Source organism: Polyodon spathula, chromosome 7, assembly GCF_017654505.1.
Source record: "Polyodon spathula isolate WHYD16114869_AA chromosome 7, ASM1765450v1, whole genome shotgun sequence".
NCBI lineage: Eukaryota > Metazoa > Chordata > Actinopteri > Acipenseriformes > Polyodontidae > Polyodon > Polyodon spathula.
In genome coordinates this window covers 8,447,301-8,519,389 of record NC_054540.1, presented here as the reverse complement: position 1 = coordinate 8,519,389, position 72,089 = coordinate 8,447,301, and the positions used below count along the sequence as shown (strand labels likewise).

Below are 72,089 nucleotides of genomic sequence, written 5' to 3'. Positions count from 1 at the left end.
AACACAAATTAATTATTCACAAGAGCTGATCAAATGGCACGGAAAACAATGTAGTACAATACTGTACTTTGTAGAATGGTGCAGTATAATATAAAGTAGTACACTGCAATTGTACTAGCTTGTGACAGAGAAAGAGTGAATCATGGTTATAAATCTCCCTCCCGATCTGTGAGGGCGCTGTGTAAAGAGAAAAGAGTGCCCAACTGGATGGTCTGACAATTCATTCCAAGGGTTAGATGGGAGTCGGCCCTCTAGAAAGGGGGTGGAGCTACGGTACACCAAGTCATTGACCCAGAAGGGAAGCGATGCGGCAACCGCAGATTGGAGGAGAAACGGTTGCACTCGCTAACCAAGGGGGCGTGACTGACAGTACAAAAGGGGACATGGCTATGGGATTTGTTCCTTTTGCTATGGTTGAGAGAGAACCGCAAAAGGAAAAACTGTAAACTAACCATCTTGTCTAATAATACTTGTTTGTTCTTGTTAGACAGCTAACAAAATCTGGAGATGTCGCTTTATGCCAGCACCAAACCCGAACAACACTGCAGAACTATTCACAATTAAATTGTATTTCAACACTTGTACTTTAGCACTCACTCTGGATTTGTGATCGTGTGTGTGATTAAAACTGCGTTTATTGTTTTCGGGACTGAACACCACATCTCAGTTATGTTGCACAGGAGATTATCTGGTTGTTTTTCTATAAGTAATGAAAGATACAAGTAGTTACAATATATTCTGCAAGATAGAGTTGTACTAGGCTTTCCGATTTCGTATGCAAGTTACAAATCTCAAGCCTAGGACCTAACTGTCTTCATCAACAATGAGAAATCAAAAACTGATCATAACTTACCTGGTAACTAAGGTGGGAAAGGATCCAAAAACACATTTGTAAATCAACACGCTTGTCCAAGTTCTTAGAAAAGCTCTGCTCTTTTCTATCTTTACAATTTGACAGAATGTCACCTTATCTAAATCCCAAGATGTAATCCTGTGACTCTGTCCCTCGCTGGTTCTCTGTTTCAAGCTGAAGATAAGATAGCTACGTGTAAACAGTAGAAAAGACATTATCTGTTATTGCAAGTACAGTTTAAAACAGCAAGGAAGAGATTTTTAGGCAGTATGAGAACAGCAATGATTAGCCCATCACAACTGTATGTGGTTACTTATTTAAAAGACTGTGACTTCTGAATCACTTTTTGTATTCATACAGAGCTGCCATGAATGTGACATTCATCTCCCAATTCTATAGACCATTTTTTAATGCAAATTATTTTGATGTTTTCTTTATTCAGTATTAGTATGGAACTTTAAAAAGCAGAGCCTTGAGGAGGAGGAAGAGGAAGAGGAAGAGGCATGCATTGATTTTAGGATTGATGACATCTTCTTAAGAAACCTCCTTAAACATCATCAGTTTTTGTTCAAACCCAAACACTGCCTTCCATAACACTTAAACACAATCAAAGCAGAATGCTGCTAGACTCTTATAAACCATATGCGCCATGCTTTCCACAACCATTGTTTTCTATTTTGACTGTTATGGGGAACAAACCTCCCAAGTAAAACTACTACCCCTATCACTTTTGGTTCCTGTAATACATTTACATTTCACTGTTGATTCAAATTGCAAATTATAGTTTGATTCAATTAAACTTGCACAAGAGTAAAAGTACACCATGTGCTGTGTACTTTATTACATAATCAAACTTTAATTGGAGGTTTTTTTTTTCCTAATTGCTTTTTTGCCATCCTTCATTTGAAATAGGTGTTAAATGAACTTCAAACAGTACAGTAATTTGGTACAAAAAAAAGAAAAAAAGAAAAATAGTGAAACACAAAATAAATATGGCTGTTGTGCTGTGGAGCTTGAAATATGTTAGGTCTACTAGGTATTGTATTGCTTAAAATAGTGTCCACAAAATGTATTTTAACTTATAGTCTGCCATATTGTACACATACAGCACTTTATGGATTTGCCAAGTAAGAAGTATAAACAAGTATCCTTAACGAGTATGGCAATTTTTTAACAGTAATACACAGGTACACAGCTTATAGGTTTTTTTTATGACATATCCGGTTTTAGCCAATCCTATTATTTATGGTTAAGGTGACCAGATTTTTAAGTCCTTAACCTGGGACAGTATGGTCACTGTGAATAACCTCCAACTTCCAAGCTGTGGGGAAGCTCTAGGGTTTTTATTTTCATATTGAAAGTGAATGCAGAGACTCACGGTAATATTCAGAGTGGAATCTTTTACTTTCAGAAACTTTTTTGTGAATAAATTCTTATTGTTTGTGTAATTTAATTTCTACACAACAAGTTAGTTATTACATTACACAGTAGCTATTCAATAATATCAAATTCTGAGATTCTATTTTTTTGCTAATTACTGCAACAAATATAGTCCCTTTTCTGCCTAAGAAACTGCATCTTCCATCTTGCTCTCTCTCTATCTCTATGCTATCTCCCAGTGTCCAATCCACAAACCAGGCCCTTCCTGTATGAAAACATTACATATCTCAATATTTCTATTTATGAAATGGTTACATCATAGAATCTTTTTTTTCCTTCAAAATATTACATTTTACCATTTAATATGACATGGTATTTTGTTCAGTATATTTCTTTCTATTGCAGTTTCTGCTTGATCATTAGTGTGCCTAGATTAATTGATACTAGAATTTTTTCAGCAACTTTCTACTGTTAAACTATTGCTATTAAAGGTGATGAAATGTGTTAAATATCCTATCTTTTGACTGTGTGCAATAAATGAAGCAATTAACAAGCATACAATTAACACATTTCTTTCTGTCAGCTTAAAACATGTTAAATGTAATTCGAGCCCTGACATTTGCCTCTTTTGCTAAGGAAAAACATGTTTTTATCAATGTGTTGTTTTTCTTCTATTAAACTAATAACTGTGAAAGTAAAATACTTATAAAAGACCTTATATAGCTATCATATGTGCGCAACAAGTATCATTAATCTTTGTTAACACAGAAATGAGAGATTTATCCTGCCTCTAAGGCAGCTTATTTAGATATTTTTAAAGAAGGCAAAATTAAACAAGGTGGTGATTTTTTTAAAGAAATGAAATGGAGTTTGCATTTAGAACTATCGTATTTCATTGTTGCTAAAACCAACATAAAATGTATACTTAAAGAAATAAAAAATGTTCTGAAACTTTTAAAATATTTTTACAAGGTGAAGTTCACAAATATGAAAATACCTAGTTCATAAATTATTTTGCAATATTCACTAACATACATTTCTTAGAGGGTACCTGTGGTGAACTGAAAGTGAACATAGATTTACTTCAATAGAAAATTATTTTATTGTTATGTTATTTTACAGCCCCTCCTATTGTTGTGATGGGCTATTTTGATGTGTAAAGTGTTCAAACTACGACAAGCTTCAGTGCACTGTGTTGTAAACATGGCATGGTGATGTGACAGTGTTGATTTCCACAATTGTCACCTATAGCTACACACAAAACAAAGTTGTCTGCACAAAGACATACAAATAGCGTGGATGAACAGAATAATTCCAACACAATACAATGGTAATTGTATGACCAGTTATTATTAGACTGCAGTAGTCTAACCTCGTCAGGCAGTGAGAGTGATGATTCAGGACAGGGATAGCCACCAATTTGTTTTAGCAACAGTCAATGGATAAACCCACCCACAATTCTCTGTGGTTGGTTGCAAATATGAATGTTGACAGGTTCTCTAGGTTTACACTTTTTAATGCTACTTGTCATTCAACCGTGCCTTTATTTTAAACAAATTACACCGTGTAACACATTTTTTATTTTTTTTGTTCCTGGGTAGTAAGTGTTTTTCGAGATTTACAATTATACTGTATATACAGTATAATCGTAAATTTCGAAAAACTACTCACTTCTAAATCTTTTGTAATCATTTTTGTATTACTTTAGTATAAATACATGTTAATTTGGATTCATATGTTGTTTTTTTCTGACTTTATGTGAACGAAAAGACACACATTTGCCCGTTTTCCCATTGGAAATAATGATATTTTGAAATATCACTGTCCTGGTCACAAAAGCAAAGTTTGTGGGGAATAATAGCCATTTTCTATACTTTTGAGGCATAAGCAATTAGGAAATAACACTTACTACCCAGGAACAAAAATTGTGTTACATAGTGTTATTAAATCTAGATATGTACGGACACTCTCAGTAACTCTGCTGAGTACGCTGTCCAACTCTTTCGATCGCTTGTCATAAACACTGTCAAACGTGAATCATTATTCATGTTCCACCCAGTAACTGCATCCATCTCTCTGATTGGACAGTTCAATACAGCTTCTTCTTCTTCTTCTTCTTCTTCTTCTTCTTCTTCTTCTTCTTCTTCTTCTTCTTCTTCTTCTTCTTCTTCTTGGTTGTTATTACTTTATTAATAATACTGTCCTTTATATACATAAGTGTCAATGGGGTTTCTCATGCTCATTTTTGTTCCAATGTTGTGGGTCATATTGTTCCGAAGTGTGACGTTTGTTTTATATCTGGCTGTTGCTGATGATACTACGTAAGTGTCAATGGGTTTCTCATGTTACTTCCTTGTTCCGAAGGTCTGCCTGTCACTCAGAACAGGAATGAAAGAACAGCGGGAGTGATTCGGACTCTGCATGGGAAGCAGTGGGCAGACCGTGGTTTGCCTTGGCAAAGCCCAAAATAAATTATTTTAATTTTTATTTCGGCCTTTGCCAAAAGTCAGCAGGTAATTTGCAAATTACCCACAATTCGGGCTTTGCCTGTAACATATATACTATTTCTTATGTTATTTATTTGTGTATTTATTCAAAGAAGGCACCTCAGGCAAAGAACATAATCATCTTGTTGACATTGCAATTGTATTTAGTCTGCCCCCACAAACAAAACATGATTGAATATCCTAGGCAAATAAAGTTTGATACAGCTGAAATGTTACAATGCACTTTTTAATTCAAGCATTAAAAATCAACGGGATTTTGGCAATAACATCAAACTTGAATCCCCCCAGCCCTCCCCCCCAATTTGGCCTTTATAGCAATTGAACCTTCTGAATTGTTCCATCGTGAAAAGTGGCATGGGTGAAAAAATAATTTTATTCTAAAGATCAAACAGCGCCACACAAGAACCAGAGAAAGGACTTGATTCAATCTCACTCACCTGCTGTGTCTGAATGGCTGCCAGCACTGACAGCTGAGCTTCCCAGAATTCCCTGGTGGCATGCCTCTGGAGGTTGTGCGTTCTTGTTGCTATGTGAACCAAAAGAAGCAAACGTGCAGCCCATGGGCTATTTTCAACTCCCTGGTGCCTCTCTACAGCGACTGGAATATGTATAGCACTGGGGCTTTAATACAGGTAATGTCCAAATCACAATAACAAGGGCATGTTGACACCAGATAAGCTTGTGCTCAGTACTCGCACATTGAATGAATGAAAAAGGAGACAACACTAGTACCAGCTGGCACTCTCGGCCCTGTTTTATGTGAAAAAAGAAACCTGTGTTTTGACCATGTCTCTGTAAACAATTTGCAAGCTGCTGTGGTGCATCCTAAAAGTACGTTTTAAATGCAAACTGACATATAGAAAGCTCAGAGGGACACTATTCGTATACCTGTTAGCCATAGCACACATTTTACTTTGTAATCCATTTACTGGAGGTTATTATCACTAAATAGGGAGATTTATATATTTTGGTAAGAGATTAAATCTGTTAAGAAATGTCATAAACCAGAGTCCATTAAATATAAATTACTTTTGAGTTACAGATAAATGAGATAATATCATTTTATAAAACATGTTAGCAACAGTTTATACTGTTAATATTAATAACAAGCAATAGCAATAGGGTTTTAAAATATGCAACTTAGGCATTATAATAACCATAGAATTCCTTTATAACACAACATGAATCTTTCCAATTTTAATGTGTAATTAAATGTATATTTGACATATTATTCCTTCTTAATTGTCAGAATCTTTAATAACATTTATTGATGTTGATTTGATCAGTAAACTTAAGTGTTTTTAGGGTTGTTAAAAGTGCATGACATTAAAAAAAGGCTGAAAAATATTAGATTTACAAACCTCTTGCATGAGATACAACTTTATAACTTTACTGCCATTTTAACAACCTTGTTTATGTGCCAACTCAACAGCAGATAATGACAGATAATGAATACATAAAATAGATCTCATTAGAAATATGTATTCAATTGCTGGAGGAAGCTGTATACATTACAAAATACAGATTCCATTTATCTTCAAAAAAATAATTAGGCTATTTTTAATTATGTGCTATATAACAGTGTGGTAATAAATTCACTTTGTTTTAATTTGTTTTTAATTATGATTTGAATTTAATTATGGTACATTTCAATATACTTCAAAAGTAATACAGTTTTATTTAACTGAAACTCTTAAAGAGAACCACTAAATGTATGATTACTGAAAATACTGAAAATCACATGACTATTTCATACCCAATAAGATTTCAGGCTGTTCCAAATTCATAAAACTACAGTTCGCTTAGTGGACAATTTGGACAAGGGGTCTCTCTCTCTTATATACTCTGCAGTGCCAGACAGTGAAAGCCTGGATATCAAGCCCTGCAGTCTGGACATATGTTCAGTTCTGAAAATATGTTGATTTCTGGGACTTTCCACAGAAAAGCTTATGGGCAACAAAATATGTAGCCTCCATATGCAGCAAAGCACTACTGTGACATTTTTAAACCATGACATGCCCTAATGCTTGTAACCTTACCTGACAAGATGCTGTCATCTAAAAATCTGATTGTGGGAGTGTGAGGTGTGTGAGTAAAAATGGATTTTCCAGACAGCGATTTACATGTAAAAAAAATAAAAATGTTATTTAATATTACACGGAAAAGAAAAAAAAAACAATAAAGAAGGATGTGAGGGAGGGAGTGCTGGAGTAATCAAAAATAAAGGAACGGAAGCCTCTTAATCCTCTTTGTGATCTGCTCAAATCCAAAATGAAACAAAAAGGAATAAAAACAGAAAAGAGCAAAGTTAGTAAGACCTCCGTCCGTAATTAAAAGTAAATAACACAGTCCAACCCTGCACGTACTTCCCTCCAGCCTTTTTTTCCCTGCCTCTATTCCTCAGGACCAACCCCGAACACAGTAGCACGTTTCCTTTAGTATGCAAACCCCGCCCCAGTAGTCAGTGGATCACCAATCCCAGACTGACAGGTATCCTTAACTTCACTTGACTCCAGTGGCTGGAATTTACATACTCGTACTTCCGCCCCTCACCAAGGTGCCGCCCCTCAAAAAGATGACTTTTGTCATGGTCACAAGACCTTGGTAAGGGAAGTCCCGAGTTGGTTTGATGCCTTCTACTGTTGGGAGGTTGAACTGCAGACCGAAACCCCTTTGACTCATCACAGGGAGTTAGGAAGCTTTAGTGTTTTATAGCAATTGGCTAGCATAACTGCCAACATTTTGAAAGCTGAATGTAAAATAGCAACATGTCCTGTCAAGAGTTGCAGTCAGAAGCTCACCAGGGCTGAGAGGTTGCTTAGGCCCATGGAAGCTTCTGGGTGTTTTTTTATAGATTAAGCTGGCCATTTCTATATCAGCAGTGTTAACATGTGTACCTAAGCAAGGCTGTTATCTTTCATCAGAAAATTAGACACGGCACCAGAGAATTATATTGATTCTTGTGCTGGTAAAGGTTTATAGTGAAGCTGGCAATGAGATAGATACAATACACTAACAATAGACTAACCCCCTACCCAGACCCTGTTTAATTAGTCAAGAAGTCTGGCCGTGCAGCATAGTGGCAACTAATCAGAATTCTATGTTTCCAGGTTCTTTGCCCACGTCTAATATTAGTGCTACATCAGGGGCTGGTTGTACTAACGAGATCAAAAAACAGGATCGGTTCCAGGCTCACGGAAGCCAGATCATGAGCAGGCTCCACTGATCTGAATTTTTGATCCGATTTTGGCGCTGCACATGTCGTAACTAGGGAAATTGACCAATGAGAAGTGCATATTCATGGCGCAGTGTTTAAAAAATCTGAATGTCAGAATATTAAATATGTTTTTTTTTTTTAATCCCATCCAAACTACATTTATAATTAAAAAATCTAACGCTTCTATAAACAGATTGAGTTTGTTAATATCTGGTTGTTTTTGTTAACTTCTAAAAAGTTTATAATAAATGTTACCGTTCACGGTTGTGTGTATTATCTGACGGATACACTCACAATGCTGTATTCTTTACAGCAGTAAGTTAGCCACTAAACACACAAACAGCTAGCTGCAGCATCGGTTCAGGGTAAATTATCAACACATTCTGAGCAAATTGAATCAAGGGCTGATGATAGCTGCCACTCAAAAAAATGTTGCACACGGGGGGAGATTGAGGCTGTCAGAGAAGGCAAGTTCATTGAGGAAAAAAAGGGAATTGACCAAAACATTTAAAAAAATCATAACAACCCGACAATGTTCAATCTGATTAAACCAATGATTTAATTGTAATCGATAAAATGATAACGGCAGTATGACTTTGTCAACACACACAATGTGTGTAATAATATTTAGTTGTGAGGCTTCATCACTCAGTCAGGTCTACTGTATTAAGCCATGATATATTATAGACCTGAGTGTTTTCTATACAGCAATATTTTCTTAATATAGTATTTATGGCTATTTTTAAATGCACCGTTACCTAGATAATATTAATGTTTTCTAAAACTTTAAAGTATCTCTGTTTTCATATAATAATCTGAGGTAAATATTTTTGTGAAATCCTGCAAATATTTGAAGTTTATTAAGTTACCATTATGTAGACCAGTTGTCTAAATATGGTGTGTTTATTTAAAAATTACTTTAGCAATTGTAAAAGGAGTTTCCTTGACGTATTTTGATGGTGTATGTCAAACATCTCTGTTCTTTAATATATATATATATATATATATATATATATATATATATATATATATATATATATATATATAAAAGTTTAATTTGTTTAATTTGTTTAATTTGCAACCATCAACCCTAGAGCAGGATGAGTTTTAAATGGAGGAATTACATTATTTAGTTTATTCCTTTGTTCAAAACTAAAAACATTTAATTTATCCATTTATAAAATGTTCAATGAAGCCCTGATCCCACTCTGATCTTGGTGTGAAGCAAAATCGAAATAGGATCAAATTTTGAGCTGAAACTGAGCTCAAGATCAGCTCTGATTCTTTTAGTGCAACTCAATACGTCATAGGACCAAGATCGGAGACTGGATCCAGGATAAGATCCGTTTTGTACAACCGGCCCCAGGAGTAAGTATTCAGTACTCTGATATGTATCGGTAGCATTCCTGAATACTACACTTATAATATAGGTATTTATTTTGAATAAGCTATAGCAGAGATATTCCACTTATTTATCTTGTTTACATGTTAAGTGGAATATTAATTTAATATGATTATTAAGGTTGTATTTTTCTCACGGTTCTCACAGATTTCAAGATTTCTGTGAAATGTACCCATTGCTGGTATTACATGCTAATATTACATTCCTCTGCATATTTCACATAGCAACAAGCAGCATAAGGAAGGCCACTAACTGCATTGCTGCAAGAAGGACCATATCTGTAACACACTATAGAGCTTCCTACTATCAAATCAATACTGCATTTAGAGTTTTTGATTTTGTTCAACAAGATATGTTTGAAAATCAAAACATTCATGTTAGTATATTGATGTTTATTTATATATTTAATTTTAGTTTGTGAACCAATATGTTGTAAAATAACGGCAGCTCTCTGTAATGCGTGGGGGTGGTTTGCTTTTAAAATATTCTTTTGAAAACATCTGTTTTAATTTGTTTGGGGGTGAGCGACTGCAGAGCAACTACTAAAAGGAAAAAACATATTTCATTTTGAATGTCCATGTGGGTTTGTCAGTAGAGAATAGTATATGTATTAAATGCATACTCATAATTTTCTTAATCTGTGGACAGATGGTGTGAATAGGGTCGAGTGATCCTCAGTGCTCTCCCTTAGCATGTCAGAACATATTTACTGTGGAGAAACCAGCCTCTGATGGCTGATTATCTGCTTCATTTAATCGGGGAAATTAATGTCTAGCTTCCTTGATGGTGACTCAGCATTTACAGTATTAAAAGAATATGAAAAAAATGGCTTTACACACTCACAAGCCACATTGTTTTATTAGACCTGGAAGATAAATTAAATAATTTCTGTATAATTTCTTTTTTTTTTTTTAAAGGAACAGGAAATAGTGACATTTAATTTAATGCATTAAAAAAACCTGCAATTAAAACAACCTACAATTTCTGCTAATTAAGCTCACCTTAGGTGTGCATGCGCTCATCACAGTCAGACTGCATTGTCTGCAAGCATGCAGAATGTATTGTCTAAGGGAAATGTCACGGCCTAGCTTTATACATGTTGATTTTTATCACTTGTCTTGTTAGTACTCTATCCTTAAGTGCTAGATGCAGTTTTGCTGATGCAAGAAAGTTCTGAGGTTTAACCTTATGACCATACATTGCTATATAGCCTCCCTCCATACTCTGGCAGTTAACCTCTAAGTGCTAGTTTACTCACAACAATAAATAATATTTAAGACAAAGAAAACATGCCTCAAAGAAGAGCTTAAAAGTATTACAGTTCTCACTTCAGACTAGATATTGTAGGCATTACTGAGTGCTGTTAGTAAAGGAAGTCAATTGTGGAAGGTGGTTATCGAAATAACAAGATAATTTATTTTGTTTTAAGTATTTTTTCCTCTCCTTTTCTCCTCCAAATTGAGCTCTGGTTAATGTGATTTGTCATTTTTTATTAGTAACAATGGAAAAAAAAATGATGTCAAGTTAAGACAAGATAAATTATCTTGACATTTCAAACTGTTAAATTGAGATTATCTTGTGATCTTCACATAATGGTTTGAAATGTCGAGAACACTCCTTTTAGCAAAGACTACATGCAAAACAAGCTATTTTTAACTTAGCACTAGTTAAACAATGGACAACAGGCTGCTAGAGTTTGATTCGTACAGGACTAAAAATCAGGTGTCCTGATTTTTGGTCAAAAGCAGAGGTCGTCTAGTAACCTCCCAGACATGGATTAATTTTCATCAAGCAAAATTGGTAAATTCAAAATAAAATGCGACGTTGTGGCCAAAGAAGGAGCTTTTGTGATTTGTAAACAATGAACCGGGTGTAAATACCTAATTTCGTTGTACCTTCTTTTCCAAAGGCTAGAATAACCATTTTGTCCTTAGAGTGATATGTATTTCCATACATATCTTCAAATGCACCATTCAAAGCATACATTTTTTAAGGGTCGCCAATTATATTTTGTATTTTCGCCCATCCCCAATTGGTTATGCACAATCATAGCGTTTTACTGAACTGGAGAATCTCAGGAAAGATTATACCAATTTTAATATTATATTACGGTTTATTGTGAAAAATTATATTGGTTCGAGGTGAATACCCCAGGAATGCTATATCAATTCTAACATAACTAACATCATCGATTCACATAGGAGTAAAAAGACACAGGGCGCTTGAGTTAAAAATTTTACATAAGGTCTCAATGTCCTGTAAAAAAAAAATCAGAGAACCTCTGACAAAATTATCAAGCATAAAAAGAAATGGACGGTTCACACAGGACTAAATTTCACAGATGTTGGTAAAAATTCCAAAACTACCTGCTTATGTGGTGATTTTTAGTCCCGTGTGAATCGAGTTTAGGGCATAACTTGTCTTGAGGAGGTATTTCAACATCAAATTGAAAGATGACACAAGCATTTACAGAGGGATAAACAAAAAGAAAAATGATGAACTGTTGTCCTTTGATAATGATTCTTAGGTTGATAATTAAGACCCGCTACATTTTAGGATGGGATAAAATGGTATGGAAACAGAATGTTATTTTCTGGAGGTGATATATTATACAGCAGGACATCATGATGATTGAAGTTCTGCCCTGGTGATGACCTCATAATCGCAAGGGATAGAAAAACACATGCATGATAAAAATAGCCAAAACATAACAAAACCATCAAATACAACATTTACCAGCTAGATGCTTTCAAAACAAGCCAAATTTGGTTGGAAAAATACTTCTCGCAGCAGTGATCAAGGGGGAGTAGCCTAAAAGTCGCAAAAAAAAGCGTTTATATTCGTGAAGAAGGGGTAAATAATAAGCTTTCCCTGGATCCCACAGTAGACAACACCAGTATTTCAAGAAGATTAGTAGACTTATTTATTTATTTCCCATTTGGGGGAACTCGGTTGGAGATTAGTTATATCCCAACTGTCCTGTCATGTTACAATGTTACTAATTTTAATATACATTCTTGTATCTGTGTCAAGAGCACAAAGAAATTCAATTCCAAAATCCCTTCTTTTTTAAAAGGTGTCTTAAAGGTGCAGGCAAATATTTTTCTAAATATTTTGTAGACAAAAAGGGGGCTCAACCACCCTAGGGATACCTGTCACTTACTCCTTACAATCATTCAGAATAATAGTATTCTATAAATGTTGCAGTGCCGGTCAGGTTGTCTTAAAGGTTCAGGCACACATAAAACTATACCGCACGATTTCTCTAGTCTACATATTAAAAGTAATTATCATTATTTTATTGCCCTATCCAAGCAGTATTATATATATATATATATATATATATATATATATATATATATATATATATATATATATATATATAAAACGATTGAGTGCGAACAGCCAATCAGCTTCCAGATCTAGCAGGCTTCTATTTTGCATAGATGCCCACTGGAACATTGAGGTGCTTAACTGTGAATTACATTTTAAAATCAATCTGTGCATAAATACCAGCTTTTCCACTTAACATTCAACTCATTTGATAACATAAAAAGCTACTTAAACATATTTTCTGGCACTAGTCTAGAGACAAGGGAAATCATGTCTGTGACAAGACACCATAATAAAGGCTCAATTCTCAGCTACTGGACAGCAAATCAACAGGGAAGACATGATTGGTCCACAATTCTGTCATCGCCTGGATACAAACAATACCCTTCTTCAAATCCAGCCAGTTAAATTCCCAACCCTGTTTCAGTTACTTTCTGCACTAGCCAATCCACTCCCTGCCTGCTTGAATGATGCCCCGCCTCCAACAACAAGTTTAGAGTCTGACTCAATACTACACGGACTATTCAACAATTGTACACGTCCTGATAAATTATAATAAGAAAGGGTAAGACCCCAATAAATAAATATCTTAGCAATAATAATCATTTTAATAATAACATTTTCTCTATGTGTATGTCATTTTTCTATTCTAATTATGTTAGGGACTATTTTCCTAAGTGGAATGCTACCTGGTGAAATATCAGACGTTCAAGGTAAATGTAGGTTTTAAAGTTTTTTTTAAAAGAGAAAATAAAGAAAGAAATTATTTTTTAATAGCGATAGAGCCCTCTCGAAATACCTCCAATGTTTTGATTCAAACACATGTTCCCTTAAGAAACATATGTGCAACATATCGAAACATATATATATAATGTTGTGACAGGAAATGGCGTTGCGGTGACCCAGACCAGAAGAAAGCACAACAAAAACAAAGGTACGGTGCAGTGGTGCATGCACCGTTTTATTTAAAGCAAACAAAAAAATAAATAAACTATTTGAACAAAAATAAACACTTGCTCGCAGAGCAGAAATAAAACAATTAAAGAAAAATAAATCTTGAACACAAATGAATTAAGGTCCGGCTGGGCAGTAGCCTTCATGGATCCTTATATTCTTTTAAAGTTACTTTTTCCTCTCTCTCTCACTCCTCGCTCACTCTCGTTCCTCCTCTGAACACCCACCCGGAGTGGTATTTGTCCAGGTGACCATCTCCCAATTAGCAACGAATTAGTCACTTAACTAATTCGGGAGATGGCCACCTTCTGCATGAGTTTCATAATGTGGATGGGGCTTCCCATCCACACTGAAAAACAGTAACAAAACTAAAGTACAGCTACGCTGTCATACAAAATCATAAATAAACACACGTCAGTTCGCCGTCATCTATAAAACACAAATATAAAACAATAATCAAATACAAAATAACAACACAGGGGCGGAGGGGGGGACCCCGTTCTAAAAATAAACAAACAATATGAATAAACAGCAGGACTTTCCTACCACCCTGCTACAAATGTGACTAAAGAGACATCATATTCGTGTGATATAGCTTGGTCTGGCTTTCACCCACTCCCTGTTTTAATATACAGGTAGTAATATTAATTGCAGTGTGAAATTGTAATCACTTTAAATCAGGGATTTTGTATGTTGGTATCTCAGGCATGTTCTATGTGCCTCAACATGTAAGAAAACCAAATGTTTAATTTTACTAAAGAAATGATTAGACACATTGTTATGTTATAAGTAACTCATGAAACAAACTTATTTTAGAACATGAATGTTAAAATGTGCTCCCTTGTTGAGACATTTTCAGTTAAAGCAAATGCTTTTTAAATACAGGCTATATTATCCAGGTGTGCTTACAGCCAGTTGTACTGAAGTATTACGCATGTCAGTTTATTTACATGGCGATAACAAGGTATTAATGAGAGCTGATCAAACGGCAAGGAAAAAATACTGTACTTAAATGATTAAAGTTATGATCTGTTTTGAGTAGAACAAAACAGTCCTTGACAATTAGTTTTTAAACAAGTTTTAATTAGGTAGGTTTATCTTTTTTTCTAATTTGGATTGGCATAAAGGTTAATCACTTAATTAGTGACAAGATGTGACGACAGTGTGTGTTTTTAAAAAGAGCTTTTGATATGATTACACATGGCTTTCATATATTTTCAATAGATCAGATTAAGACCATTTATGTTTAATGATCTTAATGTATCCTGTATCAAATATGTATATAATAGTTTTAACAAGCTGCACTGACGATATGCTGATAAATGCAGAGTAATATTGATATATTACTAAACAGATTAGTGAACAGTTGAAAGAACATTGTTTTTTATATTACTTGCATTGGATAGAGGCAATACAACTATTCGATTCTGCATTTTTGCTAATGTGTACATCATTTTATTTATTGATCAACATTGTTAATGAAACTGGCTTTTGGGGTTTTTTGTGAACAATTTGGTAATATTATTTTGCCACACATTTTTTTTTCCCCACAGATGACAAATAAGGATGGTTCAGAACCATGCATTATTATTTGTATTTGTCACTAATCTAGACTTTACTATGGAATATTGGGGAACCACATATGCTAATTTGGTAAATCCTGGTGTCATAAACAAATAGTCTGCACAAGGTGGCTTTTGACTCCTTTAATACAATAACGATTACCACTAGTGGAAGTAGGGGTATATTTGTACTGAAAGTTGTTGTTCTCTCATGTTGTAAAATGTTTCTTTCTCATATAATCAAGATTACTACCACACTAATTTAAGGTTAAGATGTTGGTGGATGTGTGGTCCAGTGGTTAAAGAAAGAGGCTTATAACCACCAGGTACTGGGTTCAAATCCCAGCTCAGCAAACAAGTTACTTAACCTCTTTGTGCTCTGTCTTTCGGGTGAGATGTTATTGTAAGTGACTCTGCAGCTGATGCATAGTTCACACACCTTAATTTCATATCTTGTAAAGTGCTTTGTGATGGTGGTCCACTATGAAAGGTGTTATATATTATTGTTTATCGGTAGATACTTCTGGAACTGTTGAGGTTCCTGGAGCATTTTCCTCCAGATGAACAGACATGATGTCATTTATACTTGTTCACTGCAATTCAAAATTTAATTTCACCAGACAACCCCATCTGAATAATTTAACACTATAAAAGTACATTCTACAAAAAAATATACACTACAACCATGTATTCAATCTAAGCAGTCAATAGACCATTCACAGGAACCATAAAAGTCAGAGTGTTATTCACTCTTCAAAGTATTTATAAGCCTCATCAAACATAAAAGGTACTGCATACATAAAAGACAAAGTTGGTAAGGGTTTCTCTTTGCTAGCTGTTCCAGGAATTTTAGCTTGAAAGAAAGGAAAATTCGAAAATACAACCCTCTTAGTGCTTTACAAGTACCGTTTTTTACATATATAAGTTTCGGTATTTACGACCTGAATTTTATATCAAATTACATTTTTTTTATATAAGAAAATATCATGTTTCAATTTCTGACACTTTGGAACATACTATCATTTTAGACAAATATCACACACTCAGTGTAAAGGCCTAATCACACTACAGCGTTTATTCGCTGAGTTTTTTACACCCGACGCTCGCTGCGATTTTTGTATTTAGACTTGCGTGCCAAATAACACAGGTAAGGTGGGGTAATGTCTGATTATACCAGTGCAGCAATATCCTGTTCTTAATCATAAACAGCACAGGCCATATCTCAATAAAGAATACAAACAAAAATTATGGGGAAATATAAGTGAGGAAATCGGAATTTAACGTAAGCACTATGTTTGGTATGTTAAAATAAACGCATTGTTTTGATTATAGGTTTTCGTTAAATGTTTTGAAAGCTTTTTGAAAGTGCATGCCATGAGATACCGTGGCCCATTATTAAATATATTTCACGCACAGCTGAGAGACCCATCTGTGATAAAGAGAGAAAGGATTGATGTTGTAAATCTCCCTCCCAATTAGAGAGGGTGCTGTGTAAAGACGGTGTTATGCTGCCTCCTAGATGGACCGCCTTGATGGTAGGTGGAATCCGGAAGGTGACCATATTAGGGAGAGCTCGTAATTGCACGTACCTGGAACGACTCCATTGCAATCAGCTGCAGGACCCAACAGCATTTGAAGCGCTGTCGGAGGCATAGGAGCGGAGGCACCGAGAATCTTTGACGGTCATGATGGAGAGGATGCAAGATATGTTCCTGGAGGCCAATCAGAGGAGGGAACCGCTGGCTGAACCAGCAGTGCAACTACCAAGGACGAGGGTAGTGAAGATGTCGCTGGGCTATGACCCCGAGGCTTACTTGGTTGCGTTTGAGAGACAGGCGACAGCAGCACAGTGGCCTCGGGAGTGGTGGGCTGCCCAGCTGGGCTCCAACTTGATCGGAGAGGCTCAGGCAGCCTATCAAGCCCTGACACACAAGCAAGCCCTGGTGTATGATCAGGTGAAGCAGGCCATTCTCCAGCGGCTCGATATTAAGGAAGAGACGCACCACCGCCGGTTCCAGGAAAACCAGCAACCCCGCGTGGTGGCGCAACAGCTGGTGGATCATATGGAACGGAGGCTCTGCCCCGGCATTAACGACTCTGAGAAAATCACGGCGCGAATTGCCATTGAGCAATTCGTGAAGGTGCTGGGGCCGGACACCCAGAACTGGGTCACCCAACCCACCATTCTGGAGGCAGCAGACCAGATGGCTTAGGGATACGAGGATTCATCGGCGTCAGCTCCCCTGGTAGTCACCCCTGCTCCTCCCTCTCACTGACCCCGGATGATGGGCCCAAGGACAGGACCCCCACAGCACTTCACCCCCTCCACCCATGGATCCAATGCTCATCGGCACCCCATGGGCGGCCTTCCTCCACATCAATGGAGGGTAAGGTTGACCCCCAGTGGGGTGAGAACAGAGAAACGCTCCCCATTGCCAAACCGGCAGCGGGACATATGGGCTCCATGGGTGCCCTTTCACCCCACCTGTTACCGGTGCCATGAGGTCGATTACCTCACCCGGAATTGTCTGGCAGTGATGGAATGTGGTGCGGCCTCCCACTACGTACTAACCACACCAAGTAAGCCCAGAGGTAATGATTGGGAGGGGCCTTGCATTGTTGATGTACGGGTTGGTGATGTGAGCACCCATGCATTATTGGACTCAGTATGTGGGCAGACTTTAATTGAAGTGGATAACAGGCCGCTTATATATCCTCACCACGTTATTGTTGGGCACTTACTGTATAGGGTATCCCAAGCCACGAGCACAAGCCAGACTGTGTATAATTACTCATTCCTCAGTCTTTTCAACGTGAGATCATGCGGTTGGCTCATGATGTCCTATGTTCGGGGCATTTAGGTAGCGATAAGACTCGGGAACGAATATTGGCTCGGTTTTATTGGATGGGAGTGTTTAGTGAGGTGATGCGAAATGTGGTGGAGTGTCCGGAATGCCAGCAAGTAGCGCCGGGGCAGGGTCGCAAGGCTCCGCTGGTTCCACTGCCTCTGATCTCAGTTTCCTTTGAACTCAATGCTGTGGACATAGTGGGTCCATTGAGCCAGTCTGACTCCAGATATACACACATTTTGGTAGTGGTGGACTACGCGACTAGATATCCGGAGGCAGTACCATTGAGATCCACTAGTGCTGCAGCAATTGCTTTAGAGTTAGTACAGATTATAGCGAGAGAGGGAGTCCAAATGAAATCCTCACTGATCTTGGAACTAACTTCATATCACAATATTTGAAAGAATTATATAAATTGTTGCAAATTAAGTCCATTCGAACCTCTGTTTATCACCCACAGACGGACGGTTTGGTGGAACGTTTAATCAAACTTTAAAACAGATGCTGAAGCGGTTTGTCAACCAAGAGCAGAAACATTGGGCTAAACTCCTCCCCTACCTGATGTTTGCAGTGAGAGAGGTGCCTCAGAGCTCAACCGGGTTCTCTCCCTTTGAGCTGCTGTATGGGAGACAACCACAGGGTATCCTCGATCTTGTGAAAAAAAGGTGGGAGGAGCAAACAAAAACTTCTAAAAACATAGTCAAGTATGTAATCATGTTAAAAGACCGCCTAGCATTGGTTGGTCGTTTGGCGCAAGAAAATCTAAAACTAGCTCAGCATCGCCAGGAGCAGCAGTACAACAAACAAGCATGAATTCTGACTTTTCGGCCAGGTGATAAAGTACTGTTGCTACTTCCTACAGTTCTATGACTTAGTTCTGAGTCTAAGTTCTATGCTAAGTGGCAGGGGCCATATGAGGTAATACAGGGAATTGGTAATGTGAATTATGAAATTAGACAACCCGATCGCTGAAATAAGACTGAAATTTATCACATTAATTTTCTAAAACCCTGGCGTGAAAGAGAGGCCTTATTTATAGCATGTGACAGTTTAGAAGAGGATTTTGGCCCACTGTCAATCCACTAACTACAACTGACATTCCAATGGAGGAACAGTTATTTCCGGATCAGAAATGCGAGCTCTGCCAGTTGGTGGAAAGGTTTAATGATGTCTTTTCTGGCCTGCCCGGCAGAACTAATGTTATTTCACATGCTGTTGTTACTCCACCAGGTGTCCGGGTCCGGGAGAGACCGTACCAGATCCCAGAGAGTCGCAGGGGTCCCGTTTGCAAGGAGGTGGAGATGCTCGGGCTCTGAGTCATTGAACCTTCTTGGAGCGAGTGGTGCAGGCCTATCCTGATGGTGGGCAAGAAGTACAGTTCCACTCAATTCTGTATGGATTTTCATAAGGTCAATATCTTGGCTAAATTATGGGTAATGGCCGGATAAAGCCGATCGCTTCCAAAGTCCAGGTGCTGGTGGAGACAGTGATCCCGAGAACCAAGTCACAGGTGAGATCACTATTGGGGTTAGCTGGCTATTATCACTGTTTTATCCCCGAGTATGCCACAATAGTCAACCCCCTGGTAGATCTCACCCAAAAGGCTGTTCCAAAATTAGTTAAATGGACAGGGCAGTGTCAGGAGGCATTTGATATGATTAAGAAGCGACTCTGTCAAGCTCTCGCTCTGATTTCACCAGATTTCAGCAAAGAGTTCATCCTTCGGTCTGATGCGTCCCACATTGGTCTGGGGGCGGTCCTGTCCTGTCCTGTGTTTTATATATTACATTTATGTCTGTTCTTTGTTCACATGTGGAGGATTGAGCACCGTGGAGCTGTCACGGAAAAACCAGCAATCACCCGAGCACTGCCCTGCACGGACACCACGTCTTTTCACCACACTTTCCCGGAATCAAGCACACACACTTTCGTGCACGGAGGACGTGGGATGGATTGGATTGTGACTGGCATTATTATTATTATTATTATTATTATTATTATTATTATTATTTTGGGGTTTGCAAGCCCACCGTGTACCCCCCCCCCCCCCCCCCCGATACCATTGCTGGTAAAGGTGTGGATTATTTCTTTATATTTGTTTTGAAGTAAAACACTGAGTTTTTTTGGTGAAACGTACTGTGTGGACAGTCACTTCTATTGCACTGCACCCCTTGCACCTGACGACACCATCCTATAGCTGAATGATATGGTTGTGAAGGAGTCACCAATAACAAGGTATCTGGATGCAACGAAGTTATAGTGTTTGGTAGGCATATATGTACTTCTAATTTGTACTTGTTTAATTCTCCCAAATATTTATAAAATTAAATTGTATTGCATATAATCATTATGGTATTGCATTGCATGCATTTGATGTAGTTTGTAAGTCTAAGAATTGACAGAATGAGTGTAGAGTGAGATTTTTTTTGTGCTCTTGTCGCAGTTATAAGATTTGTTTTGTTAAATGAGTAACATTGTAACATGTCTCTGAGTTTCCCTGAATGGTGTAGAAATTAATAAGTTCCTTTGATTACCCAGCCCCCAATAACTGTGTCTCTAATGTATATGTTTGGAAGGAGGTGATTGTTTTTATCTTATAATTAAGACAAACTGAATTATAAAATAAGAGTGATATACAAAAACAAATTTAGTAACTCATTTACTGATGTGTAACTAAATATTCATTTAAAAGATTAACATTTTTCTACAGTGTTTCAATCTGCACATCTTTAGTTTTAATAATCTGTAGGCCACTAATTAGTGAATCAGTAACAATGAAAGTGATTCTATTATTATTCGCTTATTTGAAATCACACTCAAGAACAGATAATATACCTGAGAAATACTCAGTTTTTCACTTTCAATAAAATATGTTTTATTAGCCAATGACAATGACTTTAAAATTGTTCAGCTAGCAACACAGTCTGTCATTTATCATTTTTACTAGGTCTACACTAGTGCACAATAAAATGAAATAAAAGCATAATACATTCCCCCATAGTCTCTGACTGATAATGTAGGATTACATACTGTATCTCCTGTTAATGTATATATACAACCATTCTACCCTGCCTAAATGTTGGTTTGGGTTAAGAATATAAAAGTTTTCATGGATTAATTCGTTTTTGAATTACATTTTAAAAGTATGTGTACTGTATAAATAATGTTTCAGAAAACAAGGCAATACAATAATGCTAATACTACAACTACTATTACTACTAATATTAATACTAATAAAAATATTACTACTACAACGACTGTGACTAATAATAATAATGATATTAATAATGATAATAATAATACTGTAATTCTTACTTATTTCTTTACAAGTGTATTGTATTTTCAATAAGATAATGTTGGTTGTAGTTATATTGATTACAATAATTTATCATAAGGATGGTTTCACAGAACTTAATTAGCACCTTTCTTGGAATATCATTTTTAAAGGAACATTAGGTAATGTTAGACATGCTAACAGGTATCTGTGAAACCAGCTCATAGTGTTTAACATATCGTGTGGTAAAATACCACTGAACCACGTTGGCTTTTAAAAATACACAAAATCCTACCTTTTTTCAGGAAACAAAGGTAAGAAACTGTAAGAATTTTACAAAACAAAAAGTTTATAAATGAGGGCTTCTGTGCACTTAAATGTCCAACAGCTAGTTGACTGAAATTCGTAAGTATGAAGGGTTTCTGGTAATATCTGGCAACGCCTTACTGGTATAATGTACTGTTGGCATTTAATGGTCACTACATGCTGTTAGGATACAAATATTCAATTAAGATGTTTATTTTATTCAGACATTATGGATTAACTTTATACAGGAGATTTGTTCTTTATATCCAACAAAGCAACCATGAAGACCAAGGAGCTTTCAAAACAAGTCAGGGATAAAGTGGTAGAGAGGCAAAAAGGTTTTGTGGTCAGACAAGACAAAAATTGAACTAAATTCCCAAACTGTTGAGATGGCTAGAAGCAGTGATTCTATTAACACACTTGATTAAAAGGAAAGTCTATTACAAATATATTTTGTATTAATATGTGTCTGTGTCTTATACACAAGCAATGGATTTTGGAAGAAGATTTCTTTGCGTTCTTGTACTGGTGATATGAAGAATGTTGTACCATATGATGTAATGTGAATAGTACAGTATGCTGTTTATCAAACCCAAATGGACTGGAACACCCCTGTTGATTGCAACACTTTTTGTTACGCATTTCATTAAAAAAAATGTTTAGTGTATGACAATATAGGGCAGCATGGGAAGAAAACATGACACTTTGGGTTGCTAAAAGTTGTTGCCATTAAGTGTACAAGCAAAATAAGTCTCCCAAATGGATAAACTCTGAGACAGTCAAAGATGGTATGCTACTAGCAAGGGAGACTGATAATACTCCAAGTATCCTCCAGTTAATTATTACATAACAAATGATTTAGTCTTTTCTTGTTTTAAGGTCAATGATCTTCATTTTAAATTCAGTTGAGTTTCATTCAGCTGAATCAGTCATTTGGTTTGGAGACAGTTGCAATGCTGCCAACGGACCCTTGATGCCATGTGTACTGTGTTGTTGCATTGAAAGTAAATGTCAAAGTATACTTAAAACTGTAGAATGCTTTTTGTGGTGAAATTCATATTCTTGGTGTAGAGTATATCAAATTACATTCAATGAAAATGTATCCATCTGAAGCGTTCCTCGTCTTGCTGATATTAGACATGTTTCAAGTATATAAATAGAAGTCAGTTCTCCTTATGCATAGCTATTCATTTCAGTGTTTTTATAGATCCTACGCTTCAGCTAGTCTAGATTGTTTAGTTTGTATGAGAAACATGTGACACTGTGACATTAATCCCTTCATCTTGCTAAATGTTGTAATTTTATATCAGTTTCATTGTTTAATAACGCTTGGCAGAGCATCTTTATTTGTGTTTTTTATGGGCCTTTATCACTTACCTCTGTAATGAAAGATCATTGGATTTCTTTGCAGCACCGTTAATTATAATACATATAGACAAATGGGTTTTGTAAAACATTATGCAATACCTTTGAAATTCAATAAAAATTTAGTTTATTGGAATCACCCATGTGGTTTTGTATTTCTCAAAATGGATTTTGTCATTGGTAGAGTCAACAAAGGAAATTGTGAATCTCTTAAAACTCATAGCATCCTTTGTACAGTGTACAGGTATTACATACATGTTGTTCTTATATTCTATTCTAGAAGGGTTAGAAGCAAAATTGTAACAGTAATATGTAGCACATACTTTTATGTTACTTGGGTTACCCTCACAGGACTGATTCATTTAACACAAGTTGCATCTCCTGCGTTATAACCAGGGTGGATGTGGGTGCAGTGGCTTTTGGGTCCAAGACTTAAGCTACATTTCCACATGCTTGCATCAGTGGCCTCAGAACCCTTTGTGCCTGCCTATTTCTGCAAGCTCTGTGTAATTGTCAATCACACCCATCACAGGGCAGAGCGGCACAGCTTTGAAAACAAGGCCAGGCCTCCAGCACACTCAAGTAGAGTCAGAAAAGACAGAAAATAAAATTCAAATTGGATAAAATGGTGTTTCTTTTTAAATATTAGGATTTTTTTTTTTTTTTTGCATCCTGTCCATTTCTTTTTCATGCAGTTTATTCATTTTTGTACATTTAGAAAAAAAGGGTTTGTATTTGCCAAGTTTCTGTAATATCTGAAAAGGTCTGAGAAATTGTGCAGTGGTGACTGGTGCTGACAGGGAGGTAAAATGTGTTTTTACTTCCAGCTGATCTAAATCATTCTCTTGACCTTCAGTCTCTTCAGTTGTTTGTCCAAAGATGAAATAATACCACATAAAACGTGTGCACTTTTTCCACATGTAACAGATTTAGCAAGAGAAATATGGAATGTGTTCATACAGTGAAGTGCAGTTTACCTGTAGGCTTTATTGCAAGAGGACAAAAACAATTTGATGTAGCATATAATGTTATTCCTTTATCATACTTCAGGTCACCCATATGTAGCCTACATTTATTATGAGTGACTGTGGCAATGGGTCTTGCTCCTGTGTGTATTTTGTTTTATATGTTGTATGCGGTGTGTTAATGTTGGTGTATAGATATTGGTGCACAGGATATAAACGGGTCTGTGTAGCACGAGTGATTTCAAATATATAGTTGTATTTAGGCACAGGGATTTAAAGTATTTCATAGTATGTGAGCACAGGGTTGCACAAATTACTTCACGTGTTGGGATTCAAGTGAATAATTAATTAGTAATTGAATCCCGGCACAACAGTATATATAGATGCACGCTTCTGATGTCACCACTACAGCCTACTTGTCACAGTGGCAGATTAATAATTATCTTTTTTTTTTACCAAGAGCCTTTTTAAAATGTATTTTTATTTATTTATTTTTTATCCAAACATTCAATAAAAAACAACATTTTTGGCATGTATGTTGGTACTGTATGTTTGCACATATTTATTTTCCTAATAGTTCTGTATTCATGATTAGAAATAATGTATACAGAGTCAACCAAAATAGGTTAAAAAAAAAAATAGGTAAACATATTAACATACAATTGAGTAAAACAAAATAAGCTGTTGCAACAATGTAAGTTAATTGACAGCTACCTGTGCATATGCGCCTATTGCTGTAAGGTTTTTCACCTGCATAGGAGGTGGTGTGGTCCAGTGGTAAAGAAAAGGGTTTGTAACCATAAGGTCCCCGCTGACTCATTGTGAGACCCTGAGTAAGTCACTTAACCTCCTTGTGCTCCGTCTTTCGGGTGAGACATTGTTGTAAGTGACTCTGCAGCTGATGCACAGTTCACACACCCTAGTCTCTGTAAATCGTCTTGGATAAAGGGGTCTGCTAAATAAACAAATAATAACAATAATAATAATAGTAATAATAATAATGATAATAATAATAATTACACTGGTATTATGGTGCTTTCCAGATTTTTCTGTAAAGGAATACGTATTTATATGCAAGATAGATCAGCTGTCATAGGAGCTCCTTAAACAAACTGAAACCAAAGTCCACCGCTGGGACCAAACATCCTGACCAGCATCAGTCAGCTAATATAAGCTAATATCAGCCTTGTAACCCTGTGAGAGTTGTAAAAAAGTTGAGACGTACAATTTTTTAATTTCATTATTAGCCTTCATAAAATTCAGTTTGAAACATCTGCTTTAGATCATTGTGTTTAAGGTAAAAAAAAAAAAAGACAGCTTGCTTGAACAAATGCAACACATGCCACATGGTTTAAAAACAGCATTGTTCACAAGCATCACAAAGCAATGCTAATTAGCTATACTTGTTTATCAATTCCATAGTGACTAACGTACTGAAACATAACATTGTTTTGTTTAGACAGTGTGGACATCACTGGCCCCGAGTTGTCCATTAATTGGTCCTAGCGAAGTAAGGAATGGAAATACCTTTGGGACACAAGGACCACAATGCCCCTACAAATTATTACATTTGCAGAAATGCCTGACATGTGTTGCCACATCTAGCATTATTCACCTACGCTAAATTAATTTATGCTTTGGTAAACTACAGCTTTTTGTAAATGATGTTTAAATAATATATTGGCAAATGATTTAATGTTGAATAGTATTATACTAGTTTATAAAATGCTACTATGTACTATCTTACTATTAACAATGTAAACAAGCTTAAAAAGTTAAACCTGTGAGAAGTATAAAAATAAAGCACAATTTAAAAAGGCTAGCAAGTATACCTTAACTTATAGCCTCACAATTGCTTTGACTCAGTGGATGCTACACTTTTTTTACTAGTGCCCCCCTATGGCAGGCATGTTGACTGTAGAAAAATACTACATTGACAGAAAATGTGCAAACATTTGATTTAAACATCTAACAGTCCTTTGAAATAAGTGTTCTTTACTTCAATGTAACTGGAGTACATTTTGTATTGTCTTCATCCAATGAAAGACCTTACAGATCTCTCTCTCTCTCTCTCTCTCTCTCGGATTGTGGGAGGCGCCAGGTGGTGAGTGGAGCTCAAGAGTTGCGATTCAGGAGAGTAAGCTTTTGCAATTTATTTTATATATATATATATATATATATATATATATATACACATACACACATGTATTCTGTGTTTTATGTTTGTTGGTTCATATTTGTTGGTCATAGTGTTAAGTCTTTGTTGGGGGGGGTATTGACTTGCTGGCATGGAAATGTGTTGGGCAGCTTGCTGGAGGAGAAGGCGAAGGGGGCGTTGGTGGGTTCTCGCTTCATGGAGCTGAGGGATATGGACGCTCTCACTACCTTCTTTGGCCTGGAGAAGAAGAGAGCATGTAGCCAGCAGTTGAGGTGTGTACGGACACCCTGCAGCAGAGAACTACACAGCAGAGAGGAGATCAGTGAGGCGGCTGTGCAGTTCTACAAGCAGCTGTTCACAAAATAACAGTGTGATCCTGAAGACACAGAGATCCTGCTCCAGGATCTATCCAGCCTGAGTGAGGAGGAGCAGAGTGGACTGGATACAGAGCTCTCCTTCAAGCAACTGACTACTGCAATAACACAGCTCTCCAGTGGGAAGGCGCCTGGGATAGATTGCCTCCCCGCTGAGTTTTTCAAACATTTCTGGCCGGTGATTGGGGAGGACTTCTTCCAGGTGCTAAACGAGAGTCTGGAGAAAAAAGAACTGCCTCTCAGCTGCCGCAGGGCAGTGATCACATGCTGGAAGCCTTCGGGTTTGGCCCTGTTTTTGTCTCTTACATAGAGCTTTTATATTGTAATGTTTTTAGTGTTTTAAAGATTAATAATGGGTTGAGCAAACCTTTTTCGGTGAGCAGGGGCATTAGACAGGGCCGCTCTCTGTCTGGCATGCTGTACTTGTTGTCTATAGAGCCACTGTTGCATCTTCTGAGGAGCAGGTTGTCTGGCTGGGTGGTGCCTACCTCACCCATCCCTGTCTCTGTGAAAGTATCAGCCTACGTTGATGATGTGAACGTGATTGTTTGCAGTGATGGGGACGTCCAGGCCCTGAAAGAGAGCTTGGCAGTGTTTCAGAGAGCATCGTCAGCACAGATAAACTGGGCAAAATGCAACACCTTCCTGTCAGGTGGTTGGGGGGGGGGGGGGGGGGGGGAATGGTAGTGGAGATTCAGAAAATACTGCTGGATTTCTTCTGGAGCGGGAGACACTGGCTGAGGCCAGCAGTTCTGTACCTCCCCACGGATGAAGGGGGGGCAAGGCCTGGTCAGCATTGCCAGCAGGGTGGCAGCCCTCAGACTGCAGTTAGTAAAAAGGCTCCTATATGCTGAGGAAGGTGCTCACTGGAGAGAGATAGCCTTTTATTTTTTTGAGAAGAGTAGGGGGAATGGGGCTAGATCAGAATTTGTTTTTACTTGATGTTGTCAGACTTTCGTATTTTATTAGTTAGCCAGGTAATGGTGGATTTTAATTATTTTAAAATAGTCAGTAACCTGGAGGGCTTTCAGAGGAGGTGATGTGTGGGAGACGGCTTGTGCTTATTGAGTGAGGAGGGAGAGCTTCTGTCTAACTTGTAGTTTTAATTGTATTTGATTTTATTGTTTTACAGTGCTTTTACTTTGGGTTTAATCTGTTTTTACAGGAAAAGCACTGTTTAGATTTTTTTAATATAGGTTTTTTTTGTTTTTATTTACATTTTATGATCCTTTTATTTGGTTAAAATCTCTTTTTAAAGGAGAACATGATGTTTTTTTAGGATTTTATGCTGTTGCCTGGGGAGGTTTCCCTGGAGCCAGCAAGTATCTTAATTGTGTTGTGTCTATATTATATATATATATATATATATATTATATATATATATATATATATATCAATATAATACAGCAGCTGGGTCAGTGGCTGTCCTGATCTCAGTTGTGCCAATTTGACACTGAATCTAAATTGAGATTATTTGTGTAATGTATCTGACACATCCAGTACCAAAAACACTGTGTGTGTGTGTGTGTGTGTGTGTGTATATATATATAGTATGCTTTTTAGACTGACTTGAGGTATTTCACTATAAACAATTTGAATTCTAGCACAGCTTTCAAAATGAAGCAGCTTCAATATTAATATTGCCCTTTAGGAAAGTTCACCTTTCCTGTAGCCAGATGTATGATAACCAGTGCTTTGATTTGCTTATTATAAAAGTCAGAGTCAGAAATGCAATTTAAAAAGAAAATCAAACCTTCTGTTTTTTGTATTTAAAGTCTCTGTTTTCTTTCTTTAACATGAATGCATTAATCTTGAATGCTCTGTTATTTCTTACACAATCATGCTTCTAGTCATTAACTATTAATCAGAAAAGGACAGCTTTTAAAAATACATTCATTCATCTGCAGCCATTCAAAATGTAAATCACCTTACATGGAATTATATATTAGACGTGTGCAGTTTACTCTATTTTTCATCACAGACTTGTGACATAGAGACTTTAACATTTGAGTTTGCATAGAGGGATTTTATTTTAGTTTACTTGTTTGTAAAGTATGATTTTCAAAACAATTTTGTATCTTAGCTGTTTCGTCAAAAGCTCTGGTGAAGTCAGCTCCCATGGTGCCAGGATTGAGATACGGTGATTGGGCAAATCAAGGTGGCAGTCATACCTGGGTGCACACCATTTCTTTCACAGTGTGATTGCTACCATGACAACAATACCTGAATTCCAAATAATACATAAATACAAGGACATGTATTTCTATTTTATTTTATTTATTTATTGTGCCAAATGGAGCTTAATAAATGTATACACATGCCAAGTTACCAAGTGACACATACTATACATTAAATGCAGTTGCAATTCACTTTTTTTTCCTTGTAATATTTTTTCACCCCTCCCTTCCCCTGTCTAGGTTAAAGTTTCAATCAATTCAGTTGAAACATGCGATTACCTGAATTTTTACGATTACTGTATAATTTCAGATTAAGTTATTTAAATGATGGATATTTATTTTACCATCATTTAGAAAAAAAATGACATTTTGAGTTAAGATAATATAATTGAAGAACAAAACAACATATCATATAGCCTAGCAGGGAAAAAAAAAAAAAAAACTTCACAGAACTACAGATATATTTTGTCAGTGAAAGTAATCTATCAATATCTGGATAATGAAGTGTAGCAAAGGTCAGATACATTTATTGAGGAAGGCTGCCAGAAGTGATGACTACAATAATCTTATTATCCTGCTGCTTCTCTAATTTCATTTAATCAGGACTAACAGACTGGGAGTGAAAGGGTAACTACCTGCTATTCCCAATAACCCATTTAACCAGCGTAGTTTATGGGCAATCCCAGGATAGCCACTAATAGTGGGTTGCAATGCAAAGCGATTCCCCGATGCAGTTAAATACTCCAATAAAATCCTGCTAGTTATCCTGGTGGGGTAGACAGTAGGTTGATCAAGTCAACCCCTAACACCTTCAGCAACGTTCACAACACAACTATTTCAGGGTTCAACTCTCGGACCTCGGTGTATGTTAATTGAGGTGGGGCTCTGCTCATACTTCATGCACGTGTCCTGTTACGCCAGTGTTGTCATGCATCGTAAATCAGTGTTTATACTGACTTATTGAAAATGTCAACATTTACCCAACTAAGCACAGGTCTCACCACTTGCATTTTCAAATCATCTTAAAGTACATCTTTCTGGTACCGGGTACTTCTAATTTTACCCAATGTCCTAGTGCACATTGTTTTTTTTTTTTTTTGTTTGTTTTTTTTACACAGTAAAAAAAATAAAGTGAAAGTTTGTTCTCTTATTTCTTGTTGCCATGATGTATAGAAATATATTTGGGGACGTTTTTCAGAGTTGGTTGATACAGTAACGTTGTCATAACAAAAAAAAAAAATTAAAAAATCATAAATGATAAATAGCCTACTCAAAATGCTAGAATGACAGTTCAGGATGACCAAGCTTCTGATTCGGAAAAGGGGACGAGATGACAACCAAACACTGGTTCTGACCTCTGCTCACAACCAGAGTTGCCATGATATTTAATTTACGGTATACAATTACTATTGTAGTCTGCATTTTACAGAAATTTTAAAATTACCTGTTAAGTGTCTAAAATACAAAAATGAAATCTGTCTAAAACTGATAGGCCATTGAGTTAATTCATCCCAAATGACACTGCTGCATGCCAGGCAGACCGTATCCTAGCAACTTGAGCAGCTACTATCTGTAACTTAGCTCAGGGCTCGACTGAGAAAAATATGTACATCTACTGACTTTTATGGTGCTGACTGTAAAGAATGAAAACACCAATTCCTGGACTGCTGTCAAAAATGTAAACATACCACCAAGCTTCCGGATACATCAGAGTTGTCCAAAGCAGACTATAATGCCAAAAAAGTACTAAAAGTTAAATCAAGTGGTCCAGAAAGATAGGAAACAGCACGGCAAGGTCCAATACATCTTATAGGTATTCTTGTATAACTTATATGGACATGATACTGGGTCTTCAATGTAGGTTATATGTTAATAATACACATTTGAATTTAAAACAAAAAACGAAATACAGTAATATACAGTTGAGTAGTTCATGACAAACCCCACAATGCAATGATTTAGATGATTTAACAAATCTTATTGATGAGGTATGCGTAGGAATGACTTCATTGATGAGGTATACACAGCAATGAACATGAACAAACAATTTGGCATAACACCTACTTGGATCGAAAACCCTCTACCTGGCAGTAGGATGAGGCAGATCCCCCATAGAGCTATACTTAGGATTCTAAAGCAGGAGCTAGGGGAAGGTGTTGGGCTGCAAAAGAACAAATGTGAAATGCAGTTATTTATACTAATTATTCAATTTGGATTAATTCGATTATATGATTCAATTAAATGAAGTGATAATTGTGTGGTGGTTTGTCCATCGTCCCAAACTAAAGTTGTAAATTAAATATATTAATCTAATTGAATCTAATTGTATGCTGCATATTTGCTCTGGAGTGGCCTGCATATACTGTACATTTGGGAAAATAAATATAATAAGAATATTATCCTATTATCAACACACACACTTCATTTTGTGACGTGACTGGGACAGAAGCCAAAAGTAAATAACATTCATTATCCAGGGGGAAACGAAGTTCAAATTTTTGTTAGATAACGATTTTAACAAAGCAGAACAGATATTTTTGATAAACTGAATTCTGTCAATTTCTCATTGCAAGGATCAGAAACTACTGTTTTTGACCCATAGGAAACAGAATCTCAACTGTGTAGCCTTTGAGGAACAAAACAAGAATCGTTTAACCTCCCTCAGAGCCATTTGAACAAATATTTTCTCTGGGGAAATGCACCCACAAATGACATCCCATTGGAGCTAACCATTGTTGTTGTCTCTCAAATAACATACAGAAGGAGCAAATTCATAAACTATCTATGGAGAAATGGGTGTACCCTTCACATTAAGTTCCTGAGCATATGTTTATTTTAAAGTTACAGGATTAGGTTATTAAAAACTAGTGGCATCAGCCGTAGCATCTTGATTGAAAATGCAGAAACAAAGAATATTGGTTATTTTTTTTCCTTCCAAAAGGACAGCATGAAGGTAGCATTAACACAACAGATACGTTTTGTTCTTCATTTAATTTTGGTTTAATAAGATCATATAATGAATTAACTTGTAAAACAAATGCTGTGTATTTATTTGTTGTGTGTACATTGTGTGGCATAACTTTGCATGTGTTAATCAAAGTTATTTCTCATATAAAACACTCACAAGAATACAGGACAATATACATGATCAGCTACATTAGCAATGTGGGTATTTATATTACAGCTTGGTAATAATGATGATTTCAGAGATAACGACTGCTACAAAAGAAAAAAAACAGGTTGCTCTGTATTGTCTGTTTAGAAACATCGAATGTGCTCCTTGGCTCCACTCCCACTCTAGTAATTATTTCTGGAGCTGGCCCTAGGCATATCTCTATTAACATAAAATAATGCAATTTAAAATATTATTTTTCTGTATTTTCCTTTGTTCTTTTCATTTCGGTTAATAATCTTTTTTGAATCAGATAGCGATCTTTGCCCCTGAAGCATTGTTTCATCTTGTTGTCCTTGTATTTGTGTGTGTGCTTCTTTAATAAAACAGAGTTTACATATTGCTTGCTTATAGTCAATTTGTTTTATTCTTCTGATAAGAAGAAGCCCATCTTCTTTAGAAAATGTAATTGGAACGACAGTAATGCATTTCTCATTCCAGATATCTGGGACTTGCTTTGTGAAAGTGTATTATACTATAAGGAGGTCAAAATCTTCATTCTTTTCTTTCTGCAATATGAAAATCACATTCATATTTAATGTCTTTCTATTCACTATGTTTTTTTTGTTTGTTTGTTTGTTTGTTTTTGTTTTTTAAGAGCAAGCATAGTATTAGTAAGGCAAAAGTGTGTTTTCTTTAGGTTTGTGTCTCTTCTGGGAAAAAAAAAAAGAGATTTGAATAGAATTTTTTTTTTCTTCTAAAAGCCTTATTGCCACATAGTACCCAACATAACATTTAACTAATAACATAATTCATTCATAAATTGGGTGCAAAAGTAACTTTTTTTTTAATAAATCTGGGATTAAGGCACAAAGGGTACATGTGGTGTCCATAATTTTTTAATAGAGGGCATTTAACTTTACCAACTCTAAATTGCACCTTAACAAAAAAATCTATATGTTTTTACGGCTGCATGAATGCTGTTGAACTAGCTTCGCTGCCTTACTTTGCAATGTAGCTGTTGACATCTAAACTCAACATATTGCCACATTGCAACTATATTAAAAAAAAATGCAAAGCAGCTAAAATAAGCACAATAATAGATTCCAGTTGTAAAACAAACTGTGATAAAAAGTAAGAATAACTGCAAACTGTATCACAGCAGAAGCACACAAAGAGACAGTCTTTTTGAACTTTAAACATTATTTTCTAAAGGTATGTAAAACCTACATTTTTGTTTCTGCCTTGTAATGCTGCAATGAAAGCTATAGAAAATTAACATGTGTAGCTGTATACGCTGTGAAATTGACCCAGTTTACTGCTTGCCTACAAAGCCCTCCATCACACAGATCCAGAGCATTCCTCCAACCTGCTGACCCGCTATGTCCCTGCACGCAGGCTGAGGTCCTCTGACTTAGGCCTGCTGGTTATACCAAAGCAAACGCGCGCCACACTCAGAGAGTGCTCTTAGATTCATGGCCCCGACTCTCTGGAACTCTCTCCCAGTTTTAGTGCGTGCAGCTCCCACAGTTGCTCGCTTCAAATCAACTCTCAAGACCCACTTGTTCTCTTTTGCTTTTAATTCTCTCTAAGCCTGGTACCTGTTATTAGCTGTTGTCTAAATTGCTAGTTCAGGTTTTTTACTCCATCTTATCTGTATGATTCTGCTTGACACACACATCCACAATGTTTAGAAGTCACATCCTAGCCTTTTATTTACTGTATTATGCCGATATTTAATGTGTTTGCATTGTTTTTTTGTGTTGTATTTAATGTACTATGCCCTGTGTTTCATTGTATTTAATGTATTATGCATTATTCCTCACTATCTTGTAAAGTGCTTTGTGATGGTGGTCCACTATGAAAGGCACTATATAAAATAAATATTGATTGATTGACTGACTACAGGATCAAAGACTTGAATTACAATCCAAGTGATCAATTTATCACTTCAAGTTTATCACTTCCTCTGTGATTTTGATCAATTAAGCAACCATTATCTAAGTATTGCGGTAACATTGTTACTGTGATATCATGAGATGTGCAATGTTTGAAATAAAACATTGCATATGAATTACATCTAGTTTAACTGTGATGCACGTTTCACCAGGGCCTACTGTTATGCATGGCTATAATTGCACGTTGTCAGTTTAACTGAATGGTTGCAGGTTTGTACTCAAATATTTACATGTTTTGTGCTTGTATTACATAATAAATGAAAGTCTGTGCTCCAATAAACTGAGCCAACCTTGAGCACTGTATTAACTATGATGTTGTGCAGTGTGCTACCACAGTATGACACAAGTAGCAGTGTGGAATATTGGTCTCAAAGCCATTGTGCTGACACTGATGGTTGTCTTAATACACTGGTATTAAAATTGCATAGCAGTTGTACTTTTAAATCTATAATGAAAGTTTGCATGGAAGTTTGGATTTGTTTTATTTGGTGTGACAAACCAAGGTAAGTTTGCCACTTACAGGACCTTTTCTTTTAAAAGGAACAGCACTCAGACCACAGGTGGGTTTTTAACAGGGCGGTGCGTGTATATTTATTTATTTACACAAAAAAGAAATGAACAAAACAAAACCTAACTCCACCCAGGAGTACTAACTAAACTGTGCAATTCCTTAACCTACCAGCTGCATGGCTAAACCGTTTACCAGTCACCCAAACACTTCTATTCAAGCATTTAAACACAGTACCTTTCAGGTCTGACCACCCAGGCTTCCTTCAGGCTTCCTTCAGGCCTTAGCCTTAGCCTTAATGCAGACGGAAACCAAACATTTCAGCCCTGCTTATATCCCTGCCTGCTAATTACAGGCAGGCATACTTAACTGAATTAGAGCCAGGTGATTTGGATCCCGGCTCAATAAAACAATAGAACAATTATACAATTACACAATTAAACAATTATATTGTGGTAGTGCAAAACAACCAAAGAACCCAAATTTCCCCGTCACTGCCCTGTTGCTTTGCTTATATTATTTGCATTTGTTGGTATTTACTTGTTTCACTGTTGTAAACCATTATCCCACAATGAGTTGTGTTGTTCTTCAGATTCTTCGTGACAAAAGCTGCACAGTGAAAAACATAGATTCTAAAAAGATATTTTCCTCCCTCCAGCACTTTATTGTGTTATGTCTTATACATTTTTGTTTAACTCACTGGCCTGCTAGGCATTCTTTGTCCATTCCACTGTTACTGTGAATCATCCCATTGAGCATTTTAAGACATTAACCGCTGAAATTGATCTCTTTCTACTTACTCCTTCCCCTGATTCCTATGTAACAAACAGATAGAATGTGTATGGATTTTCAAAACATCATTGAAATATTCAGATATTCTGTCCTGCGTCTCTGTTCATATTGAATAATGACACTGCCTGATTTGGAAGGAGATTATTGAAGGTTGCTGATAATCCCTGGCTCCAGGAGCATCAACACAGAAACTGATTATATACATAATGTATGTCACATTTCCTTAGGTTACTACTGAAATAGCTTCCCTTTAACAAAATCATTCCAACAAATGGACCGAATGCCCCTGGCACAGGCCACTATGTTGAAAAAAATGGTGGAGGGGCAAAAAAAAAAATAACAGCTGCTGAGCATAGCGAATGCAAAAGTTAGCATTTATTTTTTTATAACACACTCGACTATCGTTTTCATTCTTTATGTGCCTTAAAGCTGCTGTATAGTGGCTTCTACTAAAGCCAACAAGTATAACCTTCTGGTGAAACGCAAATGTACACATACACGTAACATGGATCCTGCCTGCTGACATCAGGCAATGCCTCTGAATGACTATGACTAATTATGAGGTGAAGGCAGGTGTACTGAGGGAGAAGGTTGACAATTCCACTGACCGACTGCTTTGTGCACATCATTAATCAAGTGGCAGCTGTCACTGATCTGAACTCAGTCTGTGGAGATGGAGTCATTAGTGGATCTCCCTATGTGTTGTGAGAATGTTCAGCTCAGCTGAACTTTAATTCACTCTATAAACCTTGAGCATTAGGAGTGAATGTCAAGTGCTGACCGATTGTGTTTGCTATATGCCTCAGCAGAAGCAGAGTTGTAGAATCCTGATTATAAAAATTGAAACCAGATCAATTTAAATAACCATAAATCGTCAGAAATGAATACTGGAAATGAGTTTAATTGTTTTGTTGCTAATATATTTTTTGTTTAAATATTAATGTTGTATACATTATGTTTTACTCTGAACATAATTACAACTACAATTAGTTTGTAGGCTCTCTACAAACTAATTGAGAGACAGAGAGAGAAAGAGAGATAGTGACTGTAAGACATGCATTCCCATATTTGACTTAATATATGGTTTCAATCCAATTTATAGCAGAAATTCATATAGCAAAGTTACAGGCTTTATTTTACCCATGTAAATCCCTCTATGCAGCCTATTCTGACCTACTAGGCCACATGTATGTGGTGCCAAACCAACACACAATAGCCTACTGGTTGCATAAACCCAAACAGGAGAGAAATGTAGAAATGCATTAGAGTTCAATAACTTGATATTCAGAATGGACAAAAATAGAACAAATAATATGGATTCTTTGTGGAAAAAAAGAGGAGGCTCTTCAGTAACACAAGGTCCTTGATGAAAGTCACCCTTTAGGCAGAGTTGAAGGTTTATAAATATGACTGCAAGCCTTCTTTAGACCCATGACCCTTAACTTTCATGTGTGCTAGTTATGCAGACATAAAAAGGAAATCTTTTAAAAACCGGTGAAGGTTTATGGGCCGTCTTCAGAGACCTCAGGGGATCCTTAAAAGAAAAGGAGTGTTAATAATTGCTGACGTGAGGCCTAGAAGACTTCATGGAAAATTGTTTTCTGGTGGTACAACAACAAAGGATTCCTTTAAAAGATATCATAAGTGCACGGGGCCTTTCGTTTCAAAGCATTGACCCAGTCCTCCTACACGTTTTTTAATAAACCACCAGTGCTTCACAGTGAGAAGGGTTTGCAAGTAAGTGATGAACACTTATCTATTATTTAAAGCTAGATTTTTTTTTATCTGTGCATAGCAGATATACTCTTGAAATCACATTTACTGATAGCACAATTCCTTCACATATCTTTCAAGATATCTGTTCATTTGTTTAACATACTGTAGTTAGAGGTATTTTACCACAACAAAGCGTACTTATTTATGAGTGTTCATACTAGTTAAAACACCAAACAAGTATTTTGCCGACTGAGAAACAGAAGACCTTGAAGGTATAACTGTTTTCCTGTTGCTTGCTATTTTTTTTCTTTTTACAACACAAACCAAAGTGAAGTGATTACTCAGTTTACTAGCCATTAACAGACTTTGTTTTACCAGCTATAGGTTTTCTGATGGCCTTCAGTTGTCTATCCTACAGCAGACTACCTGTATGTAGTGTGGACTATAGTGTGATTAAATATTGCAATACAGTCAATCAATATATCAATCTTTATTTCATATAGCACCTTTCACAGTGGACCACCATCACAAAGTGCTTTACAAGATGCAGCAAATTCAAGAAAGTCCATAATACTTCAAATACAGAGAAATGCATAATACATGATATACAGGGTCCGATATTCGAAAGGTTTGCGCACCGCGCAGAGGGGTATGTGAGTCTCAAATGGCCGTTGTGCCGAAATTGTGCCAAGTTGCCATATTTGAAACGTCCTTTTGCGCATCACAATCCATTCTGTGCAGAAATAAAATCCATGCATCGCGCAATATGGGGTGAGTGGCCGACAATATGCATGATCCTGGTATATTTGAAGGTATGCCTCAAGCACAAAACCAGGTTTGTGACGTGTAGACTAAGGATTGTAAAAGGACTGCGTTAACTCAGCGCACACTACCATTCCAGCACTGACTACAAACAGGCGCCAACAGCACAGCAGAACAACGCAGTTAAACGAGGCAGTCTTCCCAGCGACAGAGAGTGGAAGTGACAGCGAGTGGGAGAAGTGCAGGCGTGGAAAAGTACAGAGCAGTTTAGAAGCAGTTTGAAAGCAGGCTGACAGCTGTAGAAGAAACTAAACTTCAAAAAAAAAAAAAAAAAAAAACCTCAACATGGTCTTCAAGCCAGTAATCTGTGACACCTGCTTGATGTGGGAAATCCGAGAAAACCCAGCGGAGCTAAACCAAGTGTGCGTAAAATGCAGCGCGATCCATGACTTGCATAAACTAGTAAGTATGCTAAAAATGGAGCTGGAAGAAGTATGACAGCAACAGGATCTGGAGGAAGTGGCACACCCACAATTCATGGAAGTCTGCATCACTCCTAACAGACTGAAAGCCACCAGGGAGATAGAAGGTCAGAACAGCTGGGTTCAGGTAGGCAGAAGCAGGGAAAAAAAGAAACTTCGTCAAACACAACCACCAGAAATCAAAACAACCAACAAATTTGAGTCACTTCAGAATTTTGATGAGCAGAACCAACAACAAGAGAACGAAAGGATCCAGGACCCTATTGACAGTGGTGACCAGACAGCAAAAAGAAGGGAGGTCATGATTGTTGGGGACTCCATATTGAGAAACACAGCAAGTTCAATTCGCAGTTTGGACCCCCTTACTACAACAGTGTGCTGCCTTCCGGGAGCCTCGGTCAAGCACATCACTGAGAACGTGGACAGGCTCCTAGAACGAACAGGAGACGACCCGGTAGTAGTTGTCCACATCAGTACAAACAACATTGGAAGAGACAGAACAAAATACCTGCAAAGCAAATTCAGAAAGTTAGGAACGAAATTAAAAAAGAAAACCAAAACTGTGGTATTTTCTGGTATACTCCCGGCACCTTGCAAAGGACCATATGGACAGCTGGAAATAATTAATCAAAACGCATGGCTGATGACGTGGTGCACACGGGAAGGCTTCACCTATCTTGATCATTGGACCACATTCTACAACAAGGACTATCTGTATAGACGGGACGGACTGCACTTAAATAACAAGGGAACCAGTCTACTTGGAGAAAAGATCCTCGAGCAGGTTCAGAAGCATTTAAACTAGAAAGGAAGGGTGGAGATATCAACAAAAAAACAGAAGGGAGACCGCATCAAAACAAGAACAACAACTCAGGTAAGACAACGATTAAATGTATTTATCTAAATGCTAGAAGTATCAGAAACAAAATTCTAGAACTTGAAGCTACTGCTCTAACAAGTAACTATGATGTGATAGGTGTTACAGAAACTTGGTTGTCTGAGAGTGATGGGGACGAATATAATATTTGTGGGTATACACTGTATATGAAAGACAGGCAGGACAGAAGAGGAGGAGGGGTAGCGCTATACATAAGAAACAGTCTTGAAGCCCAGGTGTTAAACCTGGACAAAGAAAATAAAGCCGAATCAATATGGGTCAGAATAACGGACAAAAATTCAAAGGGCATAATAATAGGAGCATGCTATAGACCGCCAGATTCAGACGGTGAGCAAAATAATCTGTTATACAATGACATTAGAAATGCGTGTAGCAAAGGAGAAGCCATACTAATGGGGGATTTCAACTTCCCCCATATAAAATGGGAAAACCCGATGGGTAGCACGAAGGATGAAATAGAAATGGTGGAAATGACAAATGACTGCTTCCTAACACAATTTGTCAAGGCACCGACTAGAGGGGAGGCATGCCTTGATTTAGTCTTTTCAAATAACAAAGACAGAATAACTAAAACAGAGGTCAGAGAACCACTGGCAAACTCAGACCACAACATGGTCTCATTTGAAGTGTTTTTTAAATCCCCAAAAGTAATGACTAAAGCTAAGGTTTACAATTTTAGAAAAGCAAACTATGAAGGTATGAAACAGAGACTAACAGAAGTAGATTGGAGTAAAATAGAGAAAACACCCACAGAAGAAGGATGGTTATTCTTCAAAAATGTAGTACTAGAGGCGCAAAACAATTACGTCCCTAAAGTAGACAAATCTAAATGTAAAACTAAATTGCCAAAATGGTTTAATAGATCAATTAAAAAAAAAAATATTCAGCGAAAAAAGGCACTTTACAGAGCATTAAAAAAGGACCAAAAAGAAAGTACGCAGAAAGAGTACACAGAACTGCAAACGCAAGTCAAAAAGGAAGTTAGAAAGGCCAAGAGAGAAATAGAAATGAACATTGCTAAGGGAGCTAAAACCAATTCCAAAATGTTTTTCCAATATTACAACAGCAAGCGAACATTCAAAGAGGAGATTAAATGTTTAAGAGATACAAATGGCAAAATTGTAGATGAAGAAAAAAAATAGCAAATATATTAAATGATTACTTTTCACAAGTTTTTACAAAGGAAGATACTGACAACATGCCCCACATGTCATCCAGTTCCTATCCAGTTTTAAATAACTTTTGCATAACTGAGGCAGAAGTGTTAAAGGGACTAGGAGCTCTTAAAATAAACAAATCCCCTGGGCCGGATGAGATCCTCCCAATAGTACTCAAAGAAATGAAAGAAGTTATTTACAAACCGCTAACCAAGATCATGCAACAGTCTCTTGACACAGGGATGGTACCGACAGACTGGAAAATTGCAAATGTAATACCGATCCACAAAAAGGGAAACAAAACTGAACCAGGTAACTACAAACCAGTAAGCCTGACTTCTATTATATGCAAACTTATGGAAACTATAATAAGATCCAAAATGGAAAATTACCTATATGGTAACAGTATCCTGGGAGACAGTCAACATGGTTTTAGAAAAGGGAGATCGTGTCTAACTAACTTGCTTGATTTTTTTGAGGATGCAACATCGATAATGGATAATTGCAAAGCATATGACATGGTTTATTTAGATTTCCAGAAAGCTTTTGACAAAGTCCCGCACAAAAGATTAATTCTCAGACTGAATGCAGTTGGGATTCAAGGAAACACATGTACATGGATTAGGGAGTGGTTAACATGTAGTTTTCTAGACACAGGAGTCGTTGTTTTATAATCTATAATATATAGACGATGGCTTGTGTGCCCCACAAAGTCTTTGCAAAAAGTGTGCACAAATATATTAGTACTTGTATGACCCCAAACTGGTTGCTGACTATGCAATATCATCCTATTTGTAAAAAGTTTTTTTAGTAGATCAGTCAATATCATCAGGATCTCTCTCTCTCTCTCTCTCTCTCTCTCTCTCTCTCTCTCTCTCTCTCTCTCTCTCTCTCTCTCTCTCTCTCTCTCTCTCTCTCTCTCCTTTTGTTATTTATTAGCCTTGTAGTCACATTGAGATAAAAACCTAGGTGAGACCTAGCCAAGCAGGTAGCAGCAACTCAATCAGGCTACAAGAACAAGTACACAATAAAATACAATTAAGACACAGGCAAATCACATTTAAAACAATAATCAAAATACACAAAAAGTTTTCTAAATGAATTAAGCAGAAATACTTCGAACATATTACCACTACATTGCATAATCTATTGTGATTTTCATTAAGTGTTTAGTAAAAATATAGCATTAAAAGAAAAAGCACCTGCAAATGTGTGAGACAGCAGCCCGCTGTATGTCCTACCAAACACTGCATCAGAACCAATAGCACGTTCCCATTACACAGTGATTAATTAAAAATCACCCTTCTATAATTTCCCTCCCAATATTAGTATCTGGAAGTGTATTTACTGTATTACAGTAATTAACACATGGGTGGATACTCTGATAGCCTAATAATAAAAAAAAAAAATTTAAAAAGCTTCTAGCCTCAGCAGTTTGCAGTAGCCACTTGTCGACTCAGAGAGGCGATATTGAAGGAATGTTTATCTATAGGTATTACAATTGAACAGAAAAACGAGAATGCATCTCCCTGCTCTTCCAATGTAAACAGTTTCTTAAGTTGGAAGGTAATTTTGACATTATCTCCAGCAATTGTTGCAGAGAGATTGAAAACAAACAGAAATCTGTGCAGAAAGAGCAGGCATGGATTTTATGTCCATTCATTCCTGTAATTAAAAAAAAAAAAAAAAAAAACATGTAATGTTGTTAAAATGAATACAGATCAAGTTGGAGAACAGGTCTGAAATTACCTTACAAGCGTTTTCATAAAGATCTATATTTATAACCTTTACTCTTTCTAAAGATAAATACTTAAGATCTGTATGGATTTAGTTATAAATATATGTGCCTATTCTCTTTTTATGGTTATTCTGAAATGTGATGCCAATTTTTGGTAAAGGAAATATGTGAACATTTGGTTTAAAAGTGTTCAGTTGGTGTCAGCAGCAGTAGCTTTGTTAGCGATTTTACGTCATTCTTTATGCAGAACTGTGCTTTATAGTCTGTCTAATAAAATTTACAATCATTAAGTATATGTAGATGATAGTGTGTCTCATGGGTTTTCCTAATTGGAGCTGCACTATTAAAGAATGAAACACATTCAAAAGATCAGTGCAAAAATATATATATATATATATATATATTATATATATATATATATATATATATTATATAATATATATATAATATATATATATTTTCCCTTAAAATCTGTCAAGATATTCCTTCAGTCACAGTCAACTGGAATCCTGCAGCTTATCTCACAATTGCATCCATTCCTGGCTGATCACTTTGGCTGGACTGGAAATTCAAGGAGTGGAGCTCTGTCTATCACTTGTGAAGAGTTAATTGGACTAATTATAAATAAAATGCAATCTGCAGTTATTGAAGAAATTAACACTGCCAAGTATATCTCTATCCATATAGGCAGTAAACCTGATCACTCTCACCATCGTGTGCTAGATAGACATTAAGTGTGCACCGGTTGAACAGTTTTTGACTTTCAATCCAATAACAAGGACGCCAGTCTTATGACAACATTGCAATTATGCCTGGAAAATATAAACATGTCCAAGCATGGCTGAATGGGTTAAAAGCAGCTGATATTCCTTGTGCTGGACATTCATCGAATCTGGATGGAAACAAAGCAGCTGAAAGTTGTGTGGATTTGATCCCTTCTTTAAATTCTGTCAGTGATGTACAGTTTCTTCTAGTTTTCTAATTACCACAGAGACATACTTAATCAAAGCCTGGGGAAGAATATATTGTTAAGCAATTATCAGACACAAGATGGTCATCAAGATATGGTGCTGCTAAGGAGTTTAAGAAAGGCTAAGCAAGTTTGATGACTAGACCATGCAATTGGAATAGCAGTTGCAGAAGCTGAAGTGTAAAGCCGATATTACTGTGAATAACTGGTTTGGCTTTCTGACAGGGATTCCTGTGACATCAAGACCAAGACAAAATGCTCTCCTGTCTCCTAGCCCTTCAGATTTGGATTTCCCAGCAGAGGTGCTTCACTTTGATGAATTTGTGATTAAGAAGGAGAAAACATCTCATCCTTACTGCTCCTGTGATTTCCCCATTTCCAGATGTGGCACTGCCCTGTACATTTATTTGTCCTTAATGTGCACTAACTGCTCAATGGTCCCCTTTTGGGGCTGGTAAAATGAAGGCTCAACTTGAGTCAGTCAGTGAATTGAAAAGTTAAAGGTGAAGTAGAAAATATGCATTAGCTGCAACTAGTATGTCTGCTTGCCTAAAATACTGCAGTTACATTTTTTTTTTTAATCTGAAAAAGTGGCTGTATTAATGCTGCAGGTATTCCACCCACCAGCTGTTTTATTGCAACTGATGTCTACTTAACATTTTTTCAAAGTGTTACAGGAATTATTTCATCTTAATATCAAAATATATGGAATGCATGTCCATTTCTAAAAGGAAAACGATTTTTCAAGTTTTGCTTCTTTAGCCTTCCATGCCAGTTACCTCTTACATTTCCACCTGGCTCCACATTACACAAACTGATGTTGCTATAGATATTTGAAATCCCACAGGTAAATGCTTGCCTTCAAGCATCTTATGAACTCATTATATCTAAACGACCATCTGTAAATTATTTCTTTTTCAGTGCACTCTGTACGTATGTTTCTTTTCTACTGCTCTGTTATTGAGGGACACATTGCAATATAAATTAAAGTTGAATTAAAAGCTCTTCTGGTTACTGCACTTTGTGTGGCGGAAAATTACATTAGTTATGAACTTGTCTGGGGAATGAACAAGATGTTATACATATGGCAGTGTAATGTTATAAGCAAAATACAGTTTTCATCACTTTCTGTTTACTGATTGATTCAAATTCAGAATGGGTGATTTGCCATCATTGCAACCCATTTCGTTGGGCCAAAAGCAGATAAATGCCTTAATCTCAATCCCCAGTGAAACCAAAGTGGATTTTTTTTTTCCGCAGCACGGTTTTCCACGTGAACAAGTTCCATTGTTTTTTGAGGATTATACTTTCTGTATTCTGATATTCAAAGATATCTGTGAAATGGAAGTAGAACATGACAACCACAAAATACACTCCTATCCCATATTTTCAACCTGTTGTTCCATATTGATTTTCAATGAAAATGCAAATGCTAGGATTGGTAATAACTGCAGATAACATGATTCTAGTTTAAATAATTTAAACTTGATTTGAAGATTGTTCATCGTCATGTTTATTGCCGTATCATTAACATTACAAGTGGAGAATGTCAAAGTTAGGCAGCTAATGACACCAAAGCAGCTTGTTCACATCTGGTATGTACATTACATCGTTAGGTAGGAGATCACTAAATTACACCTATGGAGACATTTCTAAAGAAAAAATATTAATCATAATTATAGGGTTATGTAATCATAGAATGAAAATGTTATTATCTTAATAATCTTCAGATTCTCAGCTGTAAAATTCTCTTTTTTATTTTTTTTTACATTGACCACTTTTTTAACCTTTTAAATTGCATTCGCTGCTTCAAGACGGCTTCACATGTACCCACATGAATCCACTCAGAACTAATTTTCTCATTATCCTCCTGCTCACTGGTAAATCCACCTCAGTTACATATGTGAGCAGGAGGATGATGGGAAATGTAGTTCTGAGAGGTCCATACAGCTACATGTGAAGCCATCTCAAGGAAGTGAATGCAATTTAAAAGTTAAAACAGTGGTCAAAATGTAAAAAAAAACAAAAAAACTAAAAATTAACACACACCTTACGTAAACAGTTGTAGCAACACATGGGAACATGTAACACAATAAAATAAAAAGATCCTTATGTACCCTTTAATGCCGAATAGGACCACAACTTTAATTCACCATCCGGGGGAATGTCTGGTACATGAAGGGGAGGTTGCAGCAGGTATGATTTGGCCATGGGGTCCTGCTCTTTCCTGGTGGAGCAACTTCATAGGAGAAGATTGGGCCTGAGTCTCCAAGACCAGGGGGCACACCTTTGCAGAGGTGAAGAAGCAAACTACACAGGCATGAAGAAATAAAGAATACCTTTGGTTTTAATTGTTGAGAATGGTTAGTTGATGACATGGGACTATTGCCCTGCCTCCTAAACTATTTGTTTATCAACGTATGTATGTATTTATTGAGTTTGTTAATCTGGATAAGACATTTAAATCTCAGATAATCCTCAAGCACATTGCAGTACCCACCATACCAGTTTGGTTTTCACTTTATTTTGAGTGTTGCTCATTAAGACAATCCCTTCAAGGTTATTCAGGACCCTTCATTGTGTCACAGTTTGTTTTACATAAATAAAAGTATCAATATCTGTAGATGATTTAGGATAAGAAAGCATCTACTTCTCCTTCAGTTCAAAGAAAATAAATATGCTCTGGAAATAAACCAAAAGATAATTATACCCCAGAGGCAAGCATGCATGCTCAGCTTGGCATTCACATTTACTCCCCTGCAGCTTTTTAGAAAATACACCTCCAAATAACTTCCCAATTTAAAATGACTTGACTATCTGTGGATGCTTTTTAAAACTCTTATACACAAAACTGTTGCACTCTTATATACAATAAGATATTCTCTAGGGATCTGTTATTATTTAATGGGCATCTCACAATCACAGTAACATTTAATATACTGCTCGTGTTTTGTAACCAGTTAAAACATGACTATTATTATTTATTGTGTCTTTAAGATGATAATCTGAGTAACGGTTATTTTAGATTGCTATTCTTTTATTTATTTTTTTCAGATTTTTGTGATAGGCAACACAGGGGCCTGGACCATTGTGGTGAAATACAAAATAGATCTGCCCCCTATCAAGGATCCGTAGGGGTCCAAACGTCCTGGACCAAACACTGGGACCCAAAACAGTTACACCCATCCCTTGCTCAATAAAAACGAGTCAAAAAGAAAACATCCAACCACCCTATATTGTCCCGACACAACAAAAAAAAATAAGAAAAAAAACTTCAAACCTGTTCCTGAATATTGTCCCAGTGCTGATCCATCCCCAAAACAAAGTTCTTCTTTCAAATGGTCATTTTCCCGAAGTAAATATTCCACTATATCATGTCATCCCCCCCCCCCCCCCCCCCCAAGGTGGCACGTTCTGCCTGCACACACCCCTCCTGGTTCTTCCTGTCTTCCATGTTCCTCTCTGCTCACTAATCCAGCCCCTTATATAGCCCTGCATGGATGGCCATTGGCTGTGGCGCTAACCAGGTGGGACTTTCTGTTGCTTGAACAAACGTGCTCTGCACAACAGTCAACCACAACACACATCAAACCAACTGGGTGTTGAGATAAGCAGATTCCAATAAAAAATAAAAACAACAAAAAACAAAATCCATAAAAAATTTGTCACTTGTGACACATGCTTGCTTGCAAACACACACTGTTACCTTTATTTGTTTGTGTTTTGTGGGTTACCAAATCTAAGTATTTAAATCATTTTTTATGGCAGTAGAGATAGTCCTGAAGATGACTCTTCAAGATATACAGTATGTTATGAAAAAGGTACTTCTTAAATGTAATGTTATATAAATTGTCAAAAATAATAGTTGATAACATTTTATTTGTAAAATATGTTTTGCTGTACCAGTGCAGTTTCTTAAAAAAAAAATTAAAAAAATAAAAGTGAGGATTTGATACTGTGATAAATGAATGCAAAATATGCTGACTTAAGGACCAAAAAACTAATCAGAAAAGAAGTTCAAAAGCTGTCTAGATTGGATCATTTGACAACAAAGCCCCAATCCTAACCTAAATAGAGCACTGCAAACACAGCATTAATTTGTCATGACAAATGACCAAAACTCAATCGCCCTGAAGGCAATTAAAAATCACTTGTGAATCACACTTTAATCCAGCTGCTTGTACTGTAGATAAAGTTCCACACCAGCTCCCTCATATAAGCAGCTTTTGGGGCAGCATCTTACTGGGAATGCAAATTATTGTGACAATTATGGAAAGAAGTAAAAGAAACGTACAAACGCAAGCCTTATTAATGACGACCTACTTATTGCATTAACTACATTTAAATTTAGCCTCATTTTTGCTCACTGTATACTGTTGGCATATTAATGGCCTTTTGGTCACAAGTAAAGTGTGGTGGTCTTGGAAAACATTAATTTACATAACAAAACCACCATGCTTGAATGACAAACATTTTAAATAAAAAAAAATTCCAGTAGATTAAAACATGAATTATGAATGGATCTGCAAAGTCGTTAATGAGTTTCTAATTACAGTAACTGCATGTCTTTGTCATTGGGATATTTACTTTGCTTCTGTTGAAAGAGTCTGACCTTAACAGTTTTAAATGTCAAATTTAAAAACAGAAATAGAGGTACAAAAATTTACATTATCACATTATCAGATTTTTATTTAAGATTGGAAAGATGGCACAAATAAATTTAGGGGAGGCCAGTGGTTATCAAAACTTTATTTGTGATAACACTTAACTGTTTCTTTCAAAACTCAACCATACTATGTAAAAGGATACAGCATGTGCAATTGATACACTGAATCTATCTGATTAGGTATGTTATACAGTGTTCACTTCAGCCTACCCCACTTGTTATCAAAACCCGGTTCTTTTTTCAGAATAACCTACCTGTACCTGTCACATTTCTTTTAACCCCCCATGTTCTCCTTAATTTAGCATGCCCACTTACGTTGCATGACGACTGCAGTTTTTATCAGGAGAACTGAAGGCCAACTCCAATCCCATAATATAGCAAGATGCCTCTTTACACCACAGAGCTGTTGGCAAGCTGCTGGTCCCAGGAGGACAAAGGCCAGCCCTGCAGGTGGCTGCAGCAGGACAGTAACGTCTGTTGTTGTGTGACAAGGAGAAACAGTCTCTGATAATTTTGCCCTAACCAGCAGGAATGCCAGAGCTGAGCCCATTCCTTTTGAGTTAAAAGATGCCTCGTTTACGGCAGTTATGGCCAGGAAGGTTTTGTGTTTCAAAAAGATTGTTTACAGGCATTTCTCCATGCTGTCTACACAAAAATAGCCCTATCCCTAAGAACCAATCACATCTTCATAGACAAGGATGTTATATGTAAAGAACATACTGTACTGTACATGTCAGAGTATATATATACACACACTGCTATGCAAAAGTTTCAGGCATGTTGCATTTTTCCATCCACCAACAGTCCAAAGCATCTTTGACCACTGTTCCATAGTCCAATTTCTGTGTTCTTGTGCACATTTTAGCCTTTTAGTCTTGTTCCCCTTTCTTAACAAAGGTATTCTTTCTGCAACACATCCTTTAAGTTCTGATTTCAAGAGTGACCTTCGTACTGTTGATTTGATGGACAATGACACCTGTGTGGATAATATCTCAAATATTGCTTATCCTTGTTAGACAGCTTTTTGGGTCTTCCAGTCCTGGGTTTGTCAATTACAGATGATGATTCTCTGTACTTGTTGATTATGCTTCGGATACCACACTTTGAAAATCGAATGATGGGAGCCATTTCACTCAATGTTTTTCCTTCTTTATGCAAGACAAGGTTGTTATAATAGTAGAAAACACTAGTGGAGGCTTTGAGTAAATTGTTCATGCTCATAATGCATCAGAGTAGAAAAATGCAACATGTCTAAGACATTTGCACAGCAGTGTATATAACAATGATTCATTTTTGTTATTGCAATATCATAGCTACAGATTTGCTGATGAAGCCAAATATACATTTTATACAAATATACAATCCCATAAGGCATTTAGAACATTTAACCCTAACAAGCTTTCATAGAAACAAGCAGACATCGAAGTAAGAAAATGTATTGTATGAACATGCAGCTTGTGCTTGTAATAAATATAACAGAAGCAGCAGCATCTTTCTGTAGTTGACGAATGTTCAAACACTCTTGCCATAATTGTAGTTAATTGAAAAACATACTGTACTGTTCAAATGTTTGATTGAAAAAATCATGCTAACACTTAAGGGCTAATCAATGAAAGGCAATGTATCACTGATGTAGGCTGTTGCGTATTTAATTAAACCAGTAATTATAATGTTAACATAATCTTTATAATCATTTCAGAATTAACCTTTCAACACCCAGGAGCTTTTCTAATATAAGAGTGTTTTTATAGAAATTCATTAGTCAGCCAGGTTTATACTGCTTTACTGATGAATAGCTCTAACATATGCCTTCTCTTATAAATAAAATATGGTATTGTTGCAAATAGAGCCAATGGTTGAAACTGGAATCAACTGACTAATTAATAACTAAAAATAACATACATTATACCAACACTATAAATTAACTTTGGCGATCAGTCGTCTACTGCATTTCGATTCTGTGAACAAACAATGCTTTGTACCTTTTAAGAGAAAGACTCTCTTGCCAAATGTTTCGTTTTTAACTTGCTTTATTGTGGCATATGCATCTATTGTTTTCATAACCAGTAGTCGATAATGTACTTATAATCAAAACATGTTTTCTATTTATTAGGACCCTCTGCATTTCCTAAGTAAGGTGTGCTAGAAATTGTATTATATTTATTAACAGAGTCTGAATAGTATAAGGTACATTAGTTATTGCTTGATACTCGATGCAATGAACTGTGGGAAATTAAGTTTTAACTTGGCCAGGCTACTGACCCTAATTAAAAAGGGACAGGTGGGTGAGACTTACACCACATTATGTAGCATGGGAATTGCTACAATGTGGTGGGTGGGATCACAAAGAAATTAAGGTTTTATTAGCAGCATGGAGTGATGTCGACATAAAAAAACAGCCAAGAAATATCTGAGTATATGAAAAAATTGTCAAAGTTCACAGAACAGCAGTGCAGTGCCGAGAGAAGATTAAAAAAAAATAAAAAAACCCAGGCCGAGTAAAAAAGAATTTAAAAGACAGTAACAACCGGAGCGGGAACTGCCAAAAAACATTCCCTTTTTTGAACAAATGGCCAGTGTTTTAGGCTGTCGTCCCATGAATGATCTTCAGGGTCTTTTGTACAACAGCTCCTTGGAGACTGTCAGTGTAAAAGACGAACAAGATCCCGTCTGTCGAGCAACAGGTAATGTTACATATCATTCATACATTGTAATTTACTGGAAAGCCTTGTACACCAGAGTAATATGTATTATTTAAAATACTACTAACATTGTTTTTTTTTTGTTTTTTTTAATAAAACAATTACTAATTTGTCTCACTCACACACACACACACACACTCATGCCATTTATTGTAGTGTGAGTATTCATTTGCTGGAGAAGAGTTACTGCTGAAATAACTAAACAAGCAAAAAATAATAATAAAAAATACACACAATTTCATTGCAGTTTCGAAGCTATGCATTTAAAAAAAATGCATTTACTTGTTAAATAAATGAATAAGTACATACATAAAAAAGACAATGCCATTTGCAGTGATGAATACTCATGCATAAATAATATAACTGGAGTAAGAATAATAAGTCTTGGTGATGATGAGGATGATGATAATTAGGAGGCACTGTGTTTACAAAAGTGCTACGGAACATTATTATTATTATTATTATTATTATTATTATTATTATTATTATTATTATTATTTTATTGTTATTATTATTATTATTATTATATTATTATTATTATTATTATTATTATTATTATTATTATTATTGTTGTTGTTGTTGTTGTTGTTGTTGTTGTTGTTGTTATTATTATTATTATTATTATTATTATTATTATTATCAGTGACCTGGGTTTTTATTACGCTGTCTACAATAGTGTAAAGCACATAGAAAAAAACAGCCACAAATGTCCTCTCTATATCAGCCTCCATCACTCACAGAGTTGTTTTTTGTCCATGCTTTTAAAAAAAAAAAGGCGAAGAACTTCCGACAATGGCTAGGTTTGCAAAAAGTTTAGGTACAGGGGCTGTGCCGGCGTGGCCCAGCCGCACCAGCAGTGGAAATGGGGCATAGAGTATTAATGTTTCAGTGAAATAACTGGGCACAGTGGAAAGACAACCTACCTCCATCACACATATCACAGACTGGACTGAATGTGCTTGCATTAATGGTGCTTTCGTGCATATGGACTGACCCACGTTTCTAATAGAGAAGCAGTTCCCTGTGGCCCCCATTGTACCATTTACCACAGTATATATAAAATAGAGGTTTATAACCCTCAATCTCAACAGTATTTTTAATTAAGATACACAATTTAACGTGATATTGTAATAGATACACTGTTGAAACTATAACCCTGCTACACTACTCTAGATTTAACTGATGCTGTGTGTTTAATTTAGTGATCACACGATAGTAGTTTTAGGCTGGGATAATTATTTGATTTAGGTCCACTGTTCTGTATGTGTTTTCACTATTTCTTATAAACAGTGGTGTAGTGCTAAATTGTATAGAGCTGGATCTTGGCTCTATATTCAAAACCTAATTTGCATTTCTGCCAGTACATTTTATCAAATTGAAAACATATGCAGCAGTAGTTATTTGAGACTTCACACATTAGTAATAAATACACATAAATACAAAACATTCAACTCAGCTTCCATATGCCAGCCATTAAAATAAGTAGCAAGGCACGTCCAAAAAAACAATATGTACTTTATCAAAAACTTTATCACATTAGCCAAATACTGATCATTTCAAACTATCACCTTTATATATTTTGACTTTACTTATAATTCTATTTTAAACGGGAAATAGAAGTAATATTTTTAAAAGTAGTGTGCACAATACGTGGCGTAATAAGCATGTATCATGTATTCTATTTCAATTGTAAGATACATGTATACAAAGCCATTGTGTTGCAGGGAGTTGGTGAAAGGTAAAAATCACCACCATTACAACAGCGCTATAGATTCGGTCGGCAAGGTATCATTTACCTAATAAATCTACTTGAGCCGTACATTGCCCATACCATCCAGCGTAGCCATGTGTTGACAGCTTTTTTGTTAGCGCTGCATTCCTATACTCAGTTGGCGATGCTGAAAATATCTCAAAGCCGCTGCATGCCATGCAGTCCGAAGGGTCTATCTCGCCCTAAAGAGATTTCTTAAAGTGTTCATCACATTTCCGGGAAATACAAGGGGAAACGCCATCACAGAGGGCTTCTATGCAGTCGCAGGTAATCTGCTAGGTTATATGCAATTTAAGGAATAGGTAGTCCCACTGTTATCGTTTATTAAGTAGGCTACATTATTATGCAGAGTTCCCCAACGTCATTGGTGCTGAGGACTACAGTCAGATCCCCATCAAGGTACCCTCAGGACCAAATGAGGTGGATTTTGTGAACAGGAAATCCTTTCACAGCATTAATGTACAGGTACTTATGACGTTATCACTGACATTAAATTAAAAATGAGCTATAATTCAGCAACTAATGCAATAATCCAACATTTTAATGACAATTATACAATGCCAGTGCTAGATAGTAGGTGTCAGACTTTGGATAATACTGTACATCATCCATGACTTGACCTCAATTATTCTCAGATGATCTGTGACTCCACCTGCCTCATTTCAAATACTGAAGCCAAGTGGCCAGGCTCTGTCCACAATTGGACAAGTGTCTACATTATGCCAGAGATTAGAGAAAGGTATAGGAAATAATCTCATTTGCCAGAAATCATTGCTTAAATTTTTATTTTATGAAGTGACCTAACAGTGTTCATCTCGTAGTTCATTATGATGGGGTCCTAATTGGAGACAGAGGCTACGCATGTAGACCCTTCTTCATGACCCCATACCCAGAACCAGCACAAGGGCCACAAGCACAATTCAGTGTGGCTCTTGCAAGGACAAGAGCCCAAATTGAAATGACCTTAGGGCAACTAAAGGCACAATTCAACTGTCTTTGTGGTCTGAGATTTATACCAGACAGAGCCTGCGACATCATTGTCGCATGTGCAGTGTGCCACAACATTGCAACCGTAAGAAAGGAATAGGTCCCAGTCTTCCAAGCCCAGCCCGAAGATGATGTGAATACTGTGCACTTGGATCAGCAGAACGGCCGAGCTGCAAGGGATCGCATTGCATACCACTACTTTGGTTAATGGATGTATGATTTATTTTACTTGTTTAATGGATGTATGATTTGTTTCCTTTTATTTTTTGTTAATCTTTGCCTTGTTAAGATCCCCCCAGTTTTCATAAACATTGCCAACAGTGAGCAATAACATGACAAAGCAAGAGCAAAATGTTCAAAAATGAATCTTTTATTTTGAATTTCATGGGTGGTCCTATTAATGGAAAAGCAAAAGGTTTATTTTTAGTACAGTTGTAATCCATGACAGACCACACCTCTCAGAATGGGTTTTTAAACAAAAGCCTTTCTTCACTTGTATCTCCTTTTCTAGTTTTCCGAAGGTAACACTTGTATAGAGACCTCACGTCTTCCTGGCTGTCCTGTCTCTCTAAAAGACAGCATTCATAATTCAGTTTAATGTGGTGGTCAATTGGTCACAACAGTCTTGCCTCTGCTTGCTACAATGGCACTGGTATGTCTTGAATGAGCAGTCACCTCTCTATTCCCAGCAGGTCCAGGCTCAACATGCTCTGGGTGTGGTTCAATTCCCTAAAGACATTTAAAGTTTAGTCCAATGTAACACTCAATGGAGAGACAGTTTAATCAACTGTGATTAGCATAGTTGAATAGGAGTAGTACTTCAGTTTTCACAAGTAGCTTTTCCCTCTTTAGGTATAGAGTACACTGATATGGTCTCCACATCATCGTCTGGATCAGCAGTCTGCTACAGAATATTAGGTATAATAGGAACTCAGGAACAATTTCATCTGTTTTAGATAACACACGCAATGTAGCCTACGTATAGCGAACCACTACATAACAGACCAGACACTATTAACTGACATCAGTAGGTTCCTCTGCTGGGTCCAAAATTATTGGTGGCAGCTGCAGCAGGGTCACTGAATGTCCAGTCACTGCAAAATGTACGTATGGTTACCTCAAATACGAATTCTGAGAAAGCTCAGAGATTGAGGTGCACTTACCTTTGACATAAGACCTCCTTGAACTGCCCCCAGCAATGTCCTCCATCATTGTGTGCTGGAGGGCCAGCAGTTCTGCAGGTGTGAAGTCAGGAGCCGCAGGTCTCCCTCCAGTCTTCTGCCGTTCCACCCTCTTCTTGTTCGCTGATATTATAAAACACATCTCATTGACAAGTCATTCTACACAATGACATGCCATGATTAGTATACCTACTTCCCACTTTGAATAATGTTTTTATACTTTACTTTAACCAGATGCCAAGTTTGTTTAATGCCCATGGAATTGTTACTACATGTATGGGAAAGAGAAATACCTAATCATTTCCTGTTAATTTGGCTATCAAGTTAAAGAAACACCAATGATATCAGACAGATAAATTAGTATAACATAACACTACAGTATTATATATTAAAAAAAAGAACAATGGCAAATTATGACAAAGCAATTGAGAGTTAACCATTCTCATGCAGTAAACTCTCAGTCCATGTTACATTCCATTACTACAAGCGTGCAGATTTAAATTGGATGTGTGTGAAATAATTATATTACTGTGTAATAAAAAATAAATTAAAAAAAAACTTATGCATTTAGCGTATCTGCAATTTTTTTCCATCCTTCCTCTCTGGACTTGGCAGCAGCAGTGTTGCATTTAGTTGTGATAATGCCTTTATGTTCCTCAAAACTTTCCATGATAAGCTCTTGCTCAGTCAGGCTGAAAAAAGTTGCCCTCTCTTTCAACGTCATCTTTCGTGAAGATCATTGTTTCAGTGCTCTTCAATTCTCCCTTTTGAGGAGCACGAGCACGCGCAATTATCCAGATTTCTTAAGTCGGAATTGAGTTAACAAGTGTCAAGGAACGGAGATAGCCTGACTTCAATTAGCGGGTTAATTGAATCTGGCTAACGTCTGATTAGCCTGAATTAGTTAAACCAGCTACGAGGAACAGGGCCCGGGTCCGTGTTAATTCAGGTAGTGTCTTTTCAACAATATAAAGATGTGCAAATCAAAAAAATATATACAAATCAATAAAAAATATACAAACAGCAAACGTGCAGTCCTTTCAAAACAAATAAAAAATACTAAATCTAAAGTGCTTGTAGCAGGGCGATAGGAAAGCCCTGCCCATAGAAAGAGGCAGGACAAAACCCTGCTGTAAAATGTTTTGTATTATTATTTAAATAATGTTTATTTATTTTTAGAACAGGGTTTCCCCCTCCACCCCTGTGCAGTTTATTTTGTGTTTGTTTATTATGATTTATTTGTTGTTATTTGTATATATGACGGTGAAGCGCCTTGTGTTTTGTTATTGTAATGATGGCATAACTGGGTTGTTTTGTTATTGTTTTGTTTGGGTGTGTTCTGGGAGAGGCAAGGTCGGCAAATTATCCTCTGCCAAGAATAATTAAAAACCTTGTGCAGAAGGTCACCTGCATAAAAGCTTGCAGCTCTCTGCAGTCATGGTGGGGTGTTCAGAGGCGGAACGAGAGCAAGAGGAGAGAGGAGAGAGGAGGAGAGAAGGAGAGAAATATAAAATAATGCAGGATCAGTGACAGCAATCTGCCCAGCCTGACCTGTGTGTAGTTTATTTCGTGTTTGTGATTTGTTTTGTTCACCGTTTTCTTTTCTGTGCTCTGTGAGCAAGTGTTTATTTTTCTTAAAGCTTTTCATTTATTTTTTGTTCTTTAATAAACGTCACCACAGCGTGTCTTTTTGCAACTGGAGTTACCTGTGTGTTTTCAGTTCCTGCTTCTGGCCTGACGTCACCGCAATGCCATCCTGTCACAGTGCTAAATAATAATCACACAAATCATAAATGAAACAACAAAATTACTACACTGACAAATAATAATAAAGCGCACTACATCATCACACTCATGACACACTCCATCATATGCACTTTGTTAGGTCCAGTCTTCTGGCAGCATTCCACATTAGGTTTTAGTTATTCTTAAGTTAAATGTATATTGTTTTCATGAGGGTACCTTCATGAGAGTTGACAAGCTTGTCTTAAAGTGCCTCTCTTGGAAAAGCACTACCTTAGAAACATTCTATATGAGAAGATTGATTCTCAAGTTAGTTTGGTAAAATATACTGAACGGTCAACCAGAGTATTACATGAGGCTTGCCTGTACACAAACCTGTTCTTGAGACCTGGTGCATACCTTCAACACTGACAAGGGGGTATGCTGACTGACTTCAAATCACCTAGAAAATGTGAAAAGAGAGATATTTGTGGGGTTCTATGGACTGTAGAGTGTCACTATTACAGTAAGTCACCTCAAAAAATACAGTCGTCAGTAGGTGGCCCTCACCTCTCAAATCCAGTCCGTTGTTACCCCTTCGAAAGCCTCCTCTGTGTTTTGAACTGTACAGTATGTGAGTAGTGTTGGTTCTTTCAGTCCAGACTGGTTCAACGCTCTTCCAGCAGCCCAACCCACCTCTCTATAGATGATTTCTCAGATAACCCTTATCTATCCATGTCTAACAACAGCATTAAAGGAGCCATTAGAAATGCAGGCAATTATTTAAATTCCTGTCTGCCTACTCACTTCCTAACATACTGTTGTTTTTTAAACAATCTATCCTTCATGAATTTTTGCAATTATTATTTTACAGAAGCATTGTCTCTCCATATCTTTTCTTGTAGCTGGAAATGTGTGATTTTATATGTCCAAAGTCTGAAGCTGACCAACTCTTTATTTGTTCTCCTTGACTTTCAGGTAGGAAACCTTCTTAGCTCATCAGCCTACCAATAAATTCTCAGATGAACCTTAGATGACAAAGCAGAAGCAAACCTTCTGGGTAGGCTCAGCTTCGTAGTCTGTGGGGACCAATTGTTTCTCACTGCTGCCTCCAGATTGCTGTTTCCATGTCTTCCAGATCAAGAGAGTTGCCTGGAGCCTTTAGTTTAACTTTCTATTAAGGTCCTCTCCCTGCAGGGAGTGTTTCTTAGATTCCTCAAGCAGGTGCTGCTGTTTAATGTTGTGTTTTTGTTTACACTCTACCAAAAAATATTTAATATAAAAATGACATTTATTTTTTGGGTCCAAGAAGGTAATAATTCATAGTGCATTGCTGTAGTCAAATACAAAAAATATGAAATACAACTTTGGCTAAAAGGAAAAAAAAGTTTTATTCACTTATGAAGATTAGCAAACCAGGTCAAGTCAATCCATTTTAGAACATTAGTATACACACCCATTGAATTTCTAATTATTACTTTTTCTTTTTTTTTTAATTAATCCTATTCGATTTTTTGGGAATCAGTCATTATACAAGTTCAAAGCATCACTGAAGATTGCAGATAGTAACTGACTTAATTGCAAAATGCTATCTGAATAACTATATTTATGCTAAAGTATACCGTGTGGTTCTGGTTACCAATTCAAGCTGGAATTCGAAGATAATATGTTTAGTTTTTGTCTAGTTTTCTTTGTGAAATACACCTACAGTATATGCATATTGAATACAAGCCTAGAAATTACTGTACATTCATTTGTGCAAATGTGTGCATTGCTATGTCTGCATTGTAATAAATCCTCTACATAAAGCAACTGATAACACTGTTCTGTGTTATTTTAGTCAAGGTCATTATTGAAGCCATTATTTAAGCTACACTGAAACCCTGAGCTGATTTTATAATAAAGTACCAGTTTAGAAACTCTGGTTTATGATAATGGTGTCCCACCCTTTTAATAGATCACATGTTACAACTCACATTTTTATTTGATCGATTAAATGTTTATACTAAAACATGCTTTAGTAAGCACTGCGACATCTCTTGTGATATCAGAGTTAGGAGTGTATTCAAAAAGGCTTAACATACCAGTACATGCATAGGATCCTGATGCAATTACTGGCATGATAATTATGGCCTTTAACATGTTAACCTGTGAAAAAATAGTATCAATGGACAACCTGTTGTGACTGGCAATACAGAATGTAACATATGAATAATGATAAAGACATTTGCACAATATTATAAAACAATATAATATTTCACTATATTGTGACATGTTATCACAGAGGAACACAGCACACACAGTACTGGAGGACTTGTTTAGAAGCAAGCACAAATAGAAATGGAGATCTGAGGACATTTTATGTCTCCTTCCTGCATGTAAGTTGCTGGCTAGTTTTATACTGTTACAAATGTTTTCAGTATACAGTATTGCAATTGTATTTCCCCTGCAAGGGAATGGATTGACACACTGAGACCATAAAAATTATTTGAACAGTACTATACATAATAGCAACAGTGTCTTGCAGTCATGTGTGATAATACATTTAAATGCCTTCATCCAGACAATAAAAGCAATGTAGAGACAATGAGAAAAACAGACAGGGCAGACAAGCACAGTCCAATCTATTGGAGTTTCTTATGTCTCTGATGGGTATCAAGCCTACTCTGCTTGTACCACTTAAGTATATAGTATAAATATTTTTTAAAGGAAAACTAAAGGGTTCACATGGACAGGTTCTGAACTTTTAGCATGGCTTCTTTTTCGTTGTGATTGCAGTTCTATTTCACAACTCAGTAAACATATTTAAGTAGTATATAGAAGGGATGTAGAGTCATTTGATATATTACCGGCTGCATCATGCCTGACTGCCCAAAAGCATTTTTTGAACACTTATACTGTTTGGAACTAATGCAGTCGTTACTTTGCAATGTAAGAAGATGTTAGGTTAATTAACGTAACCCTGGTAACCCTGGAAACAGAAGACAACCAATAACATACTTATGGGCTATGCCTGCCTATTGGTAGCTATTTACTGCGTTCTTTATATCAAAGCTGCCGATAGGCCCCTTCCGGGGGGTGGGGGGGTGGTGATGTCCTCAGTCCTGCCTACCGAGGGATCAAAAAAGTGAGCCCAAGGAAGCCATTTTTCTTTTGCCATCAAACTCGTGAGGGCGACCGATGTAACATTGCCAGGTTTTTTGATCATCTTCTCTTTCAGGCAACCGGTGTTACCTTAAGTAACCTAACGTTCCCTTTCAATTTGAAGACAACCAACACCATACTTATAGAAAAGTGTACCAGAGCAGTGGTAAGGGAGACAGAACCGCATAAACCAAGGTTAGAGGTGGGGGCGTGCAACCTCAAGGACCCTCGTGCCTACTGAAGGCAAGGAAGGATCTATCACATTGAAGTAACAGAACCTGGAGAAAGCATGCTACGTAGCTCAGCTAGCTGCAGTACAGATATAGGACAGCGAGGCCCCTCTGAAGAGGGCCCAAGATGTAGCCAACCCTCTGGTAGAATGCGCGGCTACCCTCCATGGTGGGGGAAAGCCAGCACTATCATACGCATTCGAGAGTGTGTCCACAATCCAATGCATCTGTACACCGTGACAGACAAAGAGCTGGTTAGAATGACGTAAAGCTCTTGTCCTATACATGTAACACCTCAATGCCTGCATGTGGGTGGTGGATGTAAAATTTTCAGTTCCACAGACTGATTCATGTGGGAGGCTGTGATCACATTAGGGAGAAAAACAGGGTTTGACACCCTGCTGCCATCTTCCCAAATACGCATGCAGGAGCTGTGTACTGACAGTGCCTGTAGCTCAATGACCCACTTGGCGGAGGTGATAGCCAAGAGGAAGGCTGTCTTCATAGACAGATTCTTCAACTCTATGGAGTGTGTGGGCTCAAAACGTGGCCTTCACGAGAGCCTCCAGTATAATATCAAGGCTCCATTCGGGGAGAATGACCCTCCTTGAACCGCCGAGTACCCTTCAAAAAATGGGTTGCTAGTATATGAGCACCTGGGAAACTGAGTCAGTGGGGACATGGCATGCAGATATGGCTGCTAGATACACTTTCAACGTATCGGTGGATCGACCCGCCTCTTAACAGATCTTGCAGAAACTGCATTAGATGCAACTTAGTTATTCCTGTGGAATTCTATGATGTCGTCATTAAAAATAATAAATTGTTGGAAACAGCAAACTCAAACAGCTAGTGGACCTCTGCAGCTGTGGAGGGAGAACCACAGGGGGCAATGGGTTGTCTCTGCCGTGGCAAAGAGATCGACTTTGGCTTCCCCGAAGCATTCCCAAATGCACTGCACCACCCGAGGGTGGAGTTGCCATTGTGATGGTTGAGGATCCTCAATTAGAGAGGAGGTCCACTGCTCAGTTAATCATTCCTGGGAGATAGACAGCCCGGAGGGAAAGTAAGTGCCTCTGTGTCCAGATCAACAGCTGAAAGACTGTGCGGTATAACCCGGAGGACCAAAGCCCTCCCTGGTGGTTCCTGTACACCACTTCTGACATGTTGTCCATGCAGACAAGGACCTGTCTGTTCTGGAGCACAGGAAGGAAATGTTGAAGCAAGAGGTGGACCGCTGTTAGCTCCTGTACACTTATGTGCAAGGGATGTCCAGTGACCCGACCAGGGTCCGCAGACTCTTCTGCCTTCCCAGAGGCGCCTATCCTTAACCGTATGTAGTCAACACAACCCAGGGTGGCACATAGCATACACTGGGGTGTATACACAGGCTCAAGTGGCTGTGGTAGGCAATAAGGAGAGCAGTACAGGCGAGACCACGGTGCAGCGTGGCAATAAGCTGGTTCAGGACCGCGTGCACTCACACAACGGAGCAGCATGTAGCATATATTGGAGTGGAGCACAGGCACAAGGAGCTGTGGTGTGTTAGACAGGAAGAAAAAGTGCACTGTTTTTTTTTTTTTAAACTGCAAAGGCAGTAATAGGAAAAAAAAATATAGGCTTACACACAACAACAATTTAGCTGTGGGGGAAACACAGTCACCACAACAGGGGGGTGAGCTGTAAATTTGAATTATTGTTGTTATTACCAACCGTGCCGAGTAGGCGGGCTGAAACAAGCCGGCTGATTCAACTCAACAGCGGAACGCAGCAGAGCTGGGTACCGGTGCAGGAATGACACTTGTATTTTTTTTTTTAAACTGCAAGGCAATAATGAAAGAATACATACACCCACATACACCAACAAGCTGTGAGTGTAAAATAACAGTCACCAAGGCAACGCGGGTAACTTCTTTATTTATTTATTTATTTATTTTGACCAGTGCACCGAGTAGATGGGCTGAAACAAGACGGCGGATGCAACTCAACAGCAGGACGCAGCAGAGCAAGGTATGCACTGTGCTCACCGAGCACCATGTGCACCAAGGCACCAAAATACCAAGGGCTGAGCGTGCACCAAAGTACCGAAGCACTGGGGGCAGCTAAAGCAGTGGTGCCTACCCTGACCACATGTAGTCACACACCTGGTCAGTGTGCAGCATACACCAGGGAGACACACAGGCACACACAATTGAAATACAACAGGGGGAGCCGGCAAGGTCTACTCTACAGGGGGGCAGGTAACAACACAGCCCCAGTGGAGGAAAAGCACGGCTGACTAGCTGTTGTTGTTTTGTTTTTTTTTAAACTGCACTGCAGCTAATTTTCTCAGCAAAACACAGGCAAAGCAGGGTTGTGCAGCTGGGTCAACACACAGGTGGACGCACAACAACAACAGTTACAATAAAATATTATTTATTTATATTTCGTCCAACTGCGCGCACGGCAGCCGGCAGAATCGCTCAACAGCGGGGGTACAGCAGAGCCTAACCCTAGCGGAGAAACTGTGTTCTCCCTAAGAATGTTTAGGCTTGAAAAGACACACACACACTCCTTTAAATCAATTCTGCACAGGCAGTCACTCACATTCGACAGACAGTAAAGAAAAGGCAACCTGCAACGCAAGTGAAGCAGGCTGCTGAAGAAAGGAGAATAAGAGGCATTATTTTAGATCCACTGATTGCACAAAAACGGCAAGCCAGCTTTCAGCAAGAATGCAGGGGAACTGCAGTCGACTCAGAAAAACTTCTGTGGGCTGACTATTTTGATCCCTCGGTAGGAGGGACCGAGGACATCACACTCGGAAAGAGCCTATCGGCAGCTCTGATATAAATAGCTCAGTAAATAAAGAGAACAGCAGATTTGAATCCACTGTGATTTTGGGACAGATATCTGTTCTTTGTTTAAGATTGCAACGTGCTTTCTTGTTAACATAAATCACCAATTCAACAGGATTATACATATTTTTCTGGTTTTCTTGTTCAATAAACATAAATGTTTGAAATAAAGGGACTTGACTGAACATTACATTTGAATGGATGAATAATACATTTCCACATACTGCACATTCAAAGAGATCTGGCACCAACCGCGTGTCAGGTCATTCTAAATAGTTACATAGAGTACAGTGGCTTGCAAAAGTATTGACCCCCCTTGGCATTTTTCCTATTTTGTTGCCTTACAACCTGGAATTAAAATTGATTTTTTGGGTGTTTGTATCATTTGATTTACACAACATGCCTACCACTTTGAAGATGCAAAATATGTTTTATTGTGAAACAAACAAGAAATAAGAGAAAAAAACAGAAAACTTGAGCGCGCATAACTATTCACCCCCCAAAGTCAATACTTTGTAGAGCCACCTTTTGCAGCAATTACAGCAGCAAGTCTCTTGGGGTATGTATCTATAAGCTTGGCACATCTAGCCACTGGGATTTTTGCCCATTCTTCAAGGCAAAACTGCTCCAGCTCCTTCAAGTTGGATGGGTTCCGCTGGTGTACAGCAATCTTTAAGTCATACCACAGATTCTCAATTGGATTGAGGTCTGGGCTTTGACTAGGCCATTCCAAGACATTTAAATGTTTCCCCTTAAACCACTCGAGTGTTGCTTTAGCAGTATGCTTAGGGTCATTGTTCTGCTGGAAGGTGAACCTCCGTCCCAGTCTCAAATCTCTGGAAGACTGAAACAGGTTTCCCTCAAGAATTTCCCTATATTTAGCGCCATCCATCATTCCTTCAATTCTGACCAGTTTCCCAGTCCCTGCCGATGAAAAACATCCCCACAACATGATGCTGCCACCACCATGCTTCACTGTGGGGATGGTGTTCTCGGTTTGCGCCTGACATAGCTTTTTCCTTGATGGCCAAAAAGCTCAATTTTAGTCTCATCTGACCAGAGTACCTTCTTCCATATGTTTGGGGAGTCTCCCACATGCCTTTTGGAGAACACCAAACGTGCTTATTTTTTTCTTTAAGCAATGGCTTTTTTCTGGCCACTCTTCCGTAAAGCCCAGCTCTGTGGAGTGTACGGCTTAAAGTGGTCTATTGGACAGATACTTCAATCTCCGCTGTGGAGCTTTGCAGCGCCTTCAGGGTTATGTTTGGTCTCTTTGTTGCCTCTCTGATTAATGCACTCCTTGCCTGGTCCGTGAGTTTTGGTGGGCGGCCCTCTCTTGCCAGGTTTGTTGTGGTGCCATATTCTTTCCATTTTTTAATAATGGCTTTAATGGTGCTCCGTGGGATGTTCAAAGTTTCGCATATTTTTTTATAACCCAAACCTGATCTGTACTTCTCCACAACTTTGTCCCTGACCTGTTTGGAGAGCTCCTTGGTCTTCATGGTGCCGCTTGCATGGTGGTGCCCCTTGCTTAGTGGTGTTGCAGACTCTGGGGCCTTTCAGAACAGGTGTATATATACAGAGATCATGTGATAGATCATGTGACACTTATATTGTACACAGGTGGACTTTATTTAACTAATTATGTGACTTCTGAAGGTAATTGGTTGCACCAGATCTTATTTAGAGGCTTAATAGCAAAGGGGGTGAATACATATGCACACACCACTTTTCTGTTATTTATTTTTTAGAATTTTTTTAAATTTTCACCAATTTGGATTATTTTGTGTATGTCCATTACATGAACTCCAAATAAAAATCAATTTTAATTCCAGGTTGTAAGGCAACAAAATAGGAAAAATGCCAAGGGGGGTTAATACTTTCGCAAGCCACTGTACATCAATGGTACTTGTGCTGGGTGCTTTACTGGTCTGAGATAAGAGCAATGCAATATTGCTTTTAACAGTGCTTTCAGTCTGAAGATCCCTCTTTAATCTGGTAGGGATTTATGAAATGTGGCCTTGCCCTTACACAAAAGCCCAGCTGTACTCTATGGTGGATGCTGTAGTATTGCAGTGGTACTCAGTGTAGCCATGGATACTTATGGAGGAGTACAGTACTACCGTACAAAACAGCTTTACTCTGTCTAAAATATTGTACCGTACTTTAGTTGTTTGTGGTTGTACTTAGAAACATATGAAGAGTAAAAGTAACTATGGAAACCACAAGTATAGTAGGCCTCCTGGCTAAAGTGATCACTCCCATGTTAAACGGCCTTTCTCTAAAACAACTTTAAGACGACCCCCATCAAGAATTGTTAGAAGCATATCTGACTAAGATTTAAATTTCATACTTATATAAATGAATGTCGATTACACAGTTAGAATCCAACTTTATTATTTCCACACTGTTACCCCTACTGAGTCAAGAATTTTGAACATCACATTGAAAGTCAAGTTCCAAATGAAGATAGTTCTAGATAAGTCAGTTTGAATCTTACATTTTCTTAGTCTTAAATATGTCTTCTTAAATAGAGCCATATAACGAGAGCAATAGGCTTAAGAACAAAAGGAGTGATCTGAACATCGCAGTAGCGCAATGCACAAAAGGGATTTGTGGGTCAATCCTCTTCACTCTTCTTGGAATCCCTTCAGGAGTTTTAAACTTGTAATGAGAACACAGCACGTTTCCGAGTCTTAATCACACAGGCTTGGAAGTTGAATTAGGGGTAAGAGTTGACAGGCAAGAACTTTGTTTGAACTCACAGCAGCTACAGACCCACCTCTTTCTACTGAGGTCAATATTAAAGTCAAAATACCCAGTACTGTTCACTCGCATGACAACTATATTGCAAGTCCCATATAATTTTTTTCCAGAATTCATTTTCAATCGGGTGAAACCCATTTATCCTCCAAGTAAACATCCAGTTGTTGCACAGGGAGTCAATATACAGTGAGGTTAAATGTCAAAGTGAAAACAAAGCTTTGAAAACTAATTAAAGTAAAGAGAAAATAGTAAGAAAATTAATTTAAGTAGTGGTATATTGTTAGAAAAAATCTGTATATTTGGAATATTACAGGGGGGAAAAAATGGTTTCCATTACACTAGAGTAGGCGTTAAAACTTCATGCTGATAGTGGACTCAGCTCTTGCCAAGATAAGCATAGGACATTAGCATAGAACAAATGTGATCCATCTGCGTTTCCTTCCATCTGATTATGTAGATATCCTTCTGCCTGGTGTTGATGGCTGAAGTGTAATGCTGGCTCCAGGGACCAGCCTATTTTGCCTCTCTGGCGCATCAGCACACACAACAACTGCAATGCCTGCTCCAGGGATCAACCACTGTGCAGCCTCCCTCGTACATCAGCATGACAACCGTCTGGACTGAGCTGAGTAGGGTACTTCTCTGGGGTCTTCAAGTGGGCACCTTTCATCCTTGGTGTTTTGTCGACTAGCCCACAACACCTTAAGGGGGCTCGACAGTGATGCTGGTGTCCCAGCATCACCCCCCCTCCGTCCCCCACTTACTTATGTTCCTTTACATCAACGTTGCTTTCTTTCTACGATGCTTGAGGTCCCCAACCAGAATCTTTTCATCTCAACCAGGGCCGGTTGCTGCTTCTCTCTGCCGCTTCAGATAAATTCTTTACTGGAGTGTGCCACAAATGCTTGACAACCCACCTCCACTGAGTAAACATGGACTGTCCATCCTCACTGTTCCACTTCAGCAGCCAGTTGTGTGTATCGAAGTTTCTTCCTTTCATACGCCTCACCCACAGCATCCTCCCATGGCACTGTTAACTCTACCAGGTGAACAAGGCATTCTGACCCAGACCACAAGACAATATCAGGTTGAAGGTTAGTGGTGGCAATCTCAGGTGGGAAAATAAGCCATTGTCCAACATCTGCCAACATTTTCCGGTCTAGTAGCTTCCAGTTGTCCTAGACTAGTTTTGGTTTTAATACCTTTTCTTGGTGGTTGCTCCCCTGGACAGAGGAATGTTGTTCTTCGTGTGTCATATATTGCTGGAAATGGTGGCAACCCATTGTTCATGCTGTGCCTGGCTTCCAATTCTACGGCCAAACACCTGGTCATGACATCAAGTAAACCGTCCTTGGCTAAGACCCAATTTACATCCTGTCAAAATGTGTCTAAATGTAGCTGGCTATGAACACAAAGGACACTACAGAGCCTCTCCAACCCATAAATTAGGGTTCTGTGGTAATGAGAGAAAATCATATGGTGACTTGATGAGGAAATTGATCCTGCTCTGTTACATTGTTTACACTGTTAAATTGATCCTGCTCTGTTACATTATTTTCTGTTGTCTGCCATTTTGCTTTGTTCTGTGAAGAGAGGAAGGACGTTCAGCTTAATGGCATAATTTGAGGGAGTTTGTACAAAAACTATTGACCATAAGCAACTTCACAGGTGCAATAGTTGGATCTATTTTTGGTTATGTGATGAGGTTTTAACCAATCACATGCCAGAATTGTCAAGGACTGATTCATAAATATTAATATTGCCCTTTTCATTTGCACATGGGATAAATAAAAAATGAATTGATAAGGATATTCCCCTGCCAGATTGCCAACACCAGTAAAAAATATTATTTACAAAATAGATCACCCTGTCACAAATGGGCAAAATACTAAAGAAGATGTTTGTTTAGCTAAACTCTTAAGGACACAATGCGATTTGTCCTGCACTAAAAATGTACTTTCACTGTGACCCTACCTTTCACACCAGTGGCAACAGGTGCGCACAATGTGATAGGCAACTTTCCTCTGATTGTATCATCAGTAGTAACACTTGATCAGCAGTATCACACTTGATAGTCTTGTTATACAGCTAATAAAAATGTAGAATATATAATAGCTTTTCAGAATACTTATTACAGTAAAGGTAAACGAATCATCCACACACGCTATATCCAGTTTCCTGGAATTTGACTCATTGCTGTGTCTTTATATCTTTTGTGTCCTTTATTGTACAGATTCCAGGTATTTTGATACTGCAAGAATGGTCTTTTCTTCTGCCATTGTTTACTGAAGGCGGGCAAGGGAAGCTGTTCTTCATTGGTCAGTTCCCTAGCTGATGTGTGACAAAATTGCAAAAACAGACACCAATCCTAATTTTTTTTCAGTGTCGCTTCAGTGTCGCCTGTCACATCTCAAGCGGTGTGAATGGCTTGTATCAAAAATACATGTTTTATTTTTTTTGTCATGGTGCGACACATTCGCTTATTTCATCACGTCTGGTGTGTAGAGGCCTTTAGTATTACTGAATGTTTTCTGGTTGAGATTTTTTTTTTGTTATGGATGAACTAATGCAAAATTCTGAAGATTTTGTTTGTTTTTGAGAATATCAGATAGGGAATATTGGCTGACTAATTCTTAAGAAGCAAGTTATACTTTGCATGGGTGATGTTCAAAGTGATGGGAAGATACGGTGCAAAAATGCAATGTATGTCTCCCACAATACAAAGTAGTTGACATTTGTTTCAGCTGCTTATCTCCCCTTTCTGGCAATCTGGTCACATTCATTATTTTAGCTTTTTTTTTTTTTTTTTATTATTATTCTACAGCCACTGCAAATGAGGAGCGCTATCCTAAAAGGATGCTTTTATTTCCATTCACTTGCCCTTCACACTCTGTAAGTCTGTAAATTAGACCATAAACAAGGATACAATGTGGTACAATTCTGTTTTCAACCACTTATCCTTGCAGAGTACAGTGTAGTTGCATCACACAAATATGATGATAAATGCAGTGGCTGCTGATACAGGGATATGTGATTCTCAGTAGATATTCACATTATGTGTGATTCTGTATACATTACGATATAATGCATTACTGCAAAACTGAAAGCATTCCCCTAATATGCAAAACATATACTACAATATGTAATATTGTGTGTAACTTCAATTAAACTGCTATAAAGAATGCATTATATTATTATACAAACTCTTTCAGCAAGAAACCTTGTCATAAAAGAGGTGCAGATTTAAATTCAAAACTATTTTTGCAGCTCTAATATGTCAACTTTAAGAAAGATATACACTTTCAGACTGGAAAAAATACCAGATCTAAATTGAATTTATAACAAGTAACAATGTAATAATGTTTAGATTATGGTCAGCTACAACTGTAAATGTAATTATACAGATGACCTCTCTCTCTCTCTCTCTCTCTCTCTCTCTCTCTCTCTCTCTCTCTCTCTCTCTCTCTCTCTCTCTCTCTCTCTTTTTTTTTTTTTTACTTTTTTGTAAAACCTAGGAGTTGATCAAAAGATCAATAGTTTAAAGGGGAAGGATGAAATCCAATGATCATAAATTTCAGGTTGCATGAAATATATATATAAAGAGAGAGAGAAAGAGAGAGAGAGAGAGAGAGAGAGAGAGAGAGAGAGAGAGAGAGAGAGAGAGAGAGAACAATAATATTTCAAAAAGATGTTTGTATTTCTCAATTTTATTCCTAAAATGGAATTCCATTGGATGGCAGTGTAGGTGCCCTGCACATGTACATTTGTAAATGTTATGTGTTTGTTGGTTATTAAAGCTTTATGTATTTACAGTTTGGCAGGGAGGTCTTAAAATAAAATAAAAATGCACAATAAGCACTGACCCATCATCTCCTGTCTCTGCTAATCTCACCAACTGCCACCAAGTGTGGAAGGGTAGCCGGTCAGTCGAGACTAGCTAGAGGCAGTAGGCATGAGATAACAGTTCCGCGCTTCTCACGCACTGTTGTTTTGTAAAGAAACAAAGAAATGGAGCATGCAAGCTAATGTTATCTCAGTGCCATGACAGCAAGCACAGCCTGCTGCTCTCATTCCTTCCCTGCAGCTAAATCAACCCAAGAACAAAGGCTGGCTGGGTCTAATTGACATTAGCACCTGAACACATTCTGCACATGTATTTTACAGGGATGGGATTTAAATCCCACTCCTGCCAAACTGTTATTAAAATACATCAAACTTTCATTATAAACACACACTATTTACAAATGTACATGTGCCCTGCTGCACATTGTTACATAGTTTCTCTCATATGTACTGTTTAAAATATAGACAGTATATAGTTTATATATTTTTTTTATTTTAAAGATAAATATCACTTCTATGCCTATTACAGACAACAGAAGCAATGCAAATAACATAATAGAGAGCATTTTACTCCATGTGTATAATGACTATATACAGTGATATAACACAGAATGCTACAGACAATAATTCATAACAGGCTGTGTACTATAATGCCAGTAATAGAGTTTAAATCATAGTAAAGATAGTACAATCGTTATTATGTAGTAGAGAGAGGGAGATCAGTTCCTGACACTGTGGAGTTTGTAATATCAATGTCATTTACAGAGAACATGATATAAAGCGTATGCAATGATAACATTGTAATATGTCTCAGAGAAAAAGAGAGATTGTATCATTTGTTTTATTAGATTTCCTTATGTACTGCAGAAAATTGTGTAACCTGTTGTGAAAGTAGGGGGTGTAAAACCCCCCACATGATTGAGATAAACGCTGCAATTTTAAGTGTGTACATTATATGTATATGCAAAATGTGCAAAGCATATATCTGCAAGCTTCATAATGACGGGAGAATGAAACAGATATTAATACCAAAAAAAAATGTAAATAAATCCTCTTACCAAAATACATCAGGCTCTATTATAAATGTCAGCTTTTATAAAGTATATCTGAGTTAGCACAAAAAAGGAGGACATTGCTTGTTTTTCTGTACAGTAGTGCAGGTTTTAAAACAATGAACCAAAGTAATTTATCTAAACAAAATGGTTTGCATACAAAAAAACCAAAAAAAAAACATGCAGAATCAGCAGTTTTAGGAATGCTCAAACCAATTCATTCGTCCTTGTAATTTACAAGTGAAGATTGGATGCAGTCACATTGGCTGCACACCGAGGGGACATTTCAGGCAATGCAATCACATGTTTTTTATTTTACTGTATTCATATTCACAGATGTATGCTATCAGGTGCAGTTGTACTGCTGTACCTGCAACACTAGCATTACAAATACAGCAGATAATATGGTGCTGCTGATGCATACATCAAAGGTTAAGGTAGTTGACACATCAGTGGGTAATGCCCTGTTAGAGCAGGAAGCCCCATTTCAGTGACAGTAGTAGAACCAATTATTTAGTGTCTAATGGTTAGTTCTAGAAAATGATTTCATGCACGAACCCAGTACATATAGTGCTGCATGTCTAATACATTTTGACCTTTCCTCATAGACAGAACACTACTTGCTTAAAGGGAAAGCCCAGTGATGTGTACAAGAGCAAACAAAATATATATTTAACAGAAGTAGCTTAAATTTAACCTTGACTGTGGTTCGGGAGGCAGGAGCGAGGGCTCCTACTCCCCATTCCATGCTACCAATAATATCTGTCAAACCTCATATTTAAATCCCAAGTGATGCCTTGCTCTCTGTCTTACATTTTTCATTTTCCACCATCATCCCATCATCATTTATGTTGGGAAATATTTTTAAGAAAAATAAAAAACTTTAATATTTTGCTTGCATATGTATTCAACCCCTGTGCTGTGGAAGCTCCCAGTTTGCACCGATGAAAGATATTGCCCTAACGAGGACACAATTACCTTACCATTGGCCTCCACCTGTGAACCATTAAAGTTGCTGTCACATTTTCTGGATAAAAACCCCACTGTTGGGATCATTGGTAAGGCTGTGAATCTAAAGGAAAATGAAGACTAAAGAGCATTCTACAGAAGTTAGAGATAAAGTAATACAAATGATTAATTGCATAAGTATTCTCCCCTTGAGTCAATATTTGGTAGAGGCACCTTTGTTATCAATTACGGCCATGAGTTTATTTGGATAAGTCTCTACCAACTTTGCACATCTGGACACTGCAATTTTTTCCCAATCTTCTATGCAAAATTGCTCAAGCGCCGCAAAGTTGGATGGGGACCTTTGGCGCAGCACTTTTCATCTCTTTCCATATATTCTCAATTGGATTGAGGTCTGGGCTTTGACTGGGCCACTCAAGGACATTGACCTTTTTATTTTTAAGCCACTCCAGTGTGGCTTTGACTGTATGTTTGGGGTGATTGCCCTGCTGGAATATTAATCTTCTCTCAAGTCTCAGGTCTCTTGTAGACTTCAGGTTTTTCTCCAGGATTTCTCTGTACTTTGCTGACGCAGTGAAGCATTCCCATAGCATGATGCTGCCACTACCATGCTTCACGGTGGGGATGGTGTTCTCAGGATGAAGTGTGGTGTTAGGCTTTCGCCAAACATAGCGCTTAGTGTTGAGGCCAAAAAGCACTATTCTGGTCTCATCAGACCATAGAATCTTCTCCCGCTTGGTCTCAGAGTCTCCCACATGCCTTCTGGTAAACTTCAGCCAAGATTTTATGTGAGTTTTTTTTTCAACAATGGCTTTCTTTTTGCCACTCTCCCATAAAGGCCAGTTTTGTGAAGTACCCGGGCTATTTCTGCCGAATCACAGTGTCTCCCAGCTCATCCGTGGAAGACTGTAACCCTGATTGGTGCTTTTGAAGAACCATATTCTGGATTTGCTTTGAATGTTCTTTCGTCTTCATGATGTAGTTTATGTTAGGAAATGTACTAACCAACTGTGGTGTATTTAACCTGAAATCATGTGAAACACCTTAATTGCACACAGGTGGACTCCATTCAACTAATAATGTGACTTCTAAAGATAATTGGTTGTACCAGAGCTTATTTAGGTGTGTCATAGCAAAGGGGGTGAATAGTTATGCAATCAATTGTTTTCTGTTTTATATTTGTAATTAATTGAGAACAATTTGTAGATTTTATTTTTCAATTTGACATTATGGACTTTTTTGTGTTGCAAAAAATCAATGGCAAAAACTCCTAATTAAATCCATTTTGATTCCATGTTGTAACACAATAAAATGTGAAAAAGTCCAAGGGGGGAGAGAGAGAGAGAGAGAGAGAGAGAGAGAGAGAGAGAGAGAGAGAGAGAGAGAGAGAGAAAGAGAGAGAGAGAGAGAGAGTATACTGAAAGCAGAAAGTTGCAAGTTGGACCTTAAA

At 37.4% G+C, this 72,089-nt stretch overlaps 1 pseudogene; it reads left to right on the top strand.

Moving 5' to 3' along the window:
* Positions 1 to 19,486: 19,486 nt before the first annotated feature.
* On the top strand, positions 19,487 to 52,995 carry LOC121319001 (annotated as a pseudogene).
* The last annotated feature ends 19,094 nt before the right edge of the window (positions 52,996 to 72,089 follow it).